We start from the raw sequence: 72,089 nt of genomic DNA, 5'->3' as shown, positions 1-72,089 counted from the left end.
CTGTTAATTAATTCCCCTCCCCTGCTGTTTTGCCCCTGCCTTCACCATTTCTGCCTGGAAGACATATTTACAATGTAAAGAAATAATGGCAGTTACTTTGCTTTGTCTGATTTGTTTGTAAGTGCTTTTGCTCCAATCTATAAAAACATGATTTTGCGCACAAGGCTTATATAGATTTCTGCTGAATCCTGGCATTGATTGGAGACGCAATTTGCCATCCTGTGAAATCCTTCAGGCCAATTTCCATACGCTTCTTGCTTGAATAACAAACAATGCAAACAGCCGGTGCGGAACGGAATAATATATCTTAACAGTGCCGAGACGGAGGGAACAGTTTGTGCACAGAAATGAAGTCTGCCGCATTAATTTCCTCTTAAACAAAGCAGCGAAACAAACCTGGTGTAAGCAGGTTTTGTGACAGCACAGCTGCATTCAAGGGAACGTTGTCATATATCTGCAACACACTTTAGGTCAAATAAAACAGAGCGATTTGTGAGTGTGACTAGATTGCACTGAGAGTAACTGAAAGTAAACAGTATTGTATCACTACATTACATCATCATTACATGCCAAATATCTGCAGTATGGTAGTCTGAGCACATTCCCACACAGAAAAATGTTATTGTCGTGTATTCTAGCTCACATGCCAGCAAAGTGAGGACAGAGAACATTCTTAGCCAACAGCTGCTGACTCCAAACCTGACCTGAGAGCCTCTGCAGGAACCTCTGGCACTTGGTCTACTCACACACACTTACACACTCACACATAGACACACACACACACACACACACACACACACACACACACACACACACACACACACACACACACACAGTATAGCAGTATATCTGTGTGGGGTGAGATATCAGCCTGACTGAACGTTATTGAGACCCAGAGGACTATATGTGTGTTCAGGCATGTGCACACACACTCACACGCACACATGTTTTACAGAGGCAGCAAGCAGAGTAGGACACAACCTTGAAAAAGCTCTGATCCGCTGGGAATGCTCTCTGAATGGCCTGTTTGCAAGAGCAATACAATGGCTTGTTCCCTTCATCCTTTCATCCTTCCATCCATCCCTCCATCTAGCCAGGGGAGGAAGGAGTGAAGGCTTGAGCCACAACAAATGAGTCCCAGCGATTGTTGTTTTCCTGGGAGAGGCCCACCTGTACAGTGGTAATGATGGGATTTCGCGTGTGTGTGTGTGGAAGGATATAAGGAAGCCTAGATTGGAAACAGATGAGATTAATAATTTTATATGTATTTGATTTCATCTTCAAAAGGGAACAAATGGTTACAAAAGCTATATGTGAGATCTGAGAGATGCGCCAAATACAGCATCTTTGTTAACGTCTCTCCTCAGAGAATAATGTAAGGTTGTCGCCACCGAGGTTCAATTCCAGCCATAATGACACCGAAGCTCTGAGCGGAATAATAAAGGCTGCCACGCACCACACGCACAGCTCTGCCCTCGCTTGGCAGAACGTTAGGGGTGCAAAATCTACCCCAAGTCTCGCTAGAGAGGCTTGTTTGACGATCAGAACAAAGGTTGAGTAGAGATAATGATGCTGCTGATCACGTATCGAGCCGGGGCGAATCATACAGCGAAACAAGATCTCAGCATGTCACATGTGAATGCCTTTTCTCTGCCTTGTTCTACCTTTTCTCATCTGTCATGTTGATGTAGAACATGTTCATGCTTCAGCTGTACTGGACCATAACGGAGGGAACAGGCCTTCACCCCTCTCTCTCTCCCTCTCACTCTCCCTCTCTCTCTCTTGGTCTCTCTCTCTCTCTCAATTCTGTCCTTGGCTCAACCTGCCCCCAAAACGAGTATACATTTGCATGCATTAGCGCTCTCCCGTGGCTCGCCTGCTACCCGCCGCGCCGTCGAGTCTGATTAATGATCCGAGTGTGCCACTTCTCACAGCAGCCTAGCAGGCCCGCCCGCCTGCGCTCCCTCAAACATCCAAACGCGGCGAAAAAATAAAAATTGGAATATCATTTTCCACTTGGAAAACATGAAAACATATGCTGGGGCGATGTATGCATGCAAGTCTATACGCTTGCTTCTGTAAGCTTGCATGCACGCAATACCTGTAGCCTCAGCAGCCCAAACACAACGCTGCATTACACTGAAAGTAGTAGCTGACATTAAAAAATGGATCTTTGTTCCTGCATTGCAGATATTTTCAATGCAATTTAGTGAAGTAACATCCAGAGATGATCAGTTTGCATCCAAAAAATGGAACATATAGATGATTCTCTCTGAAATCAAGCTTTAATCTGTTGTACACAATATTAGATCTAGCCTATGCTGACATCCATCATGTAGTGTGTGTGATGTTCCAGTGTGAGTGTGGGTCTTTGTGTGTGTTTGGCTTTGTCTTCTGCCTGTGCAGGGTGAGTCAGGTAGGCGTGCATAGCCATGGGCGAATCCCGACAAATTGCAAACAGCGCCGGTCATTTGTAACAGGCACGTGGCGATCACTCACACACACACGCACTGCTGGGGTTGTTAGCCCTTTGACATTTATTCTTAACGCCAGGGCGGAGGCAGGTGTAGCAGAAATGAGAGGGAGGGACCCGAAGAGACAGGATGGACTGACGGGAGAGGAGGGGGGTTCGGGGAGGGCATCTGTGGAAACCCTCTGCACGTATCGGTGAAGCGTGCTGTCACCGTCCTCCCGTTTGGCAAGGATAGCAAATGTGATGATGCACGGAACACACCCCATGCACCCCCCCCCCCTTTCTCTCCCTCGTTCCTTTCTCTCCATCCCTCCTCTCTTCAGAGCCACGCAAACAAAATCCCCGTCCAAACGTTTCCTCGGGTGTCACAGGTTAACTTAAAAGTGTTGAACCTGGAATTTGGAACAATATAGAAAACATAGAAAACAGACATAACATAATCATTTCGTGATTTGTGTTGCCATGGCAAAGATCTGGTTTAGCTGAGCATTCCATCCACAGTAAAGCATTGAGTACTCTCAAACATATAATGCACCATTCACACACTCAATGTCAACGAGAACTCACTCCAACAGCCATTTAGGGCAGCGAGGATGAATAACTACCAATCACGCAACACCTCTGTCCAACATGCTAATGTGTGTGTGTGTGTGTGTGTAGGGGGGGTTCATCCTGTATTCTCTCCGTCTCGTTAATCTGTCTGGAACAGCTGCAGTAAACTATACAAGAAAAAATAATTGAATGTAAGTCTGGGTGCCTAATTTATGTCTTAGCATCTATGCTTTTTTACCACAGGGAAAAAGTGGCAGGCTGTGTTAACTAGAAGTGTGCATGCGTGCATGCGTGCGTGCCTGCGAGTGTGCATGTGCGCGTGTGCGCGCGCTGTACTGTATCTGTGACTGTGACCGAAATAAAAAGAGAGGAAGTACAAGTGAAGGGTGCAAAAATCCTAGCATCTCCGTTCTACCGATTCAAAATGCAAAGGCAGTCGCCATGGCAACACAGCCCCCCCCCCCCCCCCTCACTGTAAGTGTTTTTTTCACTCTCCGCCCCCATCTCGCTCCGCTTAAAAACAAGGTGCCATTAGGATACGTTTTATCTGATGGAGTGATGACAGGAAGCAAGATCATTTCCCCACAAGCTTTCTGCATTCTGATTAATAAACTGCTTATTTACAGCACCCCGACACACACACACACACAAACACACACAAAACATCCCTGCCCCTCTAACCTGTAAGAGTTCACCAAAGGTTACCAAGAATTGCAAAGAAAACACTGACTGACAGATGTTGGAAATGTTTTAGGATGAGAGATTAAAAGGAGTGTGAGGGTGAAGAAATGTGTGTGTGTCTGTGTGTGTGTGTGTGTGTGTGTGTGTGTGTGTGTGTGTGTGTGTGTGTGTGGGGGGGGGGGGAGAGAGGGTAAAATGACAGGAGGTCAAAGAGAGAGAGAGAGGAGAGGCAGTTATTCACATAAGCTGACAGCAGCAGGCTGAGGTGCTGTTTCCTCTCGCCTGTCACTCACACCAAAATCAATTGATGTAAAAGCCAATGAAGAAAACTGGACTCCCTCTCTCTCTCTCTCTCTCTCTCTCTCTCATACACACACACACACACATACACGCACAGACTCGCCATTCCATTACAACATTCTTCCTCCTTGGCTCGTTTTCTTGTACTGTACTGTACACACGCACACACATAGAAAAAAATGACTCTCATTCACAGCATGCCACACACACACATGCATGCGCGCGCACACACCCATCCACTCACATTTCACCAGCCCCTATGACTGGTGAACCATGACAGGCCTGTTTCCCCTTGCTCGCTCCTTGTTAGCGGAGAGCGCAAAGGGAGAGAGACACAGAGAGAGAGACAGAGAGAGAGAGAGAGAGAGAGAGAGAGAAAGACAGAGAGAGAGACAGAGAGAGAGACAGAGAGAGACTATTGTAAGTCTTTGCGAGAGGGAAAGACGTGGAATGTTTGTGTTTGTGTGTCGTTTGACGTGGTGAGGTTTTAAGTGATGCATTCTGGGTGCTGTGTACAGTTCCTACCTGCTTTATGTTTGCTGTGGTGTGAGCAGATCAGCACGGCTCATCGGAGACGGTGTTACTGTGGTAACCATAGAGCCTATACCTATACCTATAGCCTATAGCTCTTACCCATTCATTTAGCTTTTCTCGCTCACAAAGACATGTCAAGTTGAACATTTCTTTAAAGGATACATATATAGATTTATGGCTCTACTTGCTCAAAATATTGTCATTAGAGTTACTGTCTCTTTAAGGCTCCCACCTATTACTAAAGCTCTGTGAGGGAAGAGAAACTGGGGCATCCTGGTGATGCATAAAGGACTTTCCCAACATTCCCAATTGGATCCTTTTTATGCATGGAAACACCCTCTCTTTCCTTTGATACTATGGTGATCGTTTGAATACAAAACGGCCTAAAATTAAATACAGAAACTGGAACAAGCTCTCTGACAATCAAATGTAACATACTCCAGAGTGTAATGCAGAATCCAGCCTGTAGGGGTCACTAATGTGGATTAACTACCGTAGGTGAATTTTTTTTATTTAAGTTTTTTATTTTTTACTGCTGCTACAGCCCACATGTACAAGCCGGTGCCAGATGGATGAACGCCAAAGTAATAGTAATGGTCATCGGCAATTGGACTCTTCTTCTGCTTCTTCTTGTTCTTCGAATGAGGCAAATAGGCACTTACCCATGTTCAGTTCACCGCTCTATTGGAATCCTGTTGAAAATGTCCAAATTGTAGAAGAAGAAGCTGCATTACAGGTCATAGGTGCAACAGTACAGATATCTAAGTGTGTGTTAGAAGAAAGAATGACGATGTCTGACCGCTGTGTTTGTTCATAAAAATGATATATATTGTACTGTAAACAATTTAAAGCGAGTGATTGGGTTGAAAACACGGCGTGCACTTTAATCGCCCGTGTGCAGCCGCGTCGCGATTAGTTTTCACCCAACTTCCACAACATCCAGTGAACTGCAGTGAACTCCAGAGCAACTCATAACACACACACACTGCTTCCTGAATAATCTACTCCAGGACACCATATCATTTCAATGCACTGTGAAAGTATGGTGCAATCTCTCACACACATACACACACTAACACACACTAACACGCACAGAGATACTACCACACTCGCTGAGGTGACATATTGCTATATAGAAAATTGTCTTTTCCCGTTGTCTTGTTACTTCTGGAGGAAAACACATTGTTAGCAGCTTCAATGTTGTTGTTGTTGTCAAGATCGAGTGAGAGAGAGAGGAAGAGAAGAGCTGCACTTTGAGTGTGTTACCATGGCAAGATGCACATCCACGTGTGTGCGTGCGTGCGTGCGTGTGTCTGTGTGTGTGTGTGTGTGTGTGTGTGTGTGTGTGTGTGTGTGAGCGCGTGTGTTCATAGGATGCAGGTAGAGGCCAAAGTAATGTGTGAGCATGTGAGCAATCTCCCATAGGGATGCCTGTAGTGAGAGCATTAATCAGACCCAGGGGACCACTGACTTGAATGTGTCTGTGTGCAAACATGTGTGTATATGTGTGTGTGTGTGTGTGTGTGTGTGGGTGTGATGGGGAGGGCGGGGCTATCTTTGAATGACTGCTGTTGACAGACAGTCTGCAGGAAGGTGACACACAAACACACAACAAGAGGCGCAGAAGCAGGGACAGGATGAGAGCATCTCAGCTGAATGTCACAACACACTTTAATAACAAAATCATTTATGTCAAAGGTCAGCTTCATGTGGCTTTCACAGATGATTCCACCCGTTTGTTTACCACTCCTGCCTGTGTTTTCATCCTTAAATCCCTGAGGAAGGTTTGCCAACATCTGCATCCGAGTTCGATTTCATGTGTGCGGCGACAAAAGGTCCCTGGATGGAACACACTGCATGAATGGGGCCCAGAATGAGACACACACACACACACACACACAGGGACACACACCTAAGCTGATGATTTAAGGCAGACGAGCTGCTCCAGGAAAAATCGATCAGACTCAGGGTCAGCTCATACCCGGTGGCAAAGTGCACCCCATCACTCGTTCTCCTGCGACTCTCGTCCTTCACGTCCTATAGAATCCCCGTTTACTGTCGTCCATCCATTCAGCACAGGACCCTTCTTTATTTCTTTCTTTCATTATTTTTTCTCTCTTCCTTCTCTTCTTTCTTTCATTCTTTCCATTCAGTTCCATCTGTTTCATTCCGGCCTCTCGTCCTGCTCCATCTTGCCTTTCATGTCTCCTCATCTTTGCCTTGTCTGTCCATGCGTGTGCGTGTGTGAATGTGTGTGTGTGTGTGTGTGTGTCTGTGTGTGCAGAGGAACAGTGGGGCGGAGAGTCTTGTGCCACCGTTACGCCAAGCAATCCGTGACCCAGAAGGATTACCGCCGGGGCACAGCAGTGGGAGGGGGAAGGATAAGGGAAGGAGAGGTGACACAGGGACACGGCGAGTGTGGATTCTGCCGAGCTGCATCATGCTTTGTTTTCGCTCGTTTTTTGCAAAACAAGAATTTGCCAAACGTGATCAAATCCCAGTAAGGAAAAGACGGACAGGATGATGATCTTAAATAGAGCCAAACAAGCCGCCATTCCCCACCTTGTCGCCACATTTCTGCAAAATCGGCTCATAATTAACAACTTTACCAACAATATGGATATGCTGTATATGAGAGAGAGAGAGGGAGAGAGGGAGAGAGAGAGAGAGAGAGAGAGAGAGAGAGAGAGAGAGAGAGAGAGAGAGAGAGAGAGACAGAGAGAGAGAGAGAGAGAGAGAGAGAGACAGAGAGAGAGAGAGACAGAGAGAGAGAGAGAGAGAGAGAGAGGGTTCCATTATGAAACCTGTTCGTGTGAGCCCGGCTGCCAACAATATGCTGGTTCTCAATATGGCGCCCTCTTTGTGTAATCCCAACTGCCCACACACAGCCATATAATACACCAGCACACACATATGCATCTCGCAGGCACACACACACACACACACACTCACACACACACACACACACACACACACACACACACACACACACACACATCGTAGCCTTCATGCCTTCGCACACCCATACTCAGACACCCACACATGCGCAGACACCGTTTAGTTGGCAAACAGACACTTCAGCCTTCACAAAGCTGCAAGCACACAGACACACACACACACACACACACGCTACAAAGATACAAAACACGACACAATTTACCTTGGCTCCCAACCCGCAGGATGAATCACCCAAAAATCTGCTCGTTCTGTCCTCAAACCCTAAATCCTCTCTGCTGTAAAGAGCCGGCAGGCGCATAATGCTGATTTGTGTGTTTACAACTTGTTATCTCACGTATATTACAGCAAACACAATGAGACAAAACCTGTTTACCCAAATAAACGGCGCATTTTTCAGCTGCGTTCGCCATTTCCATCATAAAATTTTCATTGGAAGCTGTTGTTTTTGCAAGGAGACGGGAGCCAAAGTGGATGTTGCTAATGGCGTTTTAACAGCCTCGCCCATCGCGAATGTATATCTTTAGGCTTTAGAATGTTCTTGAAGGGGTTGAGCGACATACACACACACATGTGAGATGACAATAGCTTTTCCCAACCCCTCCCCTTGTTCAATTCCCATTATAGTCGCCATTTTCGGAGCCTGGGGGCTTTTGGAAATGAGTCTGCGCAATTTAACGCCTTTTGTAAAGCCGACATCACACAGAAAGGAGTGAGAGACACCAGGAGAGAGAGAAGGAGAGAGAGAGAGTGTGTGTGTATTTTTGTGTTATATGGTTCCTTCAAATGTTGCTCTGACATTTCGGTCAGGCCGCTGCTCTAAATGGCATGCAGACAGATTTAGTGAGGGCTTTTACAGAGGGCGACAGCTTGTCTTCACACTGTCACACACTCGGCCCGGTCAACTCTCAAGCTTTTATTAACTCCTTCCACCCCACATATGTGGTTGATCGTCTCCTGGAATTCCGCAGTGGTTTGGGCCTTGATCAGAAAGCCACCCGAGGATAACTCCACCAAAATTGAGGTTGAGAGGGATGGAGAGGGAACGCCAACGCTTTAACAGTTCTCCTCTCTGTTTTCACCCCCAGTCCACACGCCCTTCTGCCGGCTGAATTAATTGATTATTGATCCGCAGCGCCTCCTCTCTAATTGAGGCTGTATTGTTTGTCTGAAACCAGACGACGCAACTTCAGTCGGACATGAAATATTCATCGAACTCACATTTAAGAAGAATGTCTGTGCCTTAAAAACAAATATTTGCAAGCGTGCATGTACAAGTCTTTCACATTTGCATCCATATATTACAATTGATATGATATAAAAGGATGCTGATAGTTTGGTAGTCGTTGCAACAGTATTTCATTTCATAGCAATTCAACATTGCTGCTGCCCTTAACGACTTTGTTTGAAAGATTTCTATGCAGTTTTCATCTTTTCGAAGACTGTCAGTATTTATGCATTTAAGATTTTCAAATGAATAATTAATGTTTCCGTCAGCCGGTGACCTTCATCGAGTTCAGTTCGCTCAAAAGCTCATTATTCTCCATGTGGCTGTGAGCTACAAAGACATATAAATCTATTGTGTCTTGTCACACAGAGAACAAGATTAGTGCCAGTGATGTCCGTATTGTATCCAGAATAGATTATTGATCATGACCTCAGGAATTGGAATTGGAATTGGATGGTATCATTCCCAAAGATTCCCATCCTTACTTAGAGGAGGCAAATCTTATTCTAATCTTTTATATAATCGTATTTTCTCATACTTGTTTATTTAAAGTTTTTCATTTATGACTGAACATGAGTAAAAATGCATCTGGTTTCCCCTCGAGTCTAACTCACTTCACAATAACAGACAATGTGTTGCTTTTGTATTATTCACTCCCTCTCTCTCTCTCTCTCACTGACTAAACATGCCCAAAATCCATGTTAATGGAGCCCTCCATGTGTGCGCCCTCCCCGCCTCCTCCTCCTGCTCATCTATCTCCTCATCCTCCTCTCACACCTCCTCACTTGGCAGACGGCATTGAAGATGACAAATAGCTCTGTCGGATCACGATAATGCTGCAAATGAAAGCAAAGGAAGTGACAAGAGATATAAGAGCAGCGGATTTACTGTGCAAAGTGAAATATCTACGTCTGCAAGACTCGTTTAAAGAATTACATGTTCATCTTTGATCAAAAGTACTCCGAAATAAATAGCAGAAATATTGCAGAAGCTGCAGCCTTGTGGTTTCACTCTACTGCTGTGTTCTCAGATGAATCTTCAAGTAGTTGGCATAATTCAAGTAGTGCTGAATGGATGTGATGGTGTCCCACGCATGCACAGCTTTCAAATGCCAAGTGGCAACAGCAGAGAGCCTGGCTGTCTCAGTGATGTAAGAGTCGGCGGACATCTGGGAATGTCGAGTCCCTGAGGGTAGCCGGATGGGGAGGAAGAGGAGGAGGAGGAGGAGGAGAGGCGACGGGGAGGGCAGAGAGGTAGATTTGGAGGGGAGGGGTGGTGAAGGGAGAGGAGGAATAATTGAGAGAGGCGAAGGTTGGGTTGAGGTGAGTGAGAAGAGGAGGAGGGCTTGGGAGAGATGAAGATGGTAAGGTTGAAGGAGAGGACTACAGGGTGGGAGATGAATAAAGAGTAGAGAGCTGTTTGGACGATGCTGGACCCTCAGGCCATCGCAACAACGCCCCCTGCCTCATTTCACAGAGACGGCGTGTCCTCATGCACCCCCGTGTGCCCCGACAGCGCACTTCACCGCATAGCTTCAGCCACAGGGGAAATGATAAAATGGATCATCTGTTTGTCGTTTTCTGGGTCGCCGCAATTCAACATGCAAAGTGGCATCTTTAGGGTTTAGGGTTGTGCAGACTGTTTCAGATGTGAGCCTCAGGTGATCTTTTGATTTCCATATTTTTGAGACTCAAAGATGTATATTCATGATGTTGGTTTTGGGCCAGCAGCGGCCAAGATGAGCTGAAAACTGGAGCTATGCTGACATCTAGTGGATAAAATGCGAGAATACACTTACGTGATAGAGAATGGGAGTTATTTTTCTCACTGCAAGTACAGATGCAAGATTTGATGTCATTTCCAGATTGCATGAGGGAAAAGTAACTTTTCTGCTCATTTTTTAATCATTGGCAACACTGCTGTGGTCCACAAACAGTAGGAAAATAAATGCTTTGATCTCTCACAGGAAGCTCTGGCAACATACCTAATAGAGGAACATACTGTGAACGGCATTCTTATTATAGTTCACCTCTGTATCTCGTATTCAACAGCTCCAATGCCAGACACATGCACTCGACATTCCACGTGGTGGTCTGGTGTCGTTTTAGTCACGGCACCTTATCACAGGGTTCATGGCGTGAATCCAGAGGGGTCAATTAAGTTGTCTCCCAGTCTACCTCAGCCAACCCCTGGGGAAACCACACATGACCTCAAGCATATGTAGTCTTAAGTCTTAAGCACCACATAGATGTTCTCAAAATCTATGTAATCTATGTAATGAGACTATTTGAGTTCAGTCTATTGCAAATAGAGTGCTATGATCAGGTAAAGATGTAAAATAAAAGTATAAAATACGCAATACTGAATAACTTACAAGCTGCGGATCAATTTTTGATGAACGTAACTCACACTGTAACTCAACTCATCGAGATTCTGGGCTTGTCTCTCTGTCTTCCCCTCTCGTCTCATCTCTCTTTTTCCTCGTCGCAGTGGATTTGCCAGGTTTGTGCAGGACCTCCTCAGTGCACAGCCTTGTGTAGAGAAGCTTTCTGCTGTGCCAATACTGGCTTCTGGCCAGTTTACTAAAGGTGCCAGCATGGGACTGACGCCAGTTTACAAAAGGTCAACATAGCCCAGATGGGATCAAGTGACTTATGCTGCAGTGTCAATTCAGCTACTACATTAACCACATCCACACTTTTTTCTACTGTCAAGCACATACCCAGAGTACAATGTGGGTGGTGCCTCCAAAAAATTTCTATTCCGATTCTATTCCGACCTTTCTATTCCGACCTTTCTGCCATTGTATCATATAATAAAATGTAACAGTGTACATTATTCTTATCAGTGTTACTCAGTGTTACATTTCACATTGAAAAGCCTCACCATTGTCACGGAAAGTGTTTTCCTTTGAATAGTTTGCCCTGAAATGTCTGCATTTTATACACCTATGAATCCTATTGTAACTTTGTGATACTAGTAGCTCATACAACAGAAATCTTGCAGCGGCATTGTCCTGCACTTAACGTCAATGTAGGCAGACTTTCCATTGGCTATTATGGTTATTGCTGACACTCACCACTCTCATCAACTGAACAAATGGAATTGGATGTTGAAGTGATCACATTGGTGAACAGGTCGTGATATTTGTGTTACCCGGGTGAGTCGGTGTGCAATTGGCTTTGATGGATGGTATTGAAAGTTGTGTTTATCACCATATTTTGGGGATTTTTCTGCCTCCTAGTGGTCAGAAATCAAGTGTTTTGTAGCTTTCAGTTGGTATGCAGTTTTACATTGAGAAATACTTCCAGAAGGTTCCAAGAAATGCTGTACTTAAGTGTCACAGGAGCACGTACAAGACATATACAGTTGATTCTGCATGCGTATGTCTGATTTAACTGTGTAATTTGTGTTTTTCATCATTTGGATCATTTTTCAGTACCCCCTCTAATTAATGCATCAACATCTAAGCATCAAAACCTCCAACCAACCTCCAGTTGAGTAGAAATCCAGAGGGGCCTGGCATGTTATGCTTTCGAAGTTAGATTCAGCATAAATGTAATAGAGAACTTATATTGTTTCTGAGGTTTTGTTTCTCATTTCTAATGTCCCCTTCTACTACTTTATTAGACAGTAACATACTTACTAAACAGTAACATCTTGAACATTTCCACGATTTAATTAAACCTTTGCTTGGTTTTCAGCACTACATTATCCAATAAGTCTCTATTGCTACGCTGCCAAACAAGTGTGGTTTATTCCTCTCAGCTCATTAATCCAGCAGTGTGAACGCACAACAGTGTAACACGAGCGTGCTCAGTAACATCCGCCTGACGTGGAACTCATTTGTAGAAGTCTATATTAGTTCGTTGAGTTGTTCCAAATGAAACTACATTGACTTTGTTTGGCATTTGCTGCAAAAGGTGGTGATATTTTACAAATGCACGGTGGAGTTGTTCTGAAAGCGCCAAAAATGTTTTAGTTTTAGTATTCCAAATATTATTCCTTCATAATATTAGAAATATTTTTCCTACAATTAACCACATTTGCTTTTTTTCCCCATGCAATGTTATAAATTCATACAAATGCCCACATTAGCTTTATACCGTTCTGCAACTGCGAGAAGAAGGAAGTGCTGACTGCTCCCCCGTCTGTGAAATACACGATTCATCTCAGGGTCAGCGAGTCATGTGCTTGTGTGAGTGATACTGAAAGAGTATATGACTTTTGAAAATGCAGTCTGTGAACTGCTGCCAGCAAGTTTGACCTTTTCCAATCACCCTACTGCCTGCCTTAGATGAATACTGACCAGGCCATTCATATGAGCTATGAGGCAGCTAGTAAAAACTCCATAATGGGGCCTCGTCTCCTCTAAAGTGCACAATTGTTGTGTAGCAGATAAGATGAGCGGTGCAGCTTTTACACTGCCGGATTTCAGCTGACACACGCAGTAACTGAACAGAGTGCTATCATTTCTGTTCCAGTTAGAAATACATGGGGCTAGATATTATCAAGACATTGGTATTCTAGATAGGGGTTAGTTATTTATTTGTGTATAATCCATCACGGTCATCATCAGTTTAAAAGTCTGAAGGTCCTGCGGCAGGTGGTTCAGAACAAATTTCAAGCTAGACTGGCCTAGCATTAGGATCTTGTAGCCGAATCTGGGATCATATGGGTCCAAAGACATGGAATTAAACTAAAAAAATGCAGTGAAGTTCAATATAAATCAGAATGTATACAGTTGGATTATGCACACAGGAAAAAAAAGAAATTATTCTTTGTCATGAAAGTCTACAAGTCTCCTCTGTTGCCATGTTGACTTCCACGGCTGTGATCAGCATGTAGTGCAGTATAAAACAATGCATTTAAGAGAGCGACAAATGGGGGAAAACATTTTGAACAACAATCTTTGTAGGAGAACATATAAAAGTTAGAAATTCTGTATTTGATAGATTTTAATGTATTTTATTGATTAGAAGCAAGTAAAGGAAATGTTTCATAACCTCAATCTCCCAATACTGCAAATCTTTGCTATCTACAAGAAACGAACACACCGCTACTTTGTTCCATTTGGTGCAGTGTAAAGTGAAATTGGGCCCATAACACACAGCAAATATTGAAAAACGTCATACACATAACATAAATGACACTTAATGCGCATCCACTCCACAGTGACATTCAGGAAATGTTCACAATGAGTCTGAACTCATTTTTGTGTTGAAATGCCTCATTACAATTCAAGATGAACTGAATCTGCTCTGCTTGGATTTGGATTTGATTGAAACAGACAAATTTCTCCTGATTTTCCTAGCACTTCAACCACACATCAAACACAAACAAACAAACACATTTCAGATGCTCTCAACTAAAATGTATGTTTAAACGACACTTTTTATAATCACAATGGCAGATGGTGGAATAAGTAAAACAATTACCAAATTGCAAAAACACTCCTAACACTTTAACCCATAAAGCAAGACTGTGTTTGTGTCAGAGACAGCGGCACAACTGATGCTGCCAATAATTTATTTATAAGACCACACTTATATGAGATACAAAACCATCATGTCAAAAGATTTTTTGAAAATGTTCTATTGAAGTTTAAAAGTTTGAGAATTAACCCACCTTCCCTTCGTCTTCTACCACCTGATGACTCTTCCACTGATAAAACCACCAGCACAGAGAAAGCATGTAGAGGGCAAAGCATGCTGGGAAGTCATAGAGGAGGGTTACGATGAGGAATCCAGCAACCAGGAGGGAGCATACGAGTGCTCTGGTCATATGATTCAAGAACCAAGTGAAAAATGTGGACTCAGATGAAGAATTTGGACACTGGGCTGATTGAAGAACGTTCTCCTTGCTTTGCATCTCTTGATGGGAAGCTGATCTTTCCTTAATTTGGGTGTTCTCCTCATCTTCCGTAGATCTGAGACTTTTGGCTGTCGATGACTGCCTACACTGAATTGTACAAGCTAAAGCCAGGCTGTGATCTTGATTGAGATGAGCGATTGAGTTTGAACCCATACAGAACTTCGAGCGAGGGTGTTTTGTTGCAGGAGATGATTGACTTCTCTGTGTCTCTACATTGCACCCAAAGTCTTCATCTTTGTCTTTCATAAGCTGGCAATCATGTATAATACCTGGTATATCCACCAAGTTACCCCCCATCCCTTTACTATCTTTCTTTGAGATCTCTCCTACACCTTGTTCTGAAATCCGCCTGGCCAAATGCTGCTCAGCTATTCCTGTGAACATCCCCTCCAAGCCTGGTTCTATCAGCTCAAGTGCTGAGGCATTTTCCACAGTAATAGGGTCCTTTGTTCTCTCTGACAATTTCTCACACTCAACATGTGGCGAACTCTCAGGTTCTCCAGACAACTCTTGTTCGTTCAATTTAGCCAACGCATTCTCGCTCTCCCCCTTAGGATTCTCTACATTACCCATCATCTCCTCTGTTGCGTCTATTTTCAGCTTCTCAACACTTACCCTCTCATCTTGGTATCTCCGTCTCGCATCGCCCTCTTTCTCTTTTAATGCCTCCGGTTGCCATTGAGGTGCAGCTGAAGTGTCTTCCTTTGCAAGATTCTCATTCGGCAAAACCTCTTCTGAGGTTATTTCCCTGCCTACATCCTGTTTTTGACTCATAATTCCTTCCTGTATCTGACTCCACTGCTGTTCCATAACTGCTATACTAACTAATTTGGTTTCATCTACTGGAAACAGCATGTCTTCATCATATCCTTGATCACTTTTCTGGTTTCTGGTTTGGATTGGTTCCACAGCACTTATTTGGCGCTTTTGTTCCTGAATTATTCCACCATGACTCTGGCTCACCCCATCCACTGACTGAGCTTTTTCACTACATTTCAGCGTTACATTTACATGTGTTTGTGTTGGTATCAAGTTCTTCGTTTCTGTCTGGGCGCAGAACTCTGGCTTTGGCCTTGACTGTTTATGTACTTTGGAAAATATTAATGTGTCTGCCTCCTGCCAGATAGATGATTTCACTTCTAAAGCCTTTTCATTATGTTGCCATGCTTCCTCCTCCAGTGCCTGATTAATTTCCACTTCTGTACCCATTAATCCCTTTGTCTTTTCACTTGTTGTACAATGTGAACGTTCCGCCCCTTTCTTTGCCTTTCTGAATACTTCTAAGTCTTTGCTTTTTGATGCCATGTCATGCTCTGATTCATCCAATTTCAGCTCACCTGATATCATTTGGCTTTGCCTGAATTTCCCCTCACATGTTTGATTTAGTCTGAATTCATCTGCATGTGATTGTGCGTCTCTTATTTCCTCTTCATCTCTCTGCACTAAAGGATTTTTGCTGCTTTGGTGCTGTTCATCTGCAAACCTCCCAGAGTCCTCTGTTGCCTCTGGCCTCCATATCTCTCCTTCTGTATTTACTTTCTTTTCTGTGCAGTTTGGTATGAACCTTTCCTCCTCTCCTTGTGTGGATGTGAAGACAAACCTCTCCCCATCCTTTGTCCCCTGTCTGATTGTCTCCCTAAATGCCAGCGTGTCATCCATCACATTGTGTGCAGTACCTGCAGCCTCTCTTTCCTTACTGGAAAAAAGACCCTCATCCAGCCTTGCTCCCTGCGAGATCCTATCAACAGTGTTGGCATTCTGAGACTCTGGCATTGCTGTCATGTCTGTTGTCTCTGTCTCCCCAGAGCTTGTTACTAAGTCAGCTATATGTGGTGTGAAGGGCTCATCTCCTCCATTTTCTCCTGCTCGCACTATTCTCCCTTTTCTCTCTCCCTCCCAGATCGCATGCTTGTGCCACTGAATTGAACTGTCAAAGGAGCCAATGGACACAGCCGCTGCCCCCGTGAGGCCAAACTCCTGGAGAGTGTCTGTTTCAGAGTTCGTCTCTGACTTTTGGGACGTGTCGAATGTCGCTGTGTTGTCATCTCCTGGGGTACTGACGCACGTCTCTGCTGGCTGCTTCTCTTCAGTGTTCAAGGCAACACTCGCCAACAATGCTGCATGAGTGGGTGACAGTGGCTGCCACACGTCTGAGGTGTGCACATGTAAGTGGGCGGTTGTGTCTGTGCCCGCATGAGATGTGTGTTCTTGATTGCTTGCTGTATTTTGGGTTTGGGGCTTTTTATCATTTGCAGGCAACACAGATGCCGCTGTCTGCAGCCATTCCGACTCCGGAACACCAGAATGATCCTTGCAGTCCCGGCCATTAAGAAATGCCTGCCATATATCACACACAGGGGTTTGTTCATCAGTACTATCATCTGTACCATTAAGAAAGGCTTCCCATATGTCACTCACTGAGGGTGTATTGTCTATATTTTCCTCCGATGCTTTTGCCAGAGTTGTTTTAGTCCCTTCAGTCCAGATATCGTCCATGTCAGCAGTTGTCCACTGCTGTGAGTTGTCATCATTCCAGTCCAGTGTGAGTAGTGGAATTTGGTGGTATGTGAGGACCGGTGGACTCTGACTGGACTGTTTCTTTTGACGGTTTTGGAAAAAGCAGGCAGAGTTGATCAGCGATGTTGGCACAGGCTGAGCGCGGTGATGGTGTATTGTAGGCCTCTGTGTGTGTGCCAGGGCGTTCTTTGATTCGGTTGAGAAAGCCTTCTGCCCTTGTCGCCTCCTGTGGAAGATGTAGTCATCCAGGTGTGGCAGAGTTGCAGCCCTGAAACGGCTTTTCACACGATCCATCTGTCAGCAAAAAAAGGCAAGGTTAAGGGTCAAGCAAGTGTTGATGTTTGAAATACTTGAAGTTTACCCAAAGGCCAAAAGCTCCATTGCATTCTGATATGAGTATTTATCTTACAACTGCACATTTTTGTCTCTGTGCACTTCCAGAATATTCCATCTGTGCCATTCATGAGGCACTGTATCTTTGATCACTGTGATGATGCAATTCTTTGAAACACTATTGCAACTTCAACACGTAACCCTGTTTTTATTTACATCATGAAATTGACTGCACCTTTTAAAGTCAGGGGGTGCATTCATAAATGATAGACTGCACATGAGGGATTTCAGAGATCGTATAACGTGATCTCAAATGTCAGGGTAGCATCTTTCCACAGCCCTCTTAGTTTCACTGAGCACGGTGCAGTGACGCATGCTTCTGTGTGCGTTTGCAGAAACAACATGCATGTGATCACTGTTCTTGATAACTTCAGCTGAGAGACTAATTTGTGTCTTGTAACTTTATAACAGAAGTATGTCAGATGACTTCAGGTTGAAAAATGAAATCATTCAATGATTCTCACCACAGGTTTGCATTCTTCAGAGAATAATGAAGTTCGCATCTCTGCATTGCTCGCTGTCTTCTCCTCAGTCTCCCCTGCTTTGGCTCTGGCCTCCACTACAGCAAAATAAATGAAACTCAGATTCACAAGCTCAAGGTTTGAAATCTAATAGCACACTGGTACGCACACACGAGCACTTACTTGGGCGCATACATTCAGTCACACACACACACACACACTCAATCAGTCAGTATTTACTTGTATGCATGCACACACATGCATGAAAAGGACTCATTTGTAAACATAAAGCATACACACCTGCCGCAACTGTTGCTGTGTTAATGGTCTCTCTGGGGTTTTCTATAGCACTTCCCCTCCTGTTATTCAAATACAACAGGTACCATGACATAAATTTACAGATTTGTTACACAGATAGAACAAAACTAATTTAGTTGAACCCTTAAATCCGGTTTGACATGTACAATCACTCTAATCAGTCTTTACTCTGCCCCATATTTTCTTGGCTATAGGGATGAACCACATTAATGAGGTGTGGGCCTTGTTTGTAGGTAGTAAACGTGTACCTGTGCTTTTTGCAACTTCTAAAAATGGGGTACTTCCAGAAATGTGTGCTGTATTAGTACATTTTACAAAGCCAGAGCAGGACATAATGGAAAAATGTGTATATTGTGCTGATATGGGTACAGCACAGCACTTTAGTGGCTGGAAAAACATCCATAACAAGGAACAAATGCTCACAAAGCAAAGGGAAAAGAAAACAATGGCTTGCAATTTGGGGATTGGTGTCACAGAGGGTAAAGTAAGCATATATGTCTTCGCTTGCTGCAATGAGACGTCATGGAAACCTGGACGGACCGCACAGACATCTGGCCTTAAATGGGCAATAAGTGTCCCACAATCCAAACATCCATTACTGTAAAGTTACATAACGGGTCACTGTAAACACAATGGCTGAGCCAGCAACCAATATTAGCTCACTTCCAGCTAATGGGAGGAATGACACAACTTAAATAGACCACTCTGTGTCGGGGTAGAGATTTTCCTCCCACAGCAAATGACAGCCATTTGGGACCCTTTTCTATTTCAGGTTGATTTCTTGCCAGCCTCGTCCTTGGATGTCAGATGCCATCCAGTAATTGTACATTTTTACTCCTTTGATACATTTTGTAGTAATACATCCAAATTGCCATAATTTCATTTGAATATGATTACTATCTCCTCTATTGATGTTTGAGGGTGATGCAGCTTCTCGCCTATTTGGACTACATTGGTGGTTCTACGGTGGCAGGTTTTAAAATAGACTCAGCATCAGGTTCTCTCACCTGATCGCTTTGAGACAGCTCCTCTTGCTCCTGCTGCTCTCCTCGTGCACTTGAGGCCCTTGCTCCTTCGCATGTCCTCTCTGGTGGCAGAACAGCACGTAGTTCATATCCTTGTTATTAGCCCAGAAGATGCCCACCGATGTCTCATAACGCAGACAGAACTCAAGCCTGGCCCCCTCTCTCTCGAAAGGAGGATGCAGGGAATACTTGAAGGTAAACCTGTCTGTTTTCCTATCACTGGATCCGGGTATATACTCCGCCACGAGGTCAAAATAGCTCTCCCAGCGATCCAGGGAGATCCGGACATAAACGCACTTGTTATAGCAGAGGTTGACCACTCTGATGGTGCCGCGGAGTGTAGCAGTTCCTGGTAGAAGCTCAATGGTCTCCAGCTCAATCATTTGCACCTGCAGTCTCTGGTCCAGCTCCTCTGCAGATGAGGGGACGGTAAACACATATGACATGGAGAAGTCCTCTGCAGAAAGTGCCACGTTCTCCGTGGGTTTGCTGACCCCTACGTCTGTCACATCGGCATTGTCATACTCCTTGACTGACACCAGGTTCAAACCAAATGCATCGGCAAATGACACCTTCCTGCGACTGACCAGTGGCGGATCAGGCTCAGAGTCTGTTTCTTCGTCTGTGGAGGCCATCGGAGAGGAGGCCTCCATTCCTCCCTCTTCCTGCTCCCCACTTTTTTCCTTTTCTTCCTCCTCCACCACCGCCCCATCCTTTTCCAGTCTTCTGATGTACAGTGCCTCCATGAGTTCCTAAGACCGGGGAGGCCGCGTGGAAAAACAAGAGGCAACTGTCTGCCCGTTGTGCTGTCTGTCTGGCTGGGAGGGTTGCACAGACCAGAGTGCCCTGAGCCTGACTGCAGTGATACTGTAGAGGGGAGAGCAGGGAGAGGACGTGACTTGACAGATGGAGTTCAGTTACAGCTGAACATTGTGAGTCTGAGCCAGGCCTATTAATAGGACACTTAGTGTATAACTAGACCAGGGCAAGCCAGGCATCCTCTCAGTCACACAATATGTCTGCGAGTTTTAAAGGAATATTGTTTTAGTCATTATAGTTACTCTGTGTCTGATGTGAAAACGAAACTTAAAAGAAAAAAATGTAAATACCTTCAAAGATAGTAGTAATTTTCACATTTACAGAACTGATAGTGGTCATTGTATACATTGACATTCTAATCCTATTACCCTGAAACAAGTGCATTTAATGTAAGGGAGTGTCACAGTTGTGGTGTGCAGTCTAGTGCTCTGTTGGTATGGTAAATAAAGACACTAATTTACTATTAGAATGAAGATTTCTAATTAAAGATTGCCTGTATCTTACTTGAACTATACATTGTTTGGAATTGAGCTTCCATAAAGAATATTTACATACAGTGTGTACAGTACATAAAATCATTCTTCGTCCTCATTTATTATATTTGTATATTAATCATTATATGCATAAACTATTAATAACTATTCTTGCTTTGGACAAATTCCTTAACATTGAACAGTGCTTTAGTCAGTAGACCGTTGTGTAGGAAATTATCCCAATTTCCATGCATGGTGTGAGTGTGAGCTGTGTTTTACCCGCTGTGACACCATACGGTCCCCTATAGGAATTTGCTTTACAGTTAGATGTGAATAGTGAATGTGTAGATGATTTCTGAATCAGCCATTATCTCCTTACCTGCTACCAGGAAGATGTTCTGGAGCTGAACCTGACCTCTGACCGCCAACTGAAGAAATTCTTCACAAGATCAATAACGTATCAAACCATGATTAGTGACAGTGGAGCTATTGAAAGGTTTCTGCGTTACATTACTGTTGTTTGGATTGGGCAGCTTTGTGATCCTCCTATATTTCTTAGCTTCATTGCGACTTGGAACAAATAAGTGGATAGATTGGTGTGTGTGTGTGTGTGTGTGTGTGTGTGTGTGTGTGTGTGTGTGTGTGTGTGTGTGTGTGTGTGTGTGTGTGTTTAAAATTTAATTCCATTAATCCTTGACAGTCAGTGTAACAATACCCCCCAATCTTGTAAACAGAGTTCCGTGCTTGTTATATAATCCTCCACAGGCATGTGTGTCCTCAAAGGATCCTTTGTCCAAGGCCAAACAGGTTCTCTTTTGACATGTAATTATTTTTTTGTCTAAATAGTTAAACTATTTAATTTGCAATTGCAATCCTGAGGCAGATGTGTGAAAATTCTTCTAAATGCCATGTATACATTTTTTATTGGATTTATTTAAACATGTATTTTATTTCAATCACCCGAAGCAGTAAAATATTCTGCATTAGACTTACGCAAAAAGATTTTGAAATGTTATTTGTATGAGAGCTTAATCATTTTATCATATAAGTTCCTGTACACAGTGAGTATTATGACGAATTATACCACAACTACAACCTCCGAATGGCCATGAAGTTACATTAAAATCAAGCATTTGGTTGTTCATCTTGGGCGTTTGGGTGGAGAGAACAGCTTGTAGGTTGAGTCTGATACCGCTAGAGGGCGCTGTATGATTAAGAAAGCAGAACAACAACAGAATACACCTCAGCCAAATGCCTTTTTTCCATATTTAATGTGTCTGATCTGGTGAAAAGGTAATGATGTACAAATAGTCAACGTATGAGGAGATGAGAAAATAACAAAATCAATAAATAAAGATATCTTAGGTTATTTACAGTTCATGCTCATATTTTACCTTTGACTGACTGGTTGAAATATTACCAGTAGGTGGCAGCAAAACACCACAATTTCTCTTTTCCTCCTCTATCCAGATGTTGTTTCCCCGTTTCTATTTGAAGTCCGGCATAACGTAAATTAAGATTCAGAACAAGAACGATATCACAAAAAACGTATAGTTGTAATGTTTATTGGACAATTTAATGAATTCTTTTAATCGTAATATTAAACATACAGGATTAATATGATTTTACATATGCTGTAACATTTTTCGCTTCGGAATGTTGGTCGTCTGCAAAAGGTGCAGGATATTGGCGAGTGTGTATGATACTCATGTGAGCCAAGAAGGGTTTGTTAATAATTATAATATTACTGACGATAATCATTTCGTGAAGTTCGCATTTTCTGTCTTTTTGCAACTAAAATAATGATCACCTTCACAGCACACCTTAAACTCACACCGACATATCAAACAATAGACAATACACACACAAAGAGTGTTTCATCCACTTAAAAACAAGCGTCGTGCTGTTCCTAAATCAGAAACAAAGATTCATTACACAACACAGAAGTAACAACGAGACACGACAATCATGTCTCGTGTTTATATACATTTGTCCTTTTTCAGATAATAATCTGTCACTCATTTCAGGGGCCGTCAATGTTTTAGCAAATTGCAGGAAAATCTGAATAGAAATAAGTACGTAAATTGAGAGAAGCGTGGGGAACGTCCACGTCTTTACGTGTCAAAAGCGTCAGATTTGCAGCTATATTGAATAAACAGCCTAAAATGCCTTGTAAAATCGTAATTGCAGGGAAATTCCTTCACTCATATCGTCTCGTTATTGTTACAATCTAGGAATTCAGCAGTGATTTCATTTCATCAAGTTTGGAATCAATTTAGTGTAAAAAATAATATGTTTACATGAAAATATATTGTCGTTTGTTGCAAAGATTATAAACCACCGACAGTGAAATATTTTTATGCTCACACATTGATGATAGATTATTAGTTTATGTGAAATTCCTGTAATATTTATAGTAACTAAAAATGTTATAACTGATGTTGGAGTATTTTACCAACCTGACTTAAATGATGCTGAGGCTGGTCCATATTTCTCTTCAAAGGGGCGATAGGATGATAAACAATATATATATATATAGGATCAGTTAATGAATCTGTGTAATTTCCGATTTCCAGCATTCCATCTGACTTTTGCAAAAGATCTAAATTTTACTATGGAATTATGAGCGACTTGTCCTCCATAATACCTAAATAAGAAAATGCATCATGACGTATTTGAATAAGTAAAAAGAAAAATAAGTAAGTAGACGAACAGCTATTGATCTCTATGAAGTATTATAGAAAATATGATCTGATATATATTGATTTCTCATTGGATTTCCCCCTGCAAATGACTTTGTATTAATGACATGATTGAATATAGATTGTAAGACATCTCTTTTATAAGGAACACGCATCTCGCGCGTGTTTCCTAATTCTGCGTTCGAAGACCCGTCCCGTTACCGGAAGGTTACAAGTTCGATCCCTCCGGTAGCCACAAACGTAACAGTACCACCGAGGCGTGCTTAAGCATATCCGCCGACCTCGGCTTGATAACGCGCGAATGTGCGAAAACGTGAAAACAGAGAAACAAACTTTCCGAAATACTTTTTTTTGTTTACATAGCAGGTGGCCCCTGACGTCACACGGGGTCGCAGCACGCCCAAAAATAACAACACACACCTCCGCGCACAAGCAAGTGCCTCCCCCGGGGGGGTTTCTAGTCCCAAATATACTTGCTTGCCGGGACACGGCGTTGATGTGTGTATGAATCGTAACGAAAAAAACAAGGCGCCTCTTCTTCTTCCTCGTCATTCAAACGGGACTCGGTGTACTGCTTTTTCCTCTGTTGCATTAGTAATAACAGCGGCGTTGACGGGAGACAGCAGGAGAGGGAGAGCGAGGAAGAGAGAGTGTGTGTGTGTGTATACGCGTGTGTGTGCGTCTCCAGCAGCGGTGCCCAGCGGAGGAATATTCGAGCGTTTTTTTATTTACTCTGCAGCTTGTTGTTCATTTTCTCCGCGTTATGGTGAACTTGCACAGTCACGTGTGAAGATCTCCGCAAGTACAGAGGACCGCGAACTCCTCACCTGGCGCGCGCCGTTCACTTTACCGTGAGGGACATATTACCTGATCGCTTAAAAAAAAACATCCTGGTAAGTTTTTCCACGCATATTTCTCCTTTCCACGCCGAGAGTTTGACTACTTTGTGTGTGTCCGCCGCGCTTTAGAGTTAGGAAGTGAAACCCCCGGGTACAAGTTTGTCTCTTTATTGTCAAAATTCGCCTCTAAGCGCAATTATTTGTGGCTTCCTTGTCATTGTTTAATCAGCTGATAACGTGTTTCATCTCGCGCTCTTCGGTTGCCCGGCTCTCCTCAATGTGCCTGATCGCTGACTTTGACAAAAAAAGATTTATTTTCCGCATGTGTTCGCAACTAATGCATGAGTCTGCGTGAGAAATGCGTCCTGTGAAATGTATTTTTTAATTTAGCAAAAAGTTCTAAATTCCAACTATGTCAAAAAAGTCATTTCAGCTTTGATAGAATCCAGATAGCGGAGTTGGTGTCTTTTTAAGTGCCTGCACCAATTGCATGCAAAATGCAAAATGTGTCCAATATTATTGCAATATAACTACTCTAACGTAATTGTACAATAACATACTAGTAAACTGAATTAATAACGTGCACTGTCACTCAAAAGTATTAGATTTTGATGCTTACTTATTATGTGATTATTTTTCGAATGGTGAGGATTACATTAATGCCTTTTATTTCTATTGTAGCTTTGACACAGTTTCTTTTCAGATAGTGCACAGTGTGTAGAGTCCAAGGTATGTGTGTGTGTGTGTGTCAATGCTGGTGATTTTCACACACCAATGTCACTATAAAAGAAACGATATTAAAGCAAAACTAGGCTGCAGCTTTGATTTCTCTATTTTTGATCAGGTTTTTTTTTTTACCAGATTGATCCACATCTGTACGATCTACTGTACAGCTGCGATTATCAGCAGTCAACAACGCCTTACCGTGTTTGCTTGCTCCATTTTTAGATTCCATAATTTTCGCTGTCCAGATACAAAACAGTGATGATCACATATCAGGACGACGTGGCTGTATTCTAAGTTAAGATAAATCCTAAATTTAAAAAAAGAAGCTTCACCTCTCCTGATAAATCTCTGCCTCCTGCAATCACGTAAAGAAATAAAGCAAAATCAATCGTTGTAGCTTTTTTTTAAAAGGCTAACGAGGTATAGTGAGAGCTGCTGAACTCTCCGGGCCTGTCCTCTGATCAGCTTTCACCCCTGGATTAGCAGGATCGACCCTCCTTGTTCAAGCCGCAGGGTGCACAGGTGTTCCCTCCTCAGTTATGCAGGTGTGGGCCAGTTTTCCCCCCACTCACTCAGCAGCTCTCACTCTTCAAAGCCAAGGCTGCAATAAAATGCCCCTTGTGAAATATGTCAGCGACCAGTGCACAATCGGGCTCTTTATTGAGAGCTCCCTGTAATCACCATGTGGAAAACTGCTTTAAAACAGCCCAGGCATCCTTTTTTTGTTTGTTGTTTACGCATTATGGCCGTGTGTGTGTGTGTGTGTGTGTGTGTGTGTGTATGTGTGTGTTTGTGTGATGTGAGGCCACTTGATGCTGCAAAAACAGGATGCATTATTTCCCAAGGTAATGGGAGAGATGGAGGGGGATTTGCCATTAGTCGTACCCCTCCCAAGACTGACCGCTGTGGGAGCACTGCACTTATTACCCCGACTCTTCCCACTCTGCATCCATTCTTTGATTGCTGCATTTATCATCGGGCAGTCGCGCTCCACATTATGGTAATAGGAAAATGAATGTCCTCCACTGGATTAATGTGTATAACCTGTCATATGTTTCAATCATTTATCAAAATTAAGATTCGCCTTTCAGCTCAGCGAACTCGGGCTGATTCATGATTTTTTTATCTTAGATATGGAAATCGTTGTTTCCACTTGTGTGTGTGTGTGTGTGTGTGTGTGTGTGTGTGTGGGGGGGGTGGGGGGTGGGGGGGGTTTAAGGGTTTGCCAATTTATTTGTCATTCAGAGAGTTGTGTGGAAAGTTTGTCCGGTTCAGGAACGACTCAGAGCTGTGGCAGAGGGGCCAGAGGTTTGATTTCAGGCGCAGATCAGCTTTGTGTTTTTGACAGGGGGGGGGGGGGGTGGAAGTCAGGCATCACTTTTGGATCCGCTTTTGAATTGCGGATCAAATTGCGGATCGAATTGCGGACCCCCCCCCCTCCCCACCGTCCCACAACACCTCTGTGATGACCCGGGCCGGGCCTGCTGGAGCCTGGAGGTGTTGCTGTGTTAGTAAAATCAAGGGAGGGGTGCACAACATCTCTGCGAGCTCGCCTAACTTCATCCAAAAGCCGCTGCTTTCAGATCCAGCCCCGCTCACCCTGTTACTAAGCTTACAGGCAATTAAATGGCAAATGCTCAGGTTTTTATCCCCGTTAACTTCACAGAAATGTTTCCATGACAACCTCCATGCAAGTTAAAGCAACCAGAAGTGATCAAGTCTTTTTTTTTTTTCCCTTCTCTTTTTTCCCTTTCCTCCTCCACTTCTCCCCTTCCCTCCCACTTGGGTTGTTCCCTCCTACCCCCCCTCTCCCCCTCACTCCCCCACTCCCCCACTCCACCCCAGTAAGAATGGAATTTGTGTTGACAGTTTTGGCCTTTTAATGGCACTTTTGTGCCGCGCAAAAGTATTTGTTTACCGGGATCATATGCTGCGAGCTGTCAGCCTGGGAGAGATTGACTTATTAAGATAAAAGAGTGTATTACATGCTTAAGAGGCCACCCTTTGCACTGTAATTATCCACATCACAGTAATGGTGTTTAGTGTGCCCCAGTTACTAAGAGCCTTCAGACAGCTCAGACTTTTTGAGTTAGGCTCTGGGTCACTTCTTAAGCCTGACGCTGTGACTCTTTGGCCAGAGAAAGTGGTGCTGGGGGGGGCGGCGCTGGGTTTCGGATGAGTTCACCTTTTTTTTTCATCAGAGTTCATGGTCATGTATGTCGAATTTGTGACGATTTTCATGACTTGGACGTCCGTACGCTCGGCCAAATTCAAAACAGCATGTGGTTATATTATTTGCTTTGGCCGAGAGTGCTCGAATGTCAAAACATCCTGAAAATATTGTTTTCCAAATATTGCGTCTGACATCATTGTGCCTCTGAGGATTGGAAAGCCACAAACAAATGACTCAACTCTGTGGGTTTTGGACAGCGTGTTTGCTTTAAAGCTCTGCAAAACACGTCTTGTTTTCACAGAAAGGTTCAGACTTCACCTTTTGACACCTCCGTCTGGACTGTGACCTTGCGGTTGCGGTTCTCCCCTTGAGTAGACCTTCCCCGAATGCCATAACTTAGTCTGGGGCGCTCGGCCTGTCAGGGTGTTTATCTAGTCGTCTACACACTCCGCTCACTTTCAATCACAGCCACAGACCTCGCGTCTTATTCCTGCCCTCTGCGTTTAGCTTTCGCCGTTATTCCTCGGCAGCTTTCGGAGACGACGTGGGCAGCGCCGCTTGTGGTGAAAGACGGGGTCAGTTGTTGCTCTGACAACACAGCAGCCTGTTGCTTGTAAACAGGGAAGATGAGACGGGACTGAGAGCAGCAGCGGTGGCCACGGCAAACACTGCTTTAGTGGCTTGTTTTATTATGACTTGCCTGACATCTTTCTCTGATGAAAGCATCCTCATCCTCCTGTGGCAGATTGTACACCATAGCTTCAGCAATAACTTGATTAGTGTTCATCAGTGTGTGAGGTTAAGCTGAAGAAAGGGGCAGGGAATTGTTGAGTTGTGGCTTTAGCAGGGGGAAGGCAAACAGTGACCCTGCTGTAACCAAGGACCTTTATCTCTTTTATCTAGAGAGAGATGGACAAAAAAGAGGAGAGGAGGGGGGAGAAAAATGTTTGTTTCGAATGTGTTGTGAGGAAGGAGGGGAAAACACACACACACACACACACACACACACAGGGGGGTCCGTGACGGTAACGCCTCTTGACAGGCACATTAGGCTGCGGAAAGAGCATCCAGCTCGGGGCTGAGGGCATATGGCGCTGCCTTCTGCCGGCGTAGCTCCAGACCAAGTTACAACACTCGCGCAGGGTCACGGCTGTCTCAGGTTTGTTCCTGCTGTCTCGCTCGTCTAAATAAAAACAAGGGGGGAGGGGGGGGGGGGGGGGGGTCGGGCCGTGATGATGTTCGTCGGTTAAGGACAATAGAAAGTGAGAGTGCTGGATCTGGTTGAGTTATTTTTTCGGTTGTTCCAGCAGTGCAGATTTGAAGCGAAGAACCCCCAGCTCGTGCCGTGGCATGGCGACCTTAATCCTCCTCTAAACAATGGCTGTCTTTTCACCACACACTGACTCAGGGTTTTTTTTTTTTCGCGCTCTGTAATGTTGGAGAGGATGGACTCGGGCATGACGCGGGGGCCGGACAGAGGGGAGGGTAATTACAGGCTACCGTGCGGCCCTCTGGATCTCGGCTGGAAAGGCCCGGGTGAATGCAGGCTGGGGAAGCAGCCACAACATATGGACGCAGCAACACACGGTTTATTTTTACGATATTTGATGAGTGGTTTTTAATTTAGATTGTCACTTCTGGCAAGCGGCGGGGCAGATGGTGCAGACTCGAGTGCCCATCAGAGCCTAAATACCTCCAGGCAGCTGTTGGTCATAAACTTTTTTCCCTTTTTTTCTTCTTCTCCTCTTTCCCCCCGTGTGTTTTCTCCTCTGCAACAAGACTTAGGTCGGGAGAAGTCAAACCTGTTACAACACCTGTTTCTGCATATGCAAATCTGTTGTTTTGTCATTTCATTAGGCAAGGCGAAAAGACACGGCTCCCTCGTGGTTGCCAACACGCCTGGCACTGCGCCCACTTGGCACGCGGCACCGCAGACGCGCTGCAGGCGGGGCGAGGGCTGTGACAAGGGGCCGCGAGGTGACGTCCGCGGGATGCCTTCACACGAAAACTCAATCCGCACTCAATCTGAAACAAAGGGGATTAAGTCCCTCTTTCATTCTTTCTCCCTCCCTCCCTCTTCTTCTCTTTTTTAAATTTTTATGTCCGTGCAGAGGAGCTGGCAGTGGGTAAACATGCCTAGCAGCCCCCCCAAAAAAACTGGGAAACGCGTGTCTGGCACACGACGCACACCTCCTCCCTCTCCCTCCCTGCTCTCTCCACCCCCGCTGTCCTCCTCTCCTCCTCCTCCTCCTCCCCCTCCCATCCGTGTCCCTTCATCATCTGGCGCTCCCCCGCAGCGCTCGCCTCTTAACCACATGTGCCAGCACCAGGTCCGCTCTTGCTCCGGGGGCTAATTGTTCGCTAGTAAACCGTGTGCATCGTCAGTGGGGGTCTTCCAGGAAGCGAGGGATGGTGGCGGCGATGGTGGGTGGGGGTTTGGCAGGTACAGATCACGATCCACGGCTGAAGATTGTCGGTTGTAATCCGGCCGGCGCGCTGAAAGCAACAAATATGCCGTGAAATTAAAGGTTATTGCAAGAGCGTAATGCAAAAGCTGCGTGCAAGATTACTAAAGGCTGTTTTGCAGACCTGGGGGGGAGGAAGAGGAGGAGGCAGGACAGCAGTCTGATTATACATCCCCATGTTTGACAGCGCGAGACGCTCTGGATTGATCCAGACAAAGTTTTTACTTTCGTTGCGTCCTCTCCTACGGGTCAAAGGTCAAGGCCCTTCTTACCTGCTCACATCTGCTCCTCTGGTGGTCTGTTTACGATTGCCGCAACTGTGCCCTCCTCAGTCTAGACTTCGCACGTGAGTCGGATCGATGGAAAGAGCGAGCGCTCGTCCCCGCACCGGGCTAATCTCATCTGATAAGCCTTCCTCCTCCTCCTCCTCCTCTTCCTCCTTTCTCTCTTCTCTGCTCTCCCCCTCTCTGTCCTCCTCCCTTGCCGCTGTGGTTTGGTGGGTCTGATTTGTAGCTCCTGCTCCTCTCTCCACACACACACACACACACACACACACACACACACACACACACACAGATGCAGCATTAAAGCCAGGCCCCACTAGCCCCCTCTGATACGGGAGAGTTCATTAGAGATGTGCCTTTGATGGGCAGCCTTTTCATGTGACTACCGGTTTTTCAAATACCTTGATGTAGGAGCTTAAGCAGGCATTGTGCAGTAAGCCCTCCTTTTGATGCGACTTATTTAGATCTGCATAGTAAATCAAGGGGGAGTAAATAACCAGCCAGCAGATGGAAGCAAGGAGATAAGGCGCCGGCGAACAATCGCATTTGTATTTTGTTATGATGTTGACAGCAGCTAAAATTCGCTAATCTAGAGCCACTGATCTGCATTTCAAAGAAATCTCATTTAGCAGCGGGGAGGATAAAGTTCCTCTCATTGTGTCTATTTTATTGCATTCTTCGCTAATTTATCTGCCCGCAGATTTAACGTGCGAGGCCTCGGCGGGTAGGAGCAGGCGTCCGCGCGTTGCATCGGGGGGTCTTAAATACTGTGAAAGCGGTTACGTCTAGACTGTGAGCTGAGGGTAATTACACGTCTGACCATGAATAGAATGAGTTTGAAGACTCATCTTTGTTCGGGCGGGCCTGAATTGCTCGACTAACACTGATAAGGAGCATTTGGTCCCCGCAGAAATATTGCCAGTGACTTTCCATAATGCGGCCGCCCCCCCGCCACACCCCCCCACTCCTTTTCCAACACCGCGGATGGTATTTACTTTTGAGATAAAGTTATTGTGTACAGTAATCTGACTTGTTAGCATAATGTCCTCTTTCATCGCCGGGCCCTCCTTTTCCTGCACTGTGGAGGTATTTGTGGTCTGGGTCTTAAATAGTTTATCTTGACTTAGTGCGTGAGCGCTTTATGTAAATATCAGCCTATAGCATTATTAGGCCTTCATGAATACTTGAATGCATTTGCCATATTTATAAGTTGATAGAATTTACCAAAGGTCTGATATTTGGCGTAAAGATATGTGTGGTATTTGTAATTCCCCGTGAATTGGAGGTCATACAGACTAATAGCATTCCTAATGCTTTGCCCGTGAATAAAATATGACATCTGCACAGCCCAGAGGTGTGTTTGTGTGTAATACTGAAGTCAACTTAGCAGCAAATCAAACTCAGTAAAGCGGCATTAACTTGAAATAATGTTTTATATCCAAATTATATTGAATAAGTATACTGGCAGACAAGCAGAAGTGCACAGTGTAAAGACGCATTTGATTCTATCCATCCCTGCCAAAGCGTCTCACGTCCGTTTTCCCAGCATGCCGTGCACATGGTTGTCGCCCACCTTGCAGCAATCTGTTTTCCACCAACTCGAAGCGGTGACAAATCACAGCAGTTGGGCACGTTTTTGTTTTCCTGGGGCCGAGGGCTTCTTGTACAGTTCAGAGAGCGCATTCCTCAGGATTCAGCAGTGGCTGTTTGCCTGTAGGGGTCAATGGAATTCTGGGGGAATAAAAGGGAGGGAGGAAAAAAAAGTCTCAGAGGGGAACATCCAGGCCATTTTCTGCCCCTTAGAAGAATCCCACACTGCTTCTTTTTAATTTCTGGACGTAGGTTAAACATCATCCAAGGCGACCTGCAGCTACAGTGTTTGAAGTGTGAAGAAGACCAAAATCATCACTGCTAATGGTGTGGATTTTATGGCCGCTGTAGCATGTGTGTGTTAATGCAGACAGCTGAATGGTGGAACATTAGAGCTCAATAGTGTCAGGTTATCTCTGTGATTTACTCAGTGTTGAGAGCTTGAGCCTTCCAGGCACTGCACCCTTGGGGGAGGGGAGGGGGGTGATGTTTCTTTCCTTTTTTTTTTTTGAAGCTATAACATGAACTGTACATTGCCTGTTTGTGCATGCACGTACACACATGCTTCACTGCGAAATCCAGGTGCACTTTGTTGTTTTCCCGAAACTTTTATTACTCTCAAAGAGCCGCGCAGAAAATAGTTATGCAAGACGCATATCGAGCCCGCACATGTCTGCACCCGGACTGAGTGCGCTCGGGAAGAGGCGAAGCAAGAGATCATCTCAGCTAATGGGAGTGTTTATTGTTTTTTTTGCTCTTATCATAGACGGCCTGACATCGCTGGACTCCACTTCCACTCCCCTACCCCGTGACGGACAACGACTGCAACTTCTCTCCCTAAGGGTGAGTACTTGAACGCCTCCCCGTGTCCGTCTGTCAAAAGAATCCTTCACCTTGACAAGATAAGCAAGTACTGATCAGGGTGAGAACGAACTGTAACCTGTGTGTTCTCCAAATATGTAAAAGCAAGTTTGTCCCGTGGTGGTTTTGTTATCCCTATTCTGCTTGGGTGATTGTAGTGGCCAGTTGGGGTCAAGGGGGCCCTGTTCCCCCCTTAAATGTAACAAATCTTCATCTTGTCCACCTTGATAGAATTCCCCCTTCACTGGGCAACCTTTCAGTTGTGCCTGTTTGGTTTTCACACCCCAAGGATTTTCAATCTACTCTAGCTCAGAGTTATGATATGCATTATGGCCGACAAACGTGGGCAAGCGCGGACGTCGGGTAGTTTTTATGTTTTTATATTTTATTTTCTCGATTTCACCCTTAATTGAGATTTGTAGTGCCACACAACCCGAGTGGCAGACGTGTTCCTTACCCGACCTGTGTTCTTTAGCGCTAATATTCTGCATTCCCGCTTCTCTTCCCAGGATGAAATATGCACACCCTGTGTCCGTAGATAAAGGCAGAAGACAAGCGTTGTGAAGTCTAAAGTGGTAAGTGAAAGCTGCTTTCATTGTTCTCGCATGCCCAGTGTTGTGTTTTCTTCTGGATGTCTGGTGTCCACTGTAATGAATCACATTGCTCCTGACTGTTGCCGGGGTTGGGCTTCAGAGGAAACACAGTCCTGGGAGCTGGAGAGACTAAATGGCCAGGTCAGGCACTGGGAAATGAAACCAGCGTTGTATCGGAGTGAACACATTGGTGCAAAGACGGGCAGAAAATGATGCGTGAAAGTTCGATTTTCACACATAAATGGTGAAACTTAAACATTTCCTGACTCTTTCTGCGCCTTTTTCTATTCCTGCAAATCCATATCATAAACATGGAACACTCTGTCTTCACACTAATGATGCAGGCCGGTGTTTGTCAGCAGATCAATCTGCAAATGAGAGACTTGGGTCACGCAATATCACGTAATGCAGCAAATTTGGCCCTGTCAGAAGTTGGAACACTCTAATACACATTGCTTTGAGTTGAAAAGTTTGTATTGAAAGTAGCTGGCTCGGACGTGCAGTCGATAATCTGAAATGGCGTGGATAATCAATCCGGTTTCGGTGTCCAAAGAACGCTCTCTATCATCTTTGAATCCAGGCCATAGGTTGATTCAGGTTCTGTCCAGAACTTATAAGAGCAAATCCATCTATCTTGCCGCAGAATACTGCCTTTGAGGTGTAGTTATGACAGCAGGAGCAAAGCTGCAAGGTGTCTCCGGGTGCAGACCAAGGTCCACCTCCCCAAGACTCCAGTCTCCAGAGCTAAGCAGAACCCAGATATCCTTTCCCACCTAAAAGAGATTTAAATATTAGTACTTAATTTGTGTCGGTATACAGTTGAATCTTCAAAGTTGAACTCCTTCTGCATATCTGCAACCCCCCCCCCCAAAAAAAGACCTCTAATCATGGCAAAAAAGAGTATAATTGCCCCTACACAGCAGGCCCGTGGTGCCTGCCAGTGTAGGTGCGTGTAAAAATCTACAGCAATTAAGGAATATCTCTGGCCGCCTTTTTTAGAGGAGCAGAAGTTCGGACTGAACGGCCCTCTGCTCACATTTCCAGTTTGAAATTGATTTCTTGTCACAGATCAGAAACCTCTTGTCATTCCGTTTCCCAATCCTCAAACGGTTTCCCTGAATCCCCCCTCCTCCCAACGGGGGAGGGGGGGGAACCTCCACGGGTCTTTACCCTGGGCACTCGGAGGAGTCGAGGGGGTAGAGGCAAGGAATCAAAGGGACTCAGGGATCGTTCCCCCTATTGGCAGCTCGCATTGTCTTGCCAAGTCGGGATTGGAGGAGAAGGTGAAAACTGCGGGGAGGGGCGGATGGAGATCAGGCAAAGCACCCCCCCCTCCCCCACTCCCTTTTTTTCTTCCCCTAATCTTTATCCACCATTAACCCCAGCGCCCCAGTGTGTGGATGAGATCAGGGCCATTGGTCAATCCCCCATTCACCGCCACCCAGAATATTTTAAAGTTAAGCCCTCCTCGCTTAACAAAAAAAGTCTTACTCATCAAAGGTTCACTTTCCCTCTCCGGCTTCCTTTTTCCCTCTCTCCGTCCCAAAGATCTGCCTGCCATCCTCTGCGCACCTTCTTTTCTCTCCATGGTCCACAGTTTTGTCTCAAAACTGAAGGCCCGGGAGGGGAGGGAACGGAGTCGGTGAAGTTTTGGAAGTTTCCCCCCAAAAGTTTCCGTATTTCAATTGCTAAAGTGTGATAGCGTCATGCTGTGAGCAAATTGTAGCCAAAGTGGAAAGAGCGGTGACATCCTGCTCCTCGCTGATGTCCGGGATTAAGAGCCGTCCTGTTTTGAAAGAGAGCCCGGAGTCGTTCTTGCATTGTTTCCGCAAAGGAAATATCTTTCACACCTGATATGTATACACTCGACCTTTCTCCCCCGTCTTTCACTGCATCATGTGTAATCCATCACGTCGCGTTCCCGCTGCTTTCAAAATAAGACTGCGGGGTCGAATTCGGTCCAGATCAGTTTGTCCTGCGGGGTCTGACGTGAGAGAGAGGAGAGTGAGGACTTGGCGTGGAAAAACAACAAGGAGGAGATGGAAGATGCAGGGAAGACAATGAGAGGAGGAGAGAGGAGATTGTCCAGAGTGCACAGTTGCCAGTTTGGAACTACTTCACCCAGAAAAGTGAGTTCCTCGGTAGTCGCAGTTCAACCGTATGCACTGTTCCTGCTGTCGTATCACAAAGTCAGGGGGGGAGACATTATAATAGGGGAGCCTGCAAATCTTTCAGGACATTTTGCCAAGATGTGACAATGATGCCACCTCATCGATTGTTCGTTCATGATTTGTATTGTCTGATTGTAGAGTGATGTGATCGGGTTTATAGCCAATATGCAGTGTCAGTACCATAGTGGTCGCAACCTCCGTGCACCAGGGTCGTGAACCATCTCAGGGTACTGGGGACCCTGGGGGACAGTTCCTGCCCCCCAAATACAGTCCCTGTCTTGCCCTTTGATTCCATCTTGAATGAATGACGAGTAAGTCTCTGGCCTCATCGTACTCAGCCCCCCCCCGTCCGCCCTCAAGCAGTGCTGAAAGCAAACACGCCATATTGGAGATGACTGATACTCTGTGAAATGCCTGATTGCGAATACCGCACGCACCGCCTTCATTTCTCCCCCAAAAAAATGAGCCGGCATCTCGTGTTTCGCATGTTGTTCTTTCCCGGCAATTTTAATTGGGAGAAATCCTGGGTGCGGAAGCCGGACCCGATGGCATCCCTCCAAGAGCTCGAGATTATTGTGAAACCCAAGCCGGCGCAGGCGTGACATCAGAGCGGCCTGACACCGGTTTGAACTCTTTGTTTCAGGTGGGAAGAATTACGAGGGGCTTCGCTCGCAGGTGATCGTGTCCAATGAATCGGTCGCACACAGCCGCGCATTCTTCTCCCTAGGTCCAAAAGCGCTGATTGTCTTGACAGATGAACTCGGCGTGTTATCGCCAGACTGTCATGCCGCCTCGTTTTTCAGCGTGCGCTCGGCGCCCTGAGTTTATATCGGCCTCTCACAGGATGTCGTCTTCGGGACATAAACTAAACTACACTATTTAACCTACTGATGAATTAGATTTTTCTCAGACTGCAAATTAGGTTACAGTGTACACATCTGCTGAGCTGCTTATAAATCAATCAGTAAATCCATCGTGTTTCAGATATTTAGTTCCAAAATATAAACATTGTGCTTTCTTAGCAACCTTAGCTTTTATTATGGCAGAGTTTAAGCAACAAGAGGTTGTAACAAAGGGATATTGACCTCCTGTGGTGATTGGAAGTCTCATAATTTCGAACTAATCAGATACAAAGAGTGAGATTGTTTGTTCCGTTAAGTGTGTAATTGGATTCATTGCGTACTGGATATAATGCGTTTTACTGCTGCAGCCTTCTCTTTTTTTTTTTTTTTTTTTTCTACCGAGACGTTTCAAAGAGAAGTTTCAAATCAAACCGCGCGGTCACAGCCACTGAAAAAGCTTTTACTCAAGAGGCAACAAGCCAACTCCTTTGTTCATAATGATCATTTGATCGCGGGTTGAAAAGCGATACAGGCAGCGGTGAAATCCTACAAGAGCCTGGAATCCGACTTCCTCGCCACAAACCGCAAGCCGAGACAGCGCAGCCGCCGCTACCTGGTTGGAGGCGAAATGGGCAGAGAGCATCCGCGCGCGTGTGTGTGGAGAAAAACACACACAGACACTACATACTTGATTTGGGTCATAGAGCTGACAGACAGTGGAATGTGAATGTGTGTATGTTGACAAACTCCACTGCACTCTGAATGGGGTTTGTGATTACACCTCATCATGCGTGCTGCATCGGCCCTGTCCCCGGCCCCCCTGTCCTCCTCTCTCTCTCTCCCTCTCTTTCTCTCTCTCACTCTCGCCGCGGTGCCTCTTGGGCAATCATGTGGTCACACTACCTGACTCCTCGCTGCTCAAGAGTGCAGTTGACAAAAACAGCCCGAGGCCCGTCATGTGGAAAAGATTCAGTCGGCACACAGCATATATTCTGCACCCCCGACCCCCCGCCACTCCCATCCTCCCACCCCCCCTCTCTCTCTCTCTCTCTCTCTCTCTCCCTCTCCCTCTCCCTCCCTCTAAGCAACTGAAGCACCGGGGTGTTTCCTTCTCCTGCTCACCTGTGAAGGGACACGGCCTGGCTTTTCCTCCTGTCTGCGTGTGTGAGAGGGTGTGCTTTTACGTTTGCAACTGTGCAGCAGATTCCTCTTTAAAACAGCCCTGTGTGTGTGCGCACGCTCTCCCCCCCCACCTCCCTCACAGGCGGGCAGCTTCTCCCTGTCAGTCGAGCTGCACTCCTCATGTCATGTAACATAAAGCCGGCCGGTCAGCGAGAGCTTTCACCTGTCAGTCAGCTCGGTGGTCCCGGCCTGTTGAGCCGCTCACCTGTGTTTATTGGACAAGACCTGCAGCACGCTGCCTGGGGAGAACTCCTCATCTCCTTTCCTTTCCTTTTCACTTTGCTTTTGTCAATTTCCATCACTCTCTTTGTCCGTCTCTCTCGCTCTGTTCTCGCGCACTCTCCACCGCTTTCACACACACACACTCACACAGATTGTAAAATGTCCAGCTCTTCTTACCTGCTGTCCAGTACATTCCTTCCTGGCTTCACTTTTTTACTATGCTCTCTTTCTCTCTCTCTCTCTCTCTTTCTCCCGCTGTCCGTTTTTATTTTGTATTATTTTGGAACCTCTTTGTCAATCCTTTGGTTTAAAGCTGCCGCCTCCTTGGCGCCAGTGCTCATCTCTTCTCCGCACCTGGCTGAACACGCACACACGCGCTCGCTCGCTCGCTCGCTCACGCCGACTGATTGAAACTTGTGTCTCAAAAGTTGCTAACGCTCACTGAAGCATTATATTGGAGATAAAGTAAATAAACTAGGTTGCTATGGGAGAAATGTCTGGAATGGACCGCAGTGATGTGGCAGCTATGCACAGAGGCATTCGCTTTCTGTCACACAAACAGAGAGAGAGACACACGCACACACACACACACACACACACACACACACACACACACACACACACACACACACGTATGGCTGGAAAGGTGTCGCTGATGTTGAGGCGTGAGGGTCGGGAGGTATTTTCCATGGCTCAGGGGTTTCACGAGTTTAATGTTTTTTGAGGAGATATCTGGACGAAATAATGGATTCATGCGTTTGCAGTCAAGCGGGAAATGGTCATCGCAAAAGCCTCTATAGTTAGCACACACTGGATGTAGTGTACAGTAGATTGTACATCACACACCAGTTGGGTTGTTTGTTTATTAACCAAGTTCTGAAGCGATTTCAGGTGAGATGTAGTCCAGGGAAGAAACCATTGAAGGTTTATGCCAAAACGGGTCCAGTTGGCAAAATATGCAATTTTACTGTTTTTTTTGTCAATTTCTTCCAGAGTAATACACTAAAACCAATCAAAATTAATCTTAAATAAGTTATGATGGACTACAAGTAGGTGCAATTTGAGCCAGATCTGGCAGCCTCACCAAGATGCGGGTCACAATTCTAGCATTGTTGAACAGTAAAAATTAAAATAAAGAACTACACTTCAGCCTTTGCAGAGGTATACAGTACAAGCTAAGCATTCATTTTGCTGTCTTTACTGAAAGGTTATAAACTTCGCCCTAGTCGTCTTCTCTTTCATCCTTTGCTGCTTTACTCTTTTCGCTTTAATTCCACTATTCTTCTCTTGACATTTGTCCCGGCCTGTTGAATTCAAAGCGCTTGTGCAGGAAAGACCGATATGACAGATTATTTAGAAGTGTTGCTTAAACGGCCAATGATCCTTTTCGACTCCAAGCGCGGGGAGCGATGACGCACACTAGAGCCCAGCATTCACATTTTCACCTGCCATTATGTTGAAACTCCCCTTATGTTCACCGCGATTCCATTCAGCGCCATAAAGTGGTATAGGTGACATGGTAATACATTTGCATTGTGCCCGGTGATAAATACTCTACCAGGTCTTACTCACTCGGCTGCCTCTGAATGTGTCCGGACAGCGCCTGCATTGTCAAAGGCACAGGGTCATTCAGAACTCAGTCTCCCTTCCCTCGGCCTTTTGTCAAATGTTTCTGCGCGGGTGATAGTTTTCTCATTTATTCAGTGAATAGTCTTCGGGTGAAAAATAAAGAGTTTTACATTATGGAAATGATGGAATGGGTTATAATCTCCCACGTATTCATCACAGCAGACATTGGACCCTTGTGATACCGTCCTCCATTTGGCCATTGTTCCCGTTCTCTCCGCGCACTGTTCCCCTCAATGGGCGAACCAGGCTTTAATCCTGTCTCTCTTTGGAATGACAATGTTTACGAGCCATCATTCAATAAGGATCCAGGAGCGGAGCGTGGCACACATCTTTCCCGGTGGCAAATGCCACGTGAGTGCGCTCGAGCGACGGAAGAAAAGGCATTGTCAGCTCATAAAGAAGAGGCCGGTTTGACGAAGTGATTGCAATTTTCTTTGTGTGTGTGGTAATGTCCAGCTATAGAGGTGGATCACCTGACTCTTGCCTCCCTCCCATGGTAATGCTATGTGTACCATGTTTGTCACTGTGCAGGCGGCTCCTACTGGTTATTCGGGGTGCCTGCACAAAGGAGAGCAGGGCCTATAGCGAACAGCCCGAGTCCCTGCTGATCGTAGTGTTCTCCAGGGGAAGCTACAGGTAACGTGTAGCTGCCTGCACCTCCCCTCTGCGGTCAGTAGGGGGCCAAATAGAGCTGAAGACGTCTTAAATTTTAGTAGCCAGCACGTACAAGTCCCGAGTCCCGATTCAAAATAACTTTATTTACAAAAGCGACACTGGTACGCAAGTTTTAGGAGATGTTGACCTCTCACATTTGTCTATCGCATACGCCTTAAATTTACACTTGGCTCCTTGTAACTGAGATCTGATCACAATGCTATCGGCTTGCACCCCCGCCCACACATTGCCACTTTGCATTTATACACATTAGTTTCCTTTTAAAGCATCTGGATCATTTTAATGCAAGGTGCAAATGAGAGCACAGTGAGAAATAAGCCCTGCACAGGTCTTTGAAGTTTTCCTGTCCACACAATAACACACTGACATGGCAACGTTGACTAATTATTGCCTGTAAGTAGGGATTAAAGCTGTGGATGTTGACAGTAAATTGGCGCTGAGACTGTGTGTTTAACACACCTTTGTGTGGATCAGACACATTCTTGCAAAGAAGGAAGGTGTCTGTACATAAAGCCCTCCTCCACTCCTCTTCTTTCGCCTTCCCCCTGTCATGTATTTACACTTCACCAATAAATACAGGCTTATTTTCCTCACACGCCTTGTCCTCTATTGTGAAATGATGTACAAGCAAGCTAATGAGATTTCTCTAATGTAAAGAATCTCTCTGTGAAGGTGAGATGTTTGTCTTTATGTTTCGTTGCCCCTTCAGATTGTTTTCCCTTCAAAGTCACATCGGCATTAAGGGATTAGCGGCATAGCCGCTAACAGCCATTAGCGTATTTTCACCACGGCGTGATGGACTGATTGCTACCGCCTTCACCAACAACCACAACCCCCACTAACCCACCCACCCAGCCGTACCTCTTCTATGTCTCCTCCTTCGGCGCCTAGCGAGAAATGAAAAACAGTCGGCGCGACCTCCAGCGACCCCTCCTGACGCGCAGTCAGTTAAATGGTTTGTAAGACGTTTAATTACCAAATGGTCTAATCGTTATTCATCTCATCATTAGATGTATGATATTAAGTGAATCACCTCCCTGGGGTCCACGTGTTTCACAGATCAATAGATTTAGATGGAGCTTGAAGGGGGTGGGGGGGTGTGTGTGTGTGTGTGTGTGGGGGGCAGTTGGAACACTTCTAAACCCCCCCCCCCCCCTGCCTCATATGAGCAGATCCATTGTTTCCTTGATGCGTGGTGGTGACATTCACTCATTTATTTACCTAATTAGCTTTCATATACATTTAATTATGCAAATTCAGACGTCTGCACCCAGGAATGCTTGTATGTCACTTTTTAAAATCCCTTTTATTTTCCTCTTTAACCGCTCCTGGGTCTATTTTTGATGGAGAAAAGGACGCAAAACAATGGACAAGGTTACGGCACGACTTCCCGTTGGCGGCGTGCTTGCGTTTGCACTTTGGGATCACTTTGTTGGTATCGCGCATTGTTTTGAAGGCATTGTGGAGACTGCTAATGCAGCATGTGCACCTCCCTGGCCCAGTAGCCCGCAGCTTGATATCGCCTGCGTTCCCAATGTGAATATGGCTGAGTGGTGATCGGGGAGTTGCTGCACCACAAGCTGCTATTCACCGCAGCCAGCACCACTAGCCTGAGTTAATTGTCCATTATCTACTATTATCTTAGCTCTCTCGCTCTTCCTCTCTCTCTCTCCTTCTCTCTCTCCCTCTCACTGCTCAGCATTCAGAACATGGAATCAGAAAAAGCATCACGTTCCATTTTTGAAGCCCACACAAATGAATGAATCAATGGTGGAGGATGCTGAGGCGTCCGACAACCTACTTTATAGCTTTACAAAGCAAAAACACGCACACACACTCTCTCTTTCTTTCTTCCTTTGAATAAATAACTCCCAACTTGTAATTGCCGTTAAACAAAGAAGACCCTGAGATCCTGCCACCAGAGTGACGGATCTGTCTGCCGAGGCGTTTGAGGAATCCTCAGAAATTTCACTTGATGGCACTGTTTTCCTTTTTGCCTGTGCTGAAGCAACAGGGCATGTTTTATGTATGCCGGGCACAGTGTGGAAAGCCTGGCTGTGCCACAGATACGCGCGCCTTTCCGTTTGTCCCGTGTCCCCGGGCACCGAGAGCAGGGACCAGCGGCCCAACACTAAAAATCCCAGCTTGTACTTTAAATAAAATGACGGAAGAATTGTAAAACGACTTTCTTGCTGTGTTTTCGCGCTTAATTCATCAAATTACAAAAAACAGAAGGGTCTCTATTGCTGTATTTGAAATTATGCCAGGATAAAGATCATCATGCTGCTTTGATAGCCGCCTCGACAGTGCTACAAGGCCTGGCTTCAGATATTAGACTGCCCTCAACACGCATAGACTCAGCCAGACACACTTGGGTGCAAATTTTTAAGGGCTCAGTGTAGTTTTGCGGAATATTAAAGCAGAAAAAGTAATTCAGTTAATAGGGAAAAATGGTCACCCTTTGTCCATTACTCTTACTCCTGACTAGTGTGTGTGGAGGGGGGGATTAAACAGTGTTTAAATAGGGGTTGGATGGGAGTGTTGGGGGTGTGTGTAGGCTGGTGGGGGTCAAGATCATATTAAGTGCTCACAAGGCAAATTCAGCATAAAGTGTTGGGGAAGCGTCTGTGCAGGAGCCGTGCCTGGTGATCAGCCCCCTTAAAAGACGCGATACATCACTGCGACGAATAAGCAGTGCTTGTATTTGGCCGTGGTGCGCATCATAAATAAAAGGTGCAGCGTGCATAATCGAGGCTCGTGCGCGGGGGGGACTCGACTGGAGATGAGAAATGGAAATCTGTGTACTGGTAAATAGATAATCACAGAAAAGTAATTGAGGTTTTCAAACCCCAATCTAGTCTGCCAGCATGAGCTCGTTTGCATGTTAATCACGTCGGCGATTTCCCCGTCATCACAGGGAAATCCGCGCACACTTCCATAACCAGCTTTTAATTGCATTTAAAATGTCACAGAGGTGGAACACATGTAATTTAGCCAGAACTGTGTCCAAATTAATGGGTACGACTGAGACGCTCCATTGGACAGGGTTGGAAATGAGAGAGGCTGTCCATTGTTTGGGGTCTTTATTAGAGATGCTTCAGTCTTTTGCGATAACATCTCCCTGCCGCGCCTGTTTTTTTTATTTTTTGAAGCGTTATATCAAGACGGCCGAAATGAAATCTGACAAGCACTTTGTAAACGATTTAACACGACAATAGATGCCAGCTTCAGGGGGAAAGTAAGCGAAATAGATGGAAGTTAAAATAGATGGACCAGGGCGAGCAGGCGGGGGGGGGGGGCATCAAAAGGGAGCGAAAAAGTTAAAGTGGATGGGTTTTGAAGAGGGGGAGGGGGGGAAGTAGATTATTTTCTTTCATCACCAGGTGTTCCTTGGCATATAAATTACCAAGATGATGTTTCCACAACACAGCTTAGGGTGCCCGAGAGAGAGAGAGAGAGAGGGAGAGAGAGAGAGAGAGAGAGAGAGAGAGGGGAAACCTGCAAAACAGACCTATTTAATTTTTCATAGAGGTGGACCATCAGGAGCAATAAGCCAATATTCCTCTTACCCTTTTCCAGATGCCTTCTGCACCTCTGCATCTCGCCGAAAAAACCTGAGCCCCCTCACTATTTTCTCCAAAAGAAAAAGTTCTGCCGAGACCTACATGAAAGGGAGGAACTGTTGAAATGTTAATTTTACCATCTGCTATCGAAGCCTGCTACCTTTTGTGTGTGCGTGTGTGTGTGTGCGCGTGTACGTGTGTGTGCGTTTTCTTATTTTTTTCCTTCCCCCCCTGCTTTCTCTAATTCCCAGTAGTTCTGTTCTGTTTCATGAATGCGCTGCTATTTTGGCTGTTTGAAGTCACGGGGTCGACACAAAAAAAGACTTTGACTGGCTGGGAAAAATACAATGCCACATGGCGGGGTGGGGTGGGGGGGGAACCGGTGGAGTCTGTCCCGTTAACTTCCTGTTTCTCGTCCCCGGGTCCCCTCTTGGCAACCCCACGTCTTATACCAGTCCCAAGGTTCCAGTTTGTCCCGTTTCGCTGACTGGCGCTCGTGTCTTCGGGGACCTATTTAGTCTGTTTATCCTAATGCTCAGGATTTTAATCACTCGTTTACAAGACCCCAACACCTTCTTATTTCAACTTCTCGTCTTGGCCCGTACTCGCGTTAGTCTCCTGTAAGCTTATTTAACCCCAACAAATCCTAAAAATTTGGTCGGAATCAAGTTTTTTTCCTCCCCCCTCCGTCCTATCATCTCATCATAAAAAAAAAGTCGACACTTTAAACACAACGACTGCACAGTTATGGCCCGAGCTCGCTGTGAAGATTTCGCCAAATGGATAGATTCCACTGTGAGATTTGATAGTTGGCAATTAGGGTGAGACATCCTGTGTGCAGAGTTGCTTAGCATTTTCCTTGGCTGGGATCAGATTGTTTAGTCTGCTCTCCTGTTTCTGAGCTGCAGTTGACGGTTGTTTGCAGAGCGCTGGGGGAAAATGTGAGAGGGGCCAGTGCCTTTCTCTATTTATTTATTTTCCCCGTCCTTGGAGCTGGAATCTGATTTGTGTTCATGTTTCTCTATTCTCTCTGAGCGGTTTTTAAGTGTGGCTGCTGAAATCTAGACTCTGTATGACCTCACCGCCCGGCCTGTGTTTCATTAATGACCGGCCCTGTGGTTTGGGGAGAGGAATATTTTTCATATGACACCGCCTTGCATTAGCGCGGAGCGGCAGCTGCACAACCACAAAACCATCCAATTTTGTGGCTTTGAAAGGTGTGAAAAGTTCAGCTCCCTATAGCAAGCCTTGCATTTATAATTACGCTCGGTGTGTGCGTGTGCGAGAGTGTGCAGCATGTGTCAAAAAGCGGAACTACCGAAGACTTGTAAAAAGAAACGGGAGGGGGAGGTGGAGGGGAGTCACCTGCTAATGAAACATTTGTCTTTCATTCTCCTTGGCAACTTGTAAAGTAAATAGTGGAGATATATTTCGGAGTGAGACGTTTACGCGTTTACAGATTTGACATGCTACGCTTTAGAGAAGCCACCTAAAATAACAAGCGGGGATTCAAAATGGCGTAAGTCGCGTTTTGACAGCTTGATTCATTTGTCATAAATATTTCATCTCAACGGGGTTTGATGCTGTTTCGACCCATGCCGATCCCTCGTACGAGCATGTCGTTTTTTCTTTTTCTTCTTCTCCTTCTTCAAGTGCCACATCTGGCAGAAGAGGCATTTCTGCACAGATTTGATTGATTTCCCAGGCTTTGTTGGAAAGCGACTCACGCGAAAGCCACTCGGCAATTGACTAAGAAGCATGCAACAATTCAGACGCACGTTGCAAGTCTGTATAGCCCTCCCCTCCCCAAAAAAAACCCAGACACTAGACTACTGTAACTCTGTTTAGTACCTTTCAGGATATTGAATATCCAAAAGGAAACCTCAGATTTGTCCCGTCCAAAAACAAAGAGCCCTTGTGCTTGCCCCCCACCCTCCTCTCTCTCGTCTCCCCTCCAGCTTTAATACTCCCCTGGTACCGTCATCGCGACACGACAAATATGCTACAACCCTCCGAAGACATACATAAGATAGCACGCGTTTATTTTCCAGATAATGCCGAGCCATTCATCAGTGCACTCCTACAGCCGTGGCAGCGTTAAGTGTTGCGTTTGTCAGCTTTGAAGGCAGGAGTCGGACAGTGGGGGGAGATTGAGGTTAGTCACCGAGGCTCAGGGAGAGCGAACAAAGGAGAAGATGACCTAATAGTCCTGCTATGTATTTGAAGTAGGGCCTGCTGTTTGTTTGGTGAGGTGCGGCGCTGGATGTGCGGGGAGATGTCTCACAGGCATGATGGGTACTTTTAAGCTGTCAGGAATATCCCTTTTGCCATCCATCTTGCCGAGTAGATTGCAACAGGCTTCGACAGTTGTGGGGCAAAAGGCAACAGACGCGGAAAGATAACAGCATTTCCCAAGTTCTCAGCATCGTTTCAAACGCATAATTGTTTGACTCTGTGTAAATTAAGAGTCAGCCACGGTGATAGCTTGACGCACGTGCATATTTGGGGCGCGATGTTGCGAGCTCTCTAATGAGAATGCTCCCCAGTTGTATTTGTTTGTAAACAGCCGCCTTGCAGAATGTCAGCGAGAGTGGAGTTCTGTATATTGCGCTCCTACCAGAAACAAGCCACAGCACAAACATCACCACCTCGCTGTAAACCACTTAATTACATGCCAAGATTGGGCAAAACAAAACAGTAATTTATTTGATTTGTTGTATACTTTTTCTTAGATCAACCTCATTATGCGGAAAGGCACTATCAAGGTGTAGTTTGATAAAAAAGTGGCGAGCTACACGAACGCACGGCGACTCAATCACGTTAATGAACAACACACTTATTTAAATTTCATAAAGCTGTTTTGGACAGCGTAACCCAAGCCTCGCTTTTGATTCATTTAAAAAAAAAAATTCGTGGCTGATTTTTCTGCTTTTTAATTCCCTCAAATTGCAATCTTCCTTTCTCCTCGCGATTTCAAACCGTTACAGCCCTCGAGCCTCTGAAATCCCTGCCAGCCATTTCTGTTTTGATAAATTGTACATCTCGTCCTATTTTCAAAGTCATCAGCGATTGCTTTTTTGCCACTCAGAGCACTGAGCATGGACAGCTTTTAAAGGTAGTGAGTAGGTCTGATAAGTGGCTCAATCCTTGTACTAAAGCCTTTTTATTGAAGGTTTAATAGCTGCAGTATAATGAATTATAATGTATTCTCTCCAATTGCAAATTTCCTCTAATATAGCCCTCTTGCTGCAGCAAAAAAAAGTCCATCCGAATGTTATTGTGACCAGCTTTTTAAGAATACAAATCAGCCCTGTGATTCATTCGTTAGATTCATGCTGTTTTGTTGTAAATTTCCCCCAATGCTAAATGGAATGGCACTTGTGTAACTGAAATATCCAACCTGTTCGAAAGTGCCGTCATTTTTCATCCCGAAGAGTGTTTGTGGTACATCATGGTCAGTTCCAAGTCAACTGCATTTACCGAATACAACCGTTCATGTGAATATTTCAGCCCAGTTTAACCTCATTGAAAAGCAATAGGCTTTAGGAATCGTCTTGCTGTTCCAATTTAATGGAACATAGCTTTCAATGACAGCATGTACCGGCACATCATCAAAGTGAAAGTTCCAAAGTTCCGCTTAACTTGTTGCCGAAATAGTTTCTCGTTTTCAAGAAAATTGCCAGTACGCCAAGTCTCAAGAAGTGTATCTGAGAATCTTCCCCCAAGGAAAAATTGCCACTTGCATACTTGTCTTTGACCAAAGTGAAGCCCTCACCCACTCCAGGGGGAACATGCGCCGTTTAGGAAGATATAAAGGAGTAATTTTATTACCCGGTACATCTCCCCTCAGAAGCCATTTCATTTCTACTTTCAGCCTCCACAGAAGCCTTTATTTGATCTCATATTCCAGAGTATAACTGCCTCAAACTGGTTGGACTCCGTTTATTTTCATTTGGAAAACACATTTTCTGTTGGAGGGGTGGCAGAGGAATGGGAAGTGGAGGAGAAGGGGGCCCTGGTATGGAAAGGACTCACTCCTGGCGAGTTTCTTTATCAAATATTCCTACCATGTTGTAGAGACTTCTTACTGTGCACCAAGATGGAAGTGAAACTTAACAAGTTCAGTCGCTGAGATTCAGAGGACGGGAAATGTCCCCTCAAATTCTCTAAAGTTTTGTTGTTGCAGGTAACCATTAAGTTTTCCAGCTTACCAACCAAATGCAGCTGGACACGTTTTACTCTGTGCTTTGAAACTGCAAATCACAGGCAAACTGCCTCGTTTATTAGTCAGCCCAGGTGTAGCTGGTCACTTGAGAGCGCAGTCCCCATAAACTCTTGAGCCTTTTTTTTCTTGGGGGTTCAGCATCCATCGGTACAGTCAGCGCTGACCCCCCCGCTCCCCTTCCTGAGACTTAGGTCCTTAAACCTCAATCTCTCCAATCTCCTGGTGCAGCTGTCTGAAGGAGCCCGAACCACATCAGAAAATCTTTGTCTCCACGTCCCTGACCTGTGGTGACAGGAGAATGAAAACATTTTCTTCCAAAAAGTGTCGTCTCAGTGCTGCTGAAGTCCCCCTCACCTGATTAGCTCCTCCTCTATGTCTGTCGCTCTCTTTTTTTGTAGGGGGGGTATCATTCCCTTCACTGGGCTCAATTCCAAACAACGAATTACCTCCAGATGTAATTCCTATACCCCGCCCTTCGCCCTCAAATTAGTGGCTAGTAAAAATTAGGTTAGAATTATCCGCCGTGTGGAGAATAGAAGAGTTTGAAATCTCCATATAATGAGTTTATTATTCTTTGCCTGAATGCCATTTTCCTGAATTAATTTGATCGGGGTTTTTAGGTGTAATTGGTGTCTAGTTGAATGGGGCTTTAGCCATGAATGGGCAGCCACTGTGTCAGCGGCAAGTCAGAAGGCCGACACTAAGAACACAAGGCTCTACATTTCAAAATCTGGAGACAATTCCCAAACTTTCTCCATTATCTAATATTTAGTTTCATTTTGCTGTCGTCCCGCATGGCAGAACTGTTTTTATTGCCGTTTGCGAATGCATCAACAGTCACTCCGCGGACCTTAAACGGCGGTTGTTGCATGTTTTTTACAGGTGTTGTGCTCTTTCGACTGCCAGCGGAGCATGGCTTGCTGCCACTCAACTGTGCAGCCACGGTTCTGGGAACGATAATGTCTTTGGCAGAACCACAGCCGTGGGATCCTCAGACGCTACAGATCACTGTCATAAACGGGTTTCAGATTTGTCTTTTAACGGCAGGTCTGAATGCGTGAAACGGCTATTGTACCTCCATTTTTTCTCTTTTTTTTCAAGCTGTTCCTTCATCTTGATGACACCTCAGGGGCTGGGAACATAAAACATGGTAGCTGTATGTCTGCTTCAGTAAGAATCTAATTTAAACGGGAGCAGCTTTTACTATATGATAATATCTCCTATGGTGAAGAAAGGGAGGTTGTCCAATCTGCTGTATAACAGGTAAACTGCTGTGAGCCGCGCTTGCTTGTTTAAATTTACCCGGCACAGCCTTTGATTTCGGCGACTCGTCTAATTCAAATACGCGTTTGAAGAGAACCTGTTTTCCCGTAGAGGGGGGAGATGTGGGAGGGATGGGCATCTGAGGTAGCTGCAGGGGTGGGAGAAGAAGAAGGAGGCGCGGGAGGGACAATTTAACCTGGAGTGCCTGTCGCTGGGCTACCAGCTCCTTCGTTTGAAGAGGCCCGGTCAGCTTGAACTGCCTGACTTCTGTCATTTCGATCTCTTTTTATTTTTCTGCTGTAATGTATACTTCAATTCTCGCCCGCCTGCCTGTCTGTCTGTCTGCAGCAGCAGCGTCTGGGCAGCAGCAGCTGGAGGGGAGGTGTAGGTATCATTAAACCTTGGAGAGGCACCAGCGGAACGCCGCTGAGTGCTATACGTGGCTCCACGCAGCGCATGTTGATATTTCTGGGCCCGATGAATGTACAGGCTGGTTTATTTTGAATAGGAACCCGAGGCCAGGCTCGGCCGGACAGCCCCCCCCCCCACACCCCTCCCACCCCCTCCAGCTGCTTACCCGAGCTGTTGATATTGAGTCAAGCAAACACTCTCTCAGGGATGTCCTGTTGGGCACCCAGCCAAAGTCGCAAATGGAAGTCACATGTGAAGACTCCCAGAGGAAAGTCATGAGGCCTTATTTCACACCCTTCACCACATTTTTGTATATCCTGTATTCATTTCAATAAAAGCAACAACATATGTACATAATCATTTATCGGACAGCAATTTTATTTATTCCTGGGATTTTATTCTTATTTACAAACTGTAATCCTTTTTCCTCCAATTAAGTGTGCATACTGGTACAAAACATATTTTTGTATTTTTCATCCTTCATTTACTGCTCTCATTTTTTTGGAGCAGTAAGATAAATATGCAAATATATTTGGACATCGTTATTATGAGCCACTTAATAGGCATTTCATTAGGGATTTTCTGAGCGCACGGTGCCAGGGAAGTTGCCATGGATACCCTAGTGCTTAAGTACAGTATATTAAAATGGTGCTGCCTTCCACTTATATAATCACTGGTCCGTAATGGTCTCCGCTCTCTGGCCATAAGCAACATGTTGTGTGATCAACTCAGCGCCGGGACCAAAGAGAGCCCCACCCCCTCATTACGCCTTATTTGGCTTTTTCAGTAGCCGCGACTGAGTGGCTCGTGAATTGTGCTTGTTGAACATTTGTGTGGCGACTAATGAATGACACTGGTGTGTGTGTGTGTGTGTGGGTGTGTGTGTGTGTGTGTGCTTAGATTCAGACGTGTGTTTTTTCGCTCTTTGGAAGCACCGGTTGTCACTGTGGTGGGGGGAGGTATTGTATTTTGTCTGACTTGCTCTTGAATGTGACAATGGGAGGGAGGAAAATCAAATGGACACACAAGACTTTTGTTGTTGCTTCCGCTTTTCACATTCACATTGTGTTGGTCTGTACAAAGCATCGGTGTGATTTTGCTCAGTTGTCAAAGGGTTAATAAGCCTTGTGCAGGGTGACGTTGTGGCCGTGTGCTTGTACCTCGTGGCGGTGCGGTTGTTGGCAGTGCTTGGGTGATGTTGAGATGCTCTAGTGGTGACTTTAATTGAAAATTAATATTGGCAGTATTGCTTGTGTGGGCTATGGAAATAATAGGCAAGTGAAGAGGAAAAAGCATCAACCCATCCCTCGCTGCCGCCACCGCTCTCCCAGCAGTGCTGCGTTTACCAGTTTGGTAACCAGCTGCCACCATGCTCCCCCCCCCTGCTTGACTGTACCCACTCCACGTCTCTCCCTCCCTCTCTCTCTCTCTCTCTCTCTCTCTCTTTCTCTCTCACTCGCTGTTCTCCTGCCACTACGTCAGGACGCTGGTGGGCCCGTTTGTCTCCGTTGACCTTGGCAGCGGCGGCTGCGGCGGCAGAAAGCTCTGGAAGAGGAGACACAGGAAATAAATACCTGAAGGGAGGGAGAAGGGCGCTCACAATTGTCACAGATGCGTGGAAATAGGCGTAACATTCCCCCCTGGTAAAGGCAGCGTCTCTAAGTCCGGGGGCCTCTTGTTTGTCTTATCCAGCCAGGCTCTCTGAGTAGTTTATTAAAGAGGCTAAAGGAGCTTTCAAGTCTGAAGCCCTCAGTGCTGAAAGAGAAATTGCCAGCATTATGTGGATGCTTGGAGCAATTAACAGCAGTTGTTTAACTTTATCTCTTTTTTTCTTCCTCTCTTGCTTGCTCTTCTTGCACTTTTGTCATCCCCCCCCCCCCCCCCCCCCCCCCCACACACACACACACACACACACACACACACACACACACACACACACACGCACACACTCTACCGTCATTGTTTAGTGTTTACCCCCGCCTCGGAGCTCCAAACAGTTGACACTAATGAAAATGCTAAATCTCTTGGTCGCGTGATAATGATATCACAGCGCTGAAATATGCTCCAGCAAGAGCCGGGAGGAGATAATGTGCTATTCAGAGCCCGTTAAATCACACCAACACGCTGCTCGGAGCTCGGCGAGTTCAAGTGGTCTTCCCCCCTTGCGTTACGGGCGAGATCTCTCTCTAAATAAATCTGTCACAGTTGCTCCGGGTGCCTCCCTCAAACCAGGGAAAGTTCTCCCCCGTTATCTCACACTGAGGCTGCGTGTATGTCAGTAAAATATTGGTGTTTTTAGCACGTTTGTATTTGACTTAAATGGCCGCAAACATACGTCTGTAGAATGTAAAGAAGGAAATGCCCCCCCCCCCCCTCCCTTAGACCGTCCCGTTGTATTAAATCTCTCAGGCCCATGTGGCACAGCGAGCTGGTGGCAGATGGACAGGCTCTCTGCATCTGCTGTGTGCAGACTGGAGGCTTTGTACTCGGCTCTCCTGGGGAAGACCGGGCCTTTCTTCTCCGCCAGTAGATTCCTGTCTGTTGGAGCGACTAAGAAAAACATCTGTGGCATGCAAGGGAAAGCGAGAGAGGGAGAGAGAGAGAGCGAGTGAGAGGGGAAGAAATAAAAAAAAAATGACAAAAGGAATTGGCAAAGCCCATTAGCCCTAAATGTTCCATCTCGTGGCCTGATGTGCGGTGTTTACAGTGCACTAAACGTGTCGATACATCACATTCAGCCCAGGCTGCTTTAGTGGGATTTGTGTTTTTTTGTGCGTTTTCTGTTAATGATACTAATTCATCATAAGCATTCAGCATAGGCTTCTGTAAAAGACACAGTTGCCTTTTTTTTTTTTTTTTTTACAAAGTGCCATAAAGCTTTTTTTAATGGATGTATTTTGTTTCACATCGCACCGGCTTTCTCTGACTCCGGGTTTTGGGTTTGGACTGGACGAGTAGCTATTTATTATGGTATGGGCAGCGCCTTGGCTTTTTTTGTTATTTTTTCTTTCCCGGAGAAAAAGTGAGGGGAGCGTTCGGCATGTGGAAGGTCCCCGCGGTTCTGAACCTTTGTGGTCTCCCTCCCCTCTCAGATTCCTCTACAAAACACCTCTTCTGAACACCACCCCCCCGGTCCCCCACCTCCCCCCCTCCTTGCCAACTCTCACCACCCTCCGCCTCCTCTTCCCCCCTTCCTCCTCCTCCTCCTCCTCCGCCTCCTCCCCGCTCCCCACAACCAGCCCCCCTACCCCACCGATCAAGCCACTGGTTTTTGTGTACTATTGGTCCTCAGGCGTCAAAACAATCCAGCAGGGCTGCCTGACTTGTTTTAATTAGGCAGCGCTGAAACGGCAACTGTCTCTCGGACGTGACCAGGCAGAGGTGCTCTCTCTCCCCCTCTCGCACTCGTGTAAATACTGCTGTAAATACTTCACCGGTGATGTCTTTGACAGCGAGCATCAGTTAGTTTCTCTCCACTTTATTTTTTTTTCTTCTTCTCTTTTTTCACCCCCCCACCCTTTTTTTCCCCTTTTTGATGCTGATGATTTGCACGAGTGGCGTCTTTTCCTCCTCTCTTGGTTTTTGATGCACACTAATGCTTCTAGGCTTTTGAGAATACTTCTTCAAATGCTTCTTACCGGGGAGAGTGGATTTCTCTCCCGTTGTTTCAAAGGTAGGTCACTTCCATCCGTCACTCTCTGCCTCCCTCCAGTCTTTGTGACTTTGTTTAGGTGTCTAGTGGTGTTGCGGTGGTAGTCGGTGTGTTGCTTAGTAATGCATGGATGTGGTCGGGCTAATTGTTTTTAGGAGCTCTGCACTCGCTCTGCACTCGCTCTGCCGGAGCTCAGTGTGGAGGCTACCGACTGCCGCTCAGCTCTTCACTAATCCCATTCAGACTCTTTACATCTCACACACACACTTTGACATGCACACAATCAGAGCCAGAGAGAGAAAAGCAGGAGAATAAAGCCAGGGAGCACATACCTTTGTGGCGGACTAGGCTCTGCGCCTCTCCTCGCGGCGTCCTCAGTTCCTCTCTCTGCAACTCAGTGGTGCCGGCTGTGCAGAGCAAAGCAGCGAGAGGCACTCCGGCGTGGTGTGTGTGTGTGTGTGTGTGTGCTTGTGTGTGTATGGGTGTGTGCGAGCCGGAGCCTGTGTGTGAGAGAAATAGAGAGTGAGTGTTGAGAGAATCAGATGTGCGATTAGAGGGAGCCGCCTGGCAAGCAGGCAGGCAGGCAGGCGAGGTGCAAGAGCCGGCTCGCATCCTGCACGGAGTCACAGCGCTCCTCGTGTGAAGGTCCCCCTCACAAACACTCACACACTCACACACTCAGGACCCACCCACACACACCGGCATACAGTCGGTACACAGTCACTCGATTGCACACATAGAAACTCCTGAACTTGTAAAAAGTAGCAGATGTTAAACAAAATGGAAAATAGAATAAGATTCAAAGGTTACTTTGTAAATCAGTAGATAAAAATAGAGACCTGACTGATCATCCGTGTGTCTCACAACCGAGACCATAAAACCAGGAATGAAATGATAAGTGGTGTTTTCCGGTAATTGTGATATATTTCATCAGCAGCAGGCGAAAGAAATGATGGTCTAATTATTTCCAGCGTAGAGAGAGAGAGAGAGAAGCCGCTGTCTCTGTCATAAATTTCCATTTTCTGTCCCCCCCCCCTCCTCCCACCTTCCATTCACACTTATGCATACGCGCGCACGCACACGTGCACTCATACACATCTGCTCTTGTCTCTTTTCTCCCACTCCCCCCTCCACCCCCTTCCTAAATCGAGACCTCTCCCTATCGGGCCCTGCATGTCCGACCTGTGCAGGGGTGGGGGGGGGGGGGTGGGGTGGGCGGGTGCGCGGGGTGTGAGGGGGCACCCAGTTGGCCGGTAATTGCCCCGGTGACAACTGGAAATGATAGAATAATTGTCAGGAGAGGCGTCTGGGCTTTCTTTCTTTCTTTTTTTAATGGGGCGAGGGTGATTTAAGTATGCATGAATGGCACGGCAGTGGCGAGGTGGTTGTGGCGAGAGAGAGAGTGAGGAGAGAGAGAGAGAGAGAGAGAGAGAGAGAGAGAGGGAGGGGGGTTGGTGGGGCGGGGGCTGGGTGGCGGCGGTGGGGGGGTGGTGATGTTGGGGGGGTGAGGGGGGGGATACGGCTTGTTTATGATGCCATCCCCCATAAACAGGGCTGGAGTGATGACACAGATAGTGTTGCCTCTCTCCACGCGGTGACACCAGTCGACTCGCGGCCGTTTACTGCGAGGCGCCCTCGGCAGTAGAAGCGGCGCACACACACACTCTGGTCAAGCTCTGTGACACTTCCTCACCTTCAGGTAAAAAAAAGAGATAAAAAAGATGCCAGACAGACTCTGTCCATCCATCTACTCCTCCATCCATCTACTCCTCCATCCATCCATCCATCCATCCATCCATCCATCCATCCATCCATCCATCCATCCATCAATCAATCCTCTGTCACCCCGTGGTCGTCTCCAGGCTCTCGGTTGTGTTTTTAATGGTTGTGTGTTTTTAATGCCGGGTTGCGTCTTCCGCCGCTCGTCCCACTGTGTAACCATGCAGCCTTGGTCTGTGGGCTCTGTTAATCTGCTGCTTAATTAGTGCTGATGAATGGCTCGGTGTGTGCGCCTGTGAGTGTGTGTACGTGTGCACGGACATGCCTCTGCGCGTGTGTGTGGGAGAGAGAGACGAAGAGAGAGAGAGAGAGTGTGTGCGCAGATGTGTTTGTATGTGTGTGTGTGTGTGTGTGTGTGTGTGTGTGTGTGTGAACTCGCTTTTTGCTCTTGTATCACTTGATCAGTTTTGTTGTGTGTGTGCCGTTTCATTCTCAGTTGTCGTGGTTAAACAGAATAATAATTTTAAATAGGCACAGTCGCTGCTAATAATGAAATATGAATCAGTTGCAGATTTATGTTTTGAGAAGCTTTGACAACAAGTTGGACTTATCTGGATTTTCTCCCTTTTTTTTCTTCTTCTTTTTTGGTTGAGAAAAGAATCCCAAACTCTTCAGATCAGACGTTTGTAGTTTGAAGAGGAGACAGCGAGGTCACGAGACTGATAATCGGTGAGGCTCTAATTATCTTTATCAAAGGCGAGTCGGATAATTTGTTTACTTAAATATTGATGAGGGGCGAGCGAGCGGCGGTATTGGCCCATTGTGGGGATATTATTAACATTTCATAGGGCTTTGTACAGGAATGTGAAAGGGGGCTCCTCTTCATAATTTAATACCCTAATGCATAATGAGCTATGTGATTAGTTCACGTGGAGAATTGGCCAAACTCCATTTTGAAGGCAGATGATTTACATTGTTCTCCAGAGTCTAGCATATAATAGCTTCTTAAGCGCAATAAAATTAAATGCTACACATTTTTATATTTCAGCTTACAAATCACCCTGGCAGCATTCGCTTTTGACACTTGAGTCATTTTATTCAGCTTTTTCATTAAAACATGAAATAAAAAAAAAAAATCTTCAAAAAATAAAATAGTCAGGGGGGGGGGGGAAAAGGACATTTGAAATTTACTAAAACACACTTTTACCTGAATGTTTTATTTAAAATGCACACCGGCCAATTAACAGCGTTCATTAGCAGAGCGGCGTTATTTGTTTTGAAAGTTTAACCAATCACTTTGTTATGCTAATTGTGATGTAATTTAATTTGAGTTCCCGTAATGATGATGCCGCTATTATCCACATAAATGATGCAGTTAAGCAGCACGGCCTCATTTGCATGTGCTTGAAGGAGAGAGAGGGAAAGAGAGAGAGGGAGGCAGAGAGAGACAGAGAGAGAGAGGGAGAGAGAGAGTGGCTGACAGGAGCCAGCTCCCGTATCACTCCGCTTTAATTTTCCACCTCTGTTCACTCCTGCCCTATGGGTCTCCCCGGCCCTGTCGCCGGCTATTGATGATCAGCACTTTTATCTGAAAAGAGGAAAAATAATTAATGACAACGAGGCCTTTATTTGCCCCGCCGCCACCTCTCCTACAAGCCCGGCGTGGCGAAATTAAATAATGGAAGTACAAGACTATTAAAGAAAACGCAGATGATTATTTCTCAGCCGGTGTATCAAACATTACGAGAAGTCTTGGAACAATTCATTTGTGAAGCCTCCCCACCCACCTACACACACACACACGCACACACAAACACGCACGCGCACACACTCCTCCTACTCCTCATTTTCATTGGCTCTGTTTGGGATGGCTGGTGAGGAGAGAGAGAGAGAGAGAAAAGGAGAGAGAGAGAGAGCAAGAGAGAGTATTGCACCTTGAATTTTTATCATTTCCATATCAAAGTGGCATTTAACCAAAAAAAATCTATTGATTCCATCTCTATGTTTGATTCTTCAGTTGGACCATTAGTCCGATATGGAGTGATTAGTGTGCTATGTGAGGAGTCAGCTGCTTTACTGTATGTATTTGTAAAATCAATTTCCTAATCCGGAGAGGAGCAGCAGCACTTTGAAAATCCCCGGCCGAGCAGGGAGCGAGTGTGACTAAGCCGCTGTTAAAGACGGCCCATTATCTATTTTGTTGTGGGTTCGACTTTGGTCATTTTCCTCTCAGAAGATTATTTTTTCTCCTGACCAATCCCCCCCCCCCCTGTTATGCTCCTAATTGGTTACATAAATCTTGTCTGGTATGAATGAGGAATGTTGCGGTGTTGTCAACTGCAATCTTCACCCTTATTTACCAATTCATTAAGATCTATCGATGCAGGACTGCTGAGGGGGAATGACAACATAAATCAGAGCCGGGGACATAATGGCCCTAATCAACCAGAAATAACTGGAAACGTCACAATGAGCTATGTCTCTGTAGCCGTGCCGGCCGCGGCTACAGAGACAGGCCGTGCACACAGCCGCTGTCAGGAGCTCCTCTCATTTTCCTGGACGGGCCAAAAGAATTTAGTTAAAATCCATTTCCCTTCTTTTTTTTCTTCTTCTTCTTCTTCTTCTCTTTCTTCTTCTACTCCTTCTTCTCCTTCTTCATGTTCCTCTTCATCTACCTCTCGCTCCGTGTCAAAGAGGCTCAGTCCCGACTGCTGTAGATGCAGAATAAAATGTCTTCTTTTCTGAGTGGAATATTTCCATATGCGCTCTATAGATACAGTTTGGTCAGAAGTGCCTCACATTCGCCGATGCGCCTCCTCTACTCTGAGTAAAGATGATTGGACGAGACAAGGAGGCCTCCTCTCTTTTATAGGTCAATTAGCTCTGATTAGGTGGGCCGAGTTAATTAATGGAATTGGCAAATATGCAAATGAGAGCTGACTGATCGGCTTTCGTCACCGTCTCACTCAGCCACATCGGCGGGGCTGTCGTCTGCCTCAGCAGAATGAGGTGCCTGATGGGTAACATGTAAATGATATGGGACGAGCCTAAACGCAGGAGCAGAGTCACTCCTCTCCTTCTCTCCTCCTCTCCTCCGATTTTAGATGCAGGCATTTATTGCAGCAGTTTTGTGTGTGTGAGGAGCAGAAGCAGCTGGGTGTATTTTAATATTGTTGAATATTATCTTTTAAATTTAAAGAGGGATTTTATTTAGGAATTTTGACGTGGGACTAATTTTATTTGGTAGTAACTGGATAGATAACTGGATGCAGTAACAGCTTCTCCATTGTCCTGCCTGAGAGCTGCTTGCATTACTAAAATGAATATGTATTAACCGAGTATCATGCACACTATTCACCAGTGCCTTGCATTTGATTCTAAGGAGACATTGTGCAGGCCGCACAATTGAACATGCACTTTACACTCTTTCCTCTGCTCTTCTTTGTCATCTTTCCTCCACAAACACTGACTCGCACACACACTTGCACACACTCCATTCACAGACACTCGCAGACTGCGCCAAATAGTCTGTCTTTTATCTCATTCTGTCTCATCTCCTTATTGTAAATAGAGGAGAATTAAGTTCTGAACATTCTCCACTGAATGTCTCCTATCACAGAACTACAAATTATTGTCGGCTCAAATGAAGAATTGAAATACGGCTGAGGTTTTCTCAATGTAAGGCTCATTGGACAGGAGATAACCACATTTGATTCTGTTGAATATGAATAATGGACTTTGCTTTTTTTCCGGATTAACATTATTCAAAGCATCTCTTTTCATTTGGCCCCACTCCTGATTTTGTAAATATGATTTCTCCTGCCCCCTTTTCTTTCCAAAGCAATCTTTATTCACTAGTGAACCACTTTTGAAATTCCTCTATCTGCGAGCAGAAACCATTACCATACACAGGTTTATAAGAAGTAGTCATTAATGCTCTTTTATGGTGGCCCTTCTGTGCCAAAAAGGAAGCTTTTAATTCTGAGGCACGGCTGCCTGGCTCTCCTTACCTAATCCGGGGGACTGGGTTTTGTCGTACTTGGTCTTTTTTCCATCTCTGACTCAAAACTCGCGGCCACAGACTCCAGGCTGTAATAAACTACTTGTGTTGTGACAACTCGCTACTGGGGAAAAGATTTCAGTACACACCCGAGTACAAACAAACATATGATCGCAATCAAAGATCTCACTGAAGTTGTAAATTTATGCAAGACATCTGTGAAAGATTAAAGTTTTTTTCTTCCCTCATTTGGTGGATTTAGATTAGATTTATCACTCTAAAATGTAGTGGCTCAAGCAGCACTTTTAAGTAGTCAGCACACATATGGCATTTTGATTTATTAAGCAATCTGAAGTATTGAATATCTGAGCCTTTGCCCTTGCCCAGTTACTTCTTTATTTTGTATGCATAGTAACTTATGGCAATGATGAATTAATTTCAGTCAAGCACAGAATCTGTGATTATTTTAAATGGTAACAATATCTCAGCTTGATCAGAGAGCCGTGAGGAGCCAGCAGACTGTGAAATGTAATTTCTATTATTATTATTTTTTCTATTTTGATCTCACAAAAGAAATCCAGCGAGCCGCCTACAATCGGAACTGATAACGAACACATTTTCCAGGATCACATATTTACAGCATTTTGGAACATCCTTGAAAATGGATAGCCCAGAACGAAACCAGTGTCAAGCCCCTGATGTGTGTGTGTGTGTGTGTGTGTGTGTGTGTGTGTGTGTGTGTGTGTGTGTGTGTGTGTGTGTGAAATTCCCCAGTGCTCCCCAGACAGTGTTAGAGCACGGTAGACAGCTGTGTATTCCCACTAGATGGATGGCCGGTGTCATAGTGTGTGTTTACCGCACATGATAGAGCGGGAGACAGGCCAGGTAATGAGGCTACATTAAGGGCTTTTAGAGCTCACAAACAAAGATGGAGAGCTGCTTCTTTCCCTTTTAATGATAGGTGTGTGTGTGTGTGTGTGTGTGTGTGTGTGTGTGTGTGTGTGCAGCAATGAAACGCTCCTCTTGCACCTTTGTCGTGTCACTTCGGGGAAGGAGAGAAAAAAAAGAGAAGAAATTTAACCAATCTCAGGACCCTTTCTCAGATTCTGCACCTGATGGAAGAGACAGATTTGCGTAGCACGAGATGTAAGAGTAAACATTTGCTCAAGCTGAAGAGGAATAGCAAGCAACGGGTATGGTTACAGAGGGAATGAGACAAAAGCTCCAGAGTTGGACTGAAGCTTTGCAAATAAAGCGTCTGTCTCCTTCTATCTCTGCTTCATCAGGAAATGCCTTTCTCCCTGCGCCGAAGCTCCTCTTTAATAGAAATGTTGGAACCATCAGTCGTCTTTGACTAACAGTAAATTTAGACAGCGGTGGATTTAACATCCATCTCTGCCATACCTGCCGTCCCCGCAACCTAAACACACCGCTCCCATCTTCTCCTCCAGAGCTACACACACACACACACACTGACGTCTTGCAGAATTACCAGCGTATCACCGGGCCAATGACGTTCCCCTGTTTCCGATATGGATAATAAGCACTTTAGGTTTCTCCCTCAGTGGCAATTACAGCTTGGGGGAAACGGCATCAAATAGTGGGTGTGTTGAAATGCAGGACACAATTTATGGGAGGTCGGAGCACACACACACACACACACACACACACACACACACACACACACACACGTGCATGGGCAAGCCGGCAGCCGTGCACTAACTCACTCACTCACTCACTCACTCACTCACTCACTCACTCACTCACTCACTCACTCATGCGGCATTAAAGATCGCCGCAGCATGGCAGTGAGGGCCTCCAGTCGATATCATAGCTGGCGGTGGCGTTGGCTCCTTTCCGACCCAGTTGGTTGGAGGACGGGCCGAGCTGGGGTCACAGGGCTGGTAACCCCTCGGGGAGCATGCAAAGCATTTCAGACTTGCAGTAAGCACACACACACATAAAGTCACACCCTCGGGTGACGGGATTGTCACTTTCTGTCTGCGTGTGTTTGTGTGTGTGTGTGTGTGCCGCGTGTGTCAGCTCCGTCACCCCCACAGTCAGATCCGCAGCTCGGTGGCCTGCTCATCACCGCCGCCTGGCTGTGTTTCTAATTGACATTCTAATTGGCAGATTTGAATGCCGCCTTTAGATGGCTAATTAATTTATCTCACCGCTGTCATTAAGGTTAAAGCACCATCTGATCTCTGCGAATATACTTTGCATACATCTGCATTATCATTATGTTGCAGTCGGACATATTCAAGGGTTTATTTAGGAGGAGGAGACGACTGCAGCAGCATCGGCCTTGCGATTTTGTTTCTTTTCATTCCGAGTTAATAATTTGATCACATGCGAGCGCGTTTAGAGCAAATTTTACCGCTTTCCTAATATCAAAGTCACGATTTTCCTTGGACTTACGCCCCACTTTGCGTTGCATTCAGAGGTTATTAAAAAATCCCTATTTCCCCTGTCTCATATATACGCACATATATACCGTCTATCTTCACATTTTCCCGAACATCCATCGCCGATCCAGGATGGAAAGTGGGGAGGTGGGGGAGAAAAAAAAATCTGATCCAGGCTCCATTAGAATGTTCATAAAATGGTAGTAAAGGCAATCAGACAGTCTTTCTCTGAATATTTTAAACATTGGCCATGTAAAATTTATGCCTAATTTGAATACTTATTAGCCGGCTGATCTCGGCTGCAGCCTTGAGTTTCTTATGCTGATGTTCATCACCGGATTGGATGTCACATTGTGCCAGTCTACTCCCCCCGCACACACACACACACACACACCCACCCCACCCACCCACACACACACACACACCTCCCCTCCTCACTCTCAGTCTCTTTCTCCTTCTCCTCCCCCCCCCCCCCTCTCCCTCCCCCTGTCTGTCTCCCTCCATCAGTAGTGAGTACGGAGCGGTGTTAAACAGGGGCCCTGTTTGTTCACAAGCGCGCCTTCGTCCCGGCCTCTTCCCTATTTACTTGTGTCCCGGGCAGCTGTCGCCCTGCTCTGTGTAACAGCGCAGCCCTGTTTGTTCTCCCCCGCTCGGATCCTGTTTATCCTGGCTGTGGACATCCTTTAAGGCCCGTCCTGTATCTGCCCCTCGTCAAACACACACACACACACACACACACACACACACACACACACACACAAGCACATTGAAGGACGTGTACACACTGCCATTAAAATGGTATTTACCGGCCAAAGAAGGCACACACACACAAACACACACAAGCAGAGAAGTGCACACACACAGAGAATGATCTATTCTGCCTTTTGTTGGATGTGTTTGATTTATCAGGAATTAAAAGTGGAAAGATTTTGTATTTAGCTTTAGGGGCAGTCTGCTCTCCTTAAACTTTGCCACGTATGTCTAATCAGTAATTCTGGATTGCAATATGGATGTTGTGGATGTCTTTGTATCTATTGTGAGAGATGTTGACGGGGCTCCTCTCTGCCCCAGCCAAGGTACAGAGCATTAAACACAGGGGGAAAATGATAAAACATTTATTACTGGAGAGAGAGGAGGTAATATGCATAATTTATGCTGTTTTTAGCACAATCATTAGTGATATTCGTGATAGATTTCCACCCCACCCCCCCCCCACACCCGTCTCACCAGCTTTCCATAGCTAATAGATGCCCACAAAATTAATTCACCGCCTTATATTTATTCGCCGTCGTTGGAAATCTCGGGTTTGTGGGTCTGCCGCCCACAAAGTTTGATTACAGCTCGCAGTCGGCTTTAATTGTGTCCCGCAGAGAGCAGCGGCGAGTGTTTTCAAATGTCAGAAAAAAATAAATGAATGAAATGAGGTTTGATTAAAGAAGAGGTAAAAAAAAAAAAAAAAAAAGAGGAAGAATCGGGCCAATAAATGACATGTGAGGATCCCTCCTCAAGGCGGGATTTGATTCAAGCCACAGCCAAGACGACAAAACCCATTACAGCGCTCATCATCGGCCTGCGCCATGTGCTCCGGTGCTCCCCCCTCCTCCCTCCTCCTCCTCCAAATTTTAATTTTGCATGATTAGCTTTGCGTCATTAGGTAACTTCATTCAGATCCGACATGCACAAGGGGTGACGAATATTTTTGGGGGGAGATATTACACATTATCTGTATTCCTTTGTCGCGTATTTGTCTTCGTTCCTCCAAAATGCGTTGTGATTTGAAATTAACGACCGTCCCCAAATTTTAAGGGGGAATACATAACGACTTTTGCGTCGGGGCCCCCCCACCCACCTCCTCCTGCCAGGACATGCATCTTTTTGTATTGCTTCATTTACACAATGAATGCATAATTGCTCCTCCTGCATCTCTCCCCCCCTCTTTTCCTCTTCTCCTCCCTCCTCCTCTCCCTCCCTCTTCTTTTAAATGCTTTAATTTGCAGAGAGGGACCGAGGGCTTGATAATGGAAGCATACAAAAAAAAAAAAAATAGGAGGGGGGTTAAAGGAAAGAAAAGGGTGGAATTGTAAGAAGAAGAGCGCTAACCGGTGCCTCTTAATCACTTCTAGGTTTTAAATCATGATGATGCAGGAGTCGGCCACAGAGACAATAAGCAACAGTTCAATGAGTCAAAATGGAATGAGCACCCTAAGCAGCAGCCAATTAGAGGCTGGCAGTAGAGATGGGAGATCAAGCGCTGGTGACACGAGCAGCGAAGTAAGCACAGTCGAGCTGCTGCATCTGCAACAACAGCAGGTAAGTTGTGCTTCTCCCCTCCGTCTCGTCGCTCCCTCGCTCGTCGTTCCTCTCTCTCTCTCTCTCTCTCTCTGCTTTGGCTCTCTCTCTCCCTCTCCCTCTCCCCTCTGCTCTCTCTCTCTCTCTACTCAGGCAGCTCTCCACCGGCAAAGGAGACACCCTGAAATAGTGTGTTGTTTGTTTTTTTTATTTTAAATGATATTCCTCCGTAAACGAAATCACGTTGTTTTTCCTCTCATCAGCTATTTGTGTTGTTGGTAAATATTTCTTCCCCGCTCGTGTTGTTTTTGCTGCCGCCAGGTTTTTTTAATATATTATTTTTCTCTAGGAGCTGGGGCTTTGTCAGTTTTTGAGAGGTGAAGATGTTTACACTGGGTCTTTTAGCAGCTTGTGTTTTCTGCATTTTTTTGTTATTTAAATGTGTGTGTGTGTAAGAGCTCCTCGCAGCCGAGGCCGTGTGTGTGTGTGTGTGTGTGTGTGTGTGTGTGTGTGTGTGTGTGTGTGTGTGTGTGACAGAGTAAGAGAGGGAGAATGTTGCGTGTAGGAGCAATGCATGGAGCAGTGTTATTCATCTGTGCGTGTGTGTGTGTGTGTGTGTGTGTGTGTGTGTGGGTGTCGTGGCAGTGCTGTATCCACCAGAGGGCCTCCTAACTTGGCACTCGTTTGCTGCTGGCTCCCCTCACACATACACACTCTTGGAATCCTTTGAGCAGGACTCTCACACACTGACCTGCATGCGCTCTCTTTTCACAACTTTTGTTCACTCCCATTATTGATAATGGATGCAATTGATTTCACTCCAGGATTTTGAGATACACTCTCTGGTTTTCAGCATTTTCAATTTAAAAAAAAAAATATCTACGGTTAATTGTTTTGGTTCTATTGATTGCATTCACTGCGAGCCAGGGGTGACTGAACTGCATGGGGTGTGTGTGTGTCTGTGTGTGGAGGGTTGGGGGGTGGGGAGTTGTGAAAGTCGGGCGCCAGCAGAGTAGAGGAGTCAAGTGTCTCTCGTGTCTTTTCATGGTGAATGATGGCTTTGACAGTTCGCCAAAAGAGCAGTGGGAGATGAGGTCGCCAGGGCCGTGCTGGGTGGGGGGGGGGCGCCGCGGGTTCGTAACCATGCGTGCTGTCCTTATGGCTTAACACCAATTTTCATGCAAGTGTGTGTGTTATTGTTGCGGTGGTTGGTGTGTGTCTGTGGAGGCAGCTGAAGCCCTGTGGTTAGGTGGTCGAGGGCAGTGCATGCCGATGTGTTGCTCTGTTGTGTGTGTGTGTGAGAGAGGAGAGAGAGAAGGGTGTGTGTGTGTGTGTGTGTGTTCATCATAACAAGATGAAGCATGTCGTGCTTCACCCCCCCCCCAGCCTCTCTTTCAACCCCCAGTCATTCCCCCAATCTCATTCTCACCCTCCACACACACACACACACACACACACACACACACACACACACACACGCACACACACTCCATCCTCACCCACCACCCTCTGTGATCCTGCTGGTGGCTACAACACCATCATGGCACTGTGGTCTCACCTTCCATTTGTCACTACTCTGCTACTATTTCTGCGCACACACACACACACAGACACACACACACACACACACCTGATTGGGGTCAATTCTCTCCCTCTCAGTCATCACTCTTTTATGTTTGTACGTGTTGGGTAGAGATAAAATACAGATACAGAGCTATAGGTTAGTGTTTCTGTTAACACTACATTGTTTGGTATAGAACTTACTTTCCCTTTATATTAACATTTTATTTTAGCATTTTAACACTATTTTCTTGGAGAAAAAAATACACCTGATAAATGGATCTATAAATCAATTCCTCAGTAGGAACAGTGTCTCATCAGATCTGAGATTATTATTATACTTAGAGCTCATTAAAGTATGTTAGGTGTGCGTGCGTGTGTGTGTGTGTGTGTGTGTGTGTGTGTGTGTGTGTGTGTGTTCAGAGCAAATGGAAACTTCCTCTAAAAGCAAAGCAAAGCTGTGACACATTATAAAAGGGAGAGAAAAGCGACGTAGGCATAAAGCATCTAGTTAGAGCTCTGGGATGGACAGACGGGGATGCCCACGGTGTGTGTGTGTGTGTGTGTGTGTGTGTGTGTGTGTGACAGCGTGCGCCTTGTGAAAGAGGCTAGAAAGACAGACGCGTTGAAATGAGCGGTCAGGCTAACAGGCCTCTGGAGGCTTTTTAAAACGGGTGGGGGGGGGGCGGGGCCTCATGCCGTTAACTTCACACACATTTCCTGTGCCGCGTTCACACTCGGAGGATGTTGTAGGAGTTATCAGTGTTTCCTTCTGGAAGTCGCTCCTCGATGGTGGCGGTGGTGGCGGTGGTGGCGGTCCTTTTTTACCTGCATGGCGCTAGGAAAAAAAAATGGCGTTCCACGTGGGAAGAAAAGAGGGCTGTTGGGTGTAATTTTCCGGCCGTATTTGGATTGACATTGAGTGGTCCGGTGGGTATAGAAGCTCCAGCCTCTCATCACGCTGCTGGGGGGATGATTAATAAGAAGCACTGATGAATTCTCCAACGTCCCTGTGGGTTCTGCCATTACCTAGCAGCTCCAAAATACCACCTGCAGCTATAATTAGAAAAGCAGCGGCGTCTTAAGGTCTGGCAGAAAAGTTACACTGGGAGCAATATGTCCTCACCCCGCCCATCCCTGGAATTATTTGGATATTTATTTATTCGTCTGAATGATGACCGCCGTGTCGCACAATTGGATTTCCGGGTTTCATCACCGTCGTCCAACATAGGGCCCTAATCTGATATTAGATGGCAGATTAGATCACAGTTGTATCTGATTGCGATACTATGCGAGCGCTATCAGAGTAAAAGCTCTCTCGTCAGGCTAAATCACCGCCCAGCTCATATCGCTCATAATCGATTCATCATTAAGGCGCATAGCGAGGTCGGTGTGTTTTATTAGGATGTGCCGCTATGTGTATACATGGAAGTCCTGCATCGATCTTTTGGATCCATACCATAATGTCCCATAATGGGGCCTGTTAGTTGATTACAGTGGTGTGTGGACTTAATCCTGCCAGAGTTATCAGTAGGATTGATGAGCCGGTACTCTCTTAAGTATTTTACGAAGTGGATTCATATTCAGAACGAAGATGAAGGCCAACCTACCACTCACTCAGATGACTCATTAAACCCAATGTCTGGTCTACATCTACTTTTATTCCCTCTAATTTCGCTTCTTTATTCAGTTTCATCTCGCTAAATCACAATTTCCCTATTCCGCAATTGTGTTTTATGTTAAATCCATCTCAAGGTTTTGGACATCGTTGTTATTTAGGGCCCTGCGCACACCCGTTTCCTTGGAGCTCTGTGAGGCACATGATGCAGCAAAATGCAAACCACCCCGTCCCATTTTTAAATGACTGCAGCGTTTTGACACAAATTACAATAAGTGCGCCGAGGTGCCATCTTACTTCCAGGCTATCCCTGTCGCTACACGAGAGCTAGGCAGTGGTCCAACATGAGAGTGACAGCAATTAACCTGCCTCCCTCGCTGTTTAGCTGGAGGAAATGGAGGGGATGAGGAGGCTGACAGCAAAGTGATGGGTAATATTTAGGGTTTAGGGGCAAATGAAATTCTCCCCCAAAATGAAAGTTACCCCACAGACAAAGGACAAAGTGACAGTGTGCGTGTGAGCCTGTGTGTGTGTGTGCGTGTGTGTGTCTGTGTGTGTGTGCGCGCACGTATCACACCTCAAGTTTGTTGTTTAGTATAGGTAAATACTCTCTCTCCCTCTCTCTCTCTCTCTCTCTCTCTCTCTCTCTCTGTCTCTCTGAAATCCTGACACAGAATGTTCCACTACCATCACCCAGCAAACAAGCCTGAAGCATCTCTCTGCCTCTGCCCTTCACCTGCCTCCCTCTGTCTTCCTCCCCGTGCTATATCTCTGTGTGTGTGTGTGTGTCTGTGTATGTGTGTGTGAGAGAGAGAGAGAGTGTGTGTGTGTGTGTGTGTGTAGACCACTGGGACTTATAATTACTGTCAGCGAAGAGGATGCGGTGCTGGCGAACACTCCACAACAGCTTGCTAGGGCCTCTGTTTGTCTCTGCCACCATATTTTGAATGCGGCCCACAGGGGAAAACACTGCAACATTAAAAAGTCACTATGATGCCGTCGCATCCGCATCCACCTCAGGATCCATCCCGAACGCTCGCCATGAGAAAAGGCACACAAGAGCGCGTGCGCACGCACACACACACACACACACACACACACACACACACACACACACACACACACCTCAGATGCAAATCTAGGTTTTGCCCTTGAGCATAATTTAAAGGCCTAATCACCCAGACTGTCCCCTTTGGATGGAAAAGGGAGAGAAGGAGGGAGGATGGTGTCTCTCATTTGCTCCCTTACACAAAGAAGCTCATTAGGTTTATCTTTCAGGCCTGAGATTGCCCCCACTCAAGTGTGTAAATAAGACACCGGCTCACGGCGTTGACGCATCAATCACCTCTCAGGATGGGACGGAGACTTTTGCTGAAATATGAACACTTTGGTAAAAGGAGGCCGAAACATCAGGAACGCGGCGGAAATGATTTACCCTTTTAACGAAAGTCTGGCTTTTGTCCGGCTCTCCTTGTATCTGACTTATTTACAATGAAAGCCGTCCTTTTTTTATTTCGAGGCTGGCTATCAGCAGACGCTCCCTGTTGAATAGTACATACAGGCCCATGACATATAGGGCCTGTAGTTTCCCCCCCTGCGATGACACTAAAGATATAGGGTGTGAATGACAGCATGGCTACTGTTTGCTCACCCTTCCCCAGACAAAACACAGTATTATTCTATTATCTATCCAGACGCCACCTTTTACTCCTCCTCTCCCTTTCTCTCTCCCCTGTCTGCGTCCTCGCCTCCGTCTCGTCCTCCGGCTCCTTGAGAACCGCCGCTGTCCATCTATGTTTAAGACACATTACATGTGGCCTCCTGGAATTTACAGTGGCGCTCTCCCAGCAACTCCATTTCGCGCCGGAGTCCCCCCGGGGAGCACAGCGAAATGTCAGGCTGCGAGACTTGAAAGGGAGACGAGGAGAAAGGGACAGGGGGGGAAGAGAGAGAGAGAGAGAGAGGAAGACGATGAAATCTGCTGGAAACAAACACTTATGGGTGCTCTTCTATGCCTAACTGTAAGTAGTTAGAAGGATGAGCCTTTGTACATGATCATGAAGAAATGCTCGCTATTTAAGTAGCCAAAACTTGTATTTGTATCGTTATCTAAATTGTAAATCATCCAGTCTGATATGAACCCAGAAACAAGCCTTCCTCCCATCCCTGGCGGTTGTAAATGCACAGCATGAAAGCGCCTGACAGTTACAGGGGAATTCCCTCAGACTTGATCGGGCCTTTTGTTGGACTTGACATGTTTTCTTTCTCCCGGTGTAGTGCATTAGCCCGGTGATAAGTGGACTTGAGGCCAGGTTAACCGCCTCAGTGTAAATAAGAGCCAGCCATCCACTCGCTCACCATGTGGCCAATAGTCCTGCCGTCTCCTCGCCTGAGCCGGCGCAGGTCAGGATCAATGGCCACTTCACAACTCATTTCCTTTTACGCCTCCCTAACTGCCCCGCTCCAGCTCTGGGAAATAAATGGCACTGGATCTATAAGTCCACTCACACAAGCACAAACATATACAGGGGCATGCATACACACTCTCTCACACACACACACTGAGGGGAGTGAGCAATTGCTTCAGCTCAATACCCTCCACAATAATTTATTTGCAAACGGCCTCGGCGGTGAGCGCTGTATCATCTTTCCACGGGCCTTACAATCGAAAACAGGCATTCTGTCATTGTTTGTTGCCACCCCCCTGTCGTCGCCTTAAACAGAGTGCCAGTCGTTAATATGGCGGGGTGGAGTGCTACTGTCACGTCTGAATACATGCATGTAAATGGCTGCGTTCTCCCCTCTCTGATGTGGAGTTAACTGGAGGGTGGCAGGGACGCAGCTAAAGCTCCGCCGCCCGCTTTTCTGCATATACCCCCCCCCCCCCCCTTCCTCCCTCCCTCCCTCCCTCCCTCCCGCCTTCTCAAACCACCAAGTGGCTTACAGTCATTTGATCGGCCACGACACCGCTATCCATTTAACAGAGCTTAAAAATCCTACATATGCATATGCCGGGGTGTCTTAAGCTGACAACCAAGAGGCAGGATTTGCTAGAAGGCAGCTTTGGAGCGTTGTGAATTTAACAAGCATGTCTAGTATTACAGTTCCTCGCCGCTTTAGCCATGAATAGTAACAAATCAGACTCTGAAACGCCTGCCCGGTGGTTTGTTGTGTAAACCCTCACTGCCTCCTGCTCTAACTAATATTGAAATGACTTCAAATCTGGTTAAGAAGTTGCATCTTTCGCTCGCTCTATCGAAAGCAAACAGTGTCGCCGTGTTTCCCTCTCACTCGCCTTCCTCGTGCACTTGTTAAAACCCTCTGCCGCTCCGATTACCTTCATCCCTGACCCATTTTTGAATTAATAAATGGCACCATCCCTCTCCCAAGTTGTTTGTAGCTGCAACGCTACCGGGTAGAGGCTCTTTACACATTGCCTCCAAACACTGTATACATATGTAAGAGCGCCAGGCGAGCTCTCAGCCTTGTCCCCCTTCGCAGCTTTTCATACAAATGCGGTAAATAAGCTCGGGCCGCGGGGAATAGATCGGCTCCAAAACAGACAAACCTGACTGACGTGTCACTTAGCGCCGGCTTTGACTCGGCTCAGTGCGGGCTTTAGAACTGAAGATGCTGGGTTTCGCCAGTAAGGGTCAGGTCCTTCGCTTCGCCGTCAAGGTGGACTGACGTCTGTATCACTCAGGAATTTACAGTTTTTGTTGTAGTTTGGTGTTTAGACAAGATAAGCTTGAGGGTAAAGAATGGTGGAAGTCGCACTAGGAATCTGCTTTCCTGCATCTCTCTCCAGTTGGCGTTTCCGCTCAAGCAGCCTGCCATTCCTCATCAAGGCCTAACCGCTGCTTATTTACCCCCACTGGGAAGACTTAACTCGCACGAATTGATCAGCGATAGCGCTGGAAAGCTGCTCGTTCCACCCTGATAATAGCGACGCCCATGAGCATATGCAGAACATGCTTTGTGGGCGAGGCGCGGCACTTCAAGCTTGACTAGACACTAAGCTGATATTGGTTTCACGCTTGAGCCCGTGGCGTTGCAAAAAAAAAAAAAAAAACCCTTTCCAATGGAAAGCTGTGAGATTTGATTGTTTCTGCATATGCATTTATCAGAAGTTTACATGATAAATATACATTAGCCCGGTGGCTTGGCCATGCGTGGTATTGTTTCAGCAATGCCATTCTTGCCACGTTCCCTTTTCCACCTGTTTGGACTTCATCATCCAATTCAGCGTGAAGCCGATAATCATAATTTGCACAAAACTTCAAATGGCTTTTTCTGGGAGGGTTTTTTCTTTTGCATGGCTAGGCTTTGAGAGAATTCCTGTCATAATCGAGAAAGAACTTCTTTGTTGGTGCAAGTTTGAAAATGCGTGGAGAAGACATGCGCGCTATTGTCAGTTATCAATTCACCGGCCGGCTCTTGTCTGGGATATGACATAATTTGCCGCAATATTTGAGGCCCCTGCAATATCTCTAATGCAGACCCCCATTCCCCCTTTGGCGCAGTCCTGACTTCATATTGAAATGCCTTCACCGCAGCCTTAAATGATATGTCATTTATCTTTCATATAGATTTCAACCAGTTTTATTCTTTTAATAACGGCTGTAATTGTTCTGTCCTTGTATGGAGTGCTATGAAGGGAGTGATCGTGCTTTTGGCACATTTATCAAAGCCTGAGACAAAAAATAAAAAAATAAATGCAGAAAGGAGGCCCTGGTTCTCTCACAGGCAGGCTAAGTGAGCGACGGAGTGATAAATTTTCTTGTTAGGAGAAATTACATCCACTAACTTGAGCTACTTCAGCATGAAATTGAAAAAGAAGCATTTCTGGTAAATTTCCATTCTTGATTCAATGAAAGATGTAGATTAGCCCTTTGGAAAAGGGCGGGGAGCACGAGTGAAAAAGTATGACTTTGTTCACGCTCGCTTGTTCTTAGAAGCGTGATATAGGATGCTGTTGAAAAAAAAAGGCTTTGTTTGTGCTAGAAGATGCTCGCTTATTCGCTATACATCATGCGTTTTCCCATTTGTAGCAACTGGTCTCGCCAAACTGCCTTTTGCTGGAGCCTGTTTGTACCGATGATGATTCCGTCTCGCTCACCTTTCTCACACACATACACACACAAACACATATATACGCACCCGGCGAAACGCGGACCCGGCTCCGTCAGGCATGTCTGTTCTGGTGAGGGTGAGGGGTGGAACACTGATTGATAGACGCCCGGTGTCAGAGTGGAAGGCAGATAACTATATCTTCTGCGGCTCACTTAAAGGTCAAACACACACGCGGCTGTAATTGGAATATTCACGAGACGACCACCGAGGTATAGAGCTGGGGCGGGTGAAAGAAAGAAAGAAGGGAGGAGGAGGAGGGGAAGGAGGCGTTACATAAGTAGATGGAGACAGATATAGATATAGTGCCTATTTACCTGGGTGATCTATGGTGGGAGTGTGGTCGAGTCCCATCACCTTCTCACCCCCGCACCACAACCACCTGCCGTCGTTAAAAAGAGGTATAACGCATTTGTTCTAATATGCTTTGTGTAGACTGAGTCTCCCCACCGTGCGGCGCGCCGGGGTGAAGGTTTACAACAAAGGTCAAAGCTCTCTCATCGACCCTCAGCACCAGCGTAACACTTAGACTCAGCACTTAACCTGAGCCCTGCAAGACCAGACAGACAGACACTTATACTATTGACCTGTAACACAGAGCCCCCAAGACACGTGCGCACACACACACACAGACAGACACACACACACCTGCAGGTCACACACACAGATGTGAGTCTGGTTCTTTAAAATTACA

General features: G+C 45.8%; 1 protein-coding gene and 1 long non-coding RNA gene across 2 annotated transcripts; one reads left to right on the top strand and one right to left on the bottom strand.

Moving 5' to 3' along the window:
- Positions 1-18,945: 18,945 nt before the first annotated feature.
- ppp1r3aa (protein phosphatase 1, regulatory subunit 3Aa) lies at positions 18,946-19,964 on the bottom strand. The gene is made up of 2 exons (XM_076154345.1): positions 19,294-19,964; positions 18,946-18,955 (listed from the first exon to the last, which is right to left on the bottom strand). Exons 1-2 carry the CDS (start codon positions 19,962-19,964, stop codon positions 18,946-18,948), a joined length of 681 nt encoding a protein of 226 aa, XP_076010460.1.
- A 3,829-nt stretch (positions 19,965-23,793) lies between these two features.
- Positions 23,794-32,819, top strand: LOC143000704 (uncharacterized). The gene is made up of 3 exons (XR_012963645.1): positions 23,794-24,198; positions 32,149-32,225; positions 32,753-32,819. It is a non-coding gene; the product is annotated as an uncharacterized LOC143000704 (long non-coding RNA).
- Positions 32,820-72,089: the final 39,270 nt, after the last annotated feature.

Source organism: Genypterus blacodes, unplaced genomic scaffold (assembly GCF_046128005.1).
Source record: "Genypterus blacodes isolate CSIRO-AG114 ecotype Tasmania unplaced genomic scaffold, CSIRO-AGI_Gbla_v1 ptg000007l_1, whole genome shotgun sequence".
Classification (NCBI taxonomy): domain Eukaryota; kingdom Metazoa; phylum Chordata; class Actinopteri; order Ophidiiformes; family Ophidiidae; genus Genypterus; species Genypterus blacodes.
Note: the sequence above shows the minus strand (reverse complement) of the source record. Positions and strands in the feature narration are given on the sequence as shown.

Excerpts from the sequence above, each read along its gene's own strand:
- ppp1r3aa (XM_076154345.1), bottom strand. The coding sequence starts at position 19,964 with ATGGAGGCCTCCTCTCCGATGGCCTCCACAGACGAAGAAACAGACTCT.